Source organism: Myotis lucifugus, unplaced genomic scaffold, assembly GCF_000147115.1.
Source record: "Myotis lucifugus unplaced genomic scaffold, Myoluc2.0 scaffold_102, whole genome shotgun sequence".
In the NCBI taxonomy this organism is placed as follows: Eukaryota; Metazoa; Chordata; class Mammalia; order Chiroptera; family Vespertilionidae; genus Myotis; species Myotis lucifugus.
In genome coordinates this window covers 2,592,803-2,657,243 of record NW_005871150.1, presented here as the reverse complement: position 1 = coordinate 2,657,243, position 64,441 = coordinate 2,592,803, and the positions used below count along the sequence as shown (strand labels likewise).

At 41.4% G+C, this 64,441-nt stretch overlaps 2 protein-coding genes across 6 annotated transcripts; both read right to left on the bottom strand.

The window, feature by feature from the left end:
- Positions 1–8,163: 8,163 nt before the first annotated feature.
- LOC102427859 (cytochrome P450 4V2-like) lies at positions 8,164–35,751 on the bottom strand. 2 transcript variants are annotated; one of them, XM_006092649.3, is made up of 11 exons: positions 35,437–35,751; positions 26,902–27,014; positions 25,418–25,503; positions 24,224–24,414; positions 23,548–23,617; positions 22,111–22,237; positions 20,469–20,654; positions 16,554–16,656; positions 11,066–11,200; positions 10,794–10,973; positions 8,164–9,427 (listed from the first exon to the last, which is right to left on the bottom strand). In XM_006092649.3, the coding sequence occupies exons 1-11, from the start codon at positions 35,648–35,650 to the stop codon at positions 9,255–9,257; spliced, it is 1,578 nt and encodes a 525-aa protein (XP_006092711.1). In that variant the 5' UTR covers positions 35,651–35,751; the 3' UTR covers positions 8,164–9,254. The 2 variants fall into 2 exon arrangements, with proteins under 2 accessions (XP_006092711.1, XP_023612932.1); XM_023757164.1 differs by lacking the exon at positions 35,437–35,751 and adding an exon at positions 27,536–27,554.
- An 8,065-nt stretch (positions 35,752–43,816) lies between these two features.
- LOC106694358 (protein FAM149A-like) lies at positions 43,817–57,434 on the bottom strand. 4 transcript variants are annotated; one of them, XR_001349024.2, is made up of 7 exons: positions 57,205–57,434; positions 56,316–56,525; positions 53,582–53,702; positions 52,976–53,052; positions 52,264–52,392; positions 51,242–51,320; positions 44,907–45,171 (listed from the first exon to the last, which is right to left on the bottom strand). XR_001349024.2 is itself a non-coding variant. In XM_023757175.1 (6 exons), the coding sequence occupies exons 2-6, from the start codon at positions 56,363–56,365 to the stop codon at positions 43,879–43,881; spliced, it is 429 nt and encodes a 142-aa protein (XP_023612943.1). In that variant the 5' UTR covers positions 56,366–56,525; positions 57,205–57,434; the 3' UTR covers positions 43,817–43,878. The 4 variants fall into 4 exon arrangements, 3 of the variants coding, with proteins under 3 accessions (XP_023612943.1, XP_014314568.1, XP_023612944.1); XM_023757175.1 differs by lacking the exons at positions 44,907–45,171; positions 52,976–53,052 and adding an exon at positions 43,817–43,907 and having other exon boundaries at positions 56,295–56,525; XM_014459082.2 differs by lacking the exon at positions 52,976–53,052 and having other exon boundaries at positions 56,295–56,525; positions 57,205–57,433.
- Positions 57,435–64,441: the final 7,007 nt, after the last annotated feature.

The window sequence follows — 64,441 nt, the reverse complement described above, 5'->3', positions numbered from 1 at the left end:
GGCACTGCTGCCCTGCGTGGGCTTCAGGTTTGGTCGCGTTTAGGGGAATAGATCCCCACTGTCCATGAGCTCCCAGGCTCAAATTCCTGTAGCTGCACTGCAGCCATTTGCAAGGGGTGGGTCTATCAGTTACTAGCTCTGCCCGCGGTGGGGGTGGGGGAGAGATAGACTCTGTGACTCACAGAAATCTGTGGCCTGGATGTCTGGATTCTTGGTGTCTGTGGGTCTGCAGCTGTGGTTGCAGGTCTCTGTCCCCAGTGGCTGCAGGGTCCTGGTTTGCATCTGAGTCCAGACTGGGTGGTGCTGAGGCCAGGATCCTCCTCTCAAGCAGCTCTGTTTCTCAAGATGGCGTGGTCTCTGTGCCCGTGCTGGCCGCCCCAGAGTGTCCGCAGCGGGAGCAGGGCTCCACTGTCTAAGACTGCCGGGTTTGGCAGCCCCTTAGAAGACCTGCAGAATCTAACTGTCCCTAGCTCATGCACACACACACCACACAGGTCCACACACTCCTCTATCACTTCCTTGTGCTCTCACACTCTCCCTCCCTACCTTTCTGCCAGTTGCCATCTTCCTTCCTCTCTCTTTACAGTTAGTCTAAACCTATAAACCTACTTCTAAATATTTTAAACTCAACTTGGTCCTGAGTTTAGAAACTTTATTTGCCTGGAATCATTTTTCACTTTAATATTTTTAAAAGTTATTTGGGGAGAGTTAAAAGGGAACATTAAATCAAGCTCTGTGAATAGACTAATGGGGGGGGCAATAAAGAGAATTGAAAAGGCATAATATTATTTTTCTTTAAATTTCACTATGATACCATAATTAAAAATAATGCTTACTTGCATAATTTACACTGAATTATATACAGAGGCAGAGCAGCATTGAACAGACTGTCAAACTGCAATGGGAAGCCTGGGGAGGGTTGTGTGTGTGGGGTAAGAGATCAACCGAAGGACTTGTATGCATGCATATAAGAATAACCATTGGACACAAGACACTGGCGGGTAGGGGAGGCCGCGGGAATGTCAAGGGGGGGAAAAAAGAGACATATGTAATACTCTTTGTAATACTTTAAGCAATAAAACAATTTTTTTAAAAAGAAAATATAAGTAACAAAAAAAAAGAGAAACATGCAAATTAACCATCACTCCGCCACTCCACTCCACCACAAGCCACGCCCACCAGCCAATCAGGAGCGAGTACGCAAATTAACCCAAATAAGGTGGCAGCGGCCATGGAGCTGGAGTGAGCAGGAGGTTTGGCTTGCCCTGGGTGATGGAGGAAGCCAAGCTTCCCGAACGCCCTGGCTGGCCCTGGGCTCTGCTCAAGGCTACAAAGTTTCAATTATAGAAGATAAATAAATCCCAGATACTTGCTTCCAGCCCGCCCTGGCCTCCACTCAAGGAGGCACTGAAAAAAAAAAAAGAAAAGAAAAAAAGGAGAGGCTGGGAGCTTGGGTCGCCGGAGGGCATGGCCAGCCTGAAAATGGCCATCAGCTACAGCCAGGCACCCCAGCGAGACCTCCCCAACCTGAGGGGCTGTGGGAAGCCTGAAAATGGCCCTCAGCCCCCTCACCCAGGCTGGCAGGCACCCCAGTGGGGGACCCTCACTTTGAAAGGGGGTGTGGTCAGGATGAATATGGCCCTCAGCCCCCTTCACCAGGCTGGCCAACACCCCCATGGGTGAGGGTCCCCATTGGGGGCCTTGATCAGCCTGCAAACAGCCATCAACCCCTCACCCAGGCTGGCCAGGCACCCCAGCAGGACCCCCCACCCCAACCCTGAAGGAGCTGTGGCCAGCCTGCAAACAGCAATGAGCCCCTCACCCAGGCTGGCCAGGCATCCCAGCGGGACCCCCTCCCTGATCCGGGACACCCTTCAGGGCAAACCAGCCAGCCCCCACCCGTGCACCATGCTTCTATCCTATATAATAAAAGGATAATATGCAAATTGACCCTAACAGCAGAACGACTGGGAATGACTGGTCACTATGACACACACTGACCACCAGGGGCAGATGCTCAATGCAGGAGCTTCCCCCTGGTGGTCAGTGCACTCCCACAGGGGGAGCTCTGCTCAGCCACAAGCCAGGCTGATGGCTGCCAGCACAGCAGTGGTGGTGGGAGCCTCTCCTGCCTCCTCAGCAGGGCTAAGGATGTCTGACTGTAGCTTAGGCCTGCTCCCCGCTGGCAAGTGGACATCCCCCAATGGTTCCCATGCTTCCAGAGGGTTGTCTGACTGCCAGCTTGTGAGAGGTCCCAGACTGTGAGAGGGCACAGGCCAGGCTGAGGGACGCCCCCCAAGTGCACAAATTTTTGTGCACCGGGCCTCTAGTTGATATATAAATGTGATCTATTAGTTAAGAGAATCTTTGCAGTACTTTTTTGTTTTCTGATCAGTCATGTGAGAGTTATAGGTCATTTGCATTAAATTTATGAGGATAGAGTTGGGAATTGTTTCCCAAGACATTAGTAGCAATAAGCATCAGAATTACAGTTTCCTGGCCTCCTAGTCCTCACGTTTCTTCTAAGCAGTGTTATTTTTAGCAAGAATTACAGAACCCAGCCCTTCAGAATGGGGGGTTAGCAGGGCTTCTTAACCTCTGCACTATTGATATTTGGGGTAGAGTATCTTTCCTGGAGGTCTTCCTTGTGCCTTGTGGAATGTTTAGCAGTATCTCTGATATCTACTCACTGGATGCTAATAGCATCATCCCCAAGTTGTAACAACTGAAAAAAATCTTTATATAAGGTACCTGGTTAGTCACTCAGGTATTTCTGGGCTGCAGGTTATGTCATACTCCGCCCACCAGTTGGGGGAAGGGAGGATCTATCATAGTTATGGTAACAAAATACATAAAATATAGAAATTTATTTTTGAGAAAATAATTCTTGTATTTTCTCTAGAGAAATTAGTAGTTCAAAATATATTATAGTCTTTATGTGTGGTAAAATTTAAACCTAGAATATAATATTTTATATGGTTTAATTAAAAAGGGATTGATTCTGTGGTCTGAAACAAATTTTTAATATAAAAACCAGTTTAAATAAAATTGATATCTTTTAGAATAATTACAAAAAGCATCTAATCTAATCTAATCTAATCTAATCATTATATTTAATGGTGTTTCTAAATTAAATTTCAAGAATTTAACTGAGAAATGACTTTGGGCATTCCAAGGGCCCTGGAATGAATCAAGGATTTATTCTCTCTTCTTAAAAGAAATATTTTTGAACTGAATTAGGCCAATCTAACATACTTGAAATCATGTAGAAAGCTTTACCAAATAAAAATTAATAACTATATTTTATTTATATAAATATATTTTAAAATACTATAAAGGTTTCAACCTCTAAGAGAGGGCAAGACAATATTGCTGAATATTTCTTAGCAAAATCAGATAATTCAGCAGCAGAATTTTAAAAACAAAAGCCCTCAGGCAGCCTGCTTTTTAAATAGTCTGGGGGTGGGTGGGAAGGCATTTATACTTCATAGGTCAAATGTATAAGTTTGCTTGTTTTGCTTTTTCAATAAAGACGCCTACTTTAGTTACTTAATAAATTAGCTTTTTACAATATAATCAAGGTCTCATATAATTTCAGTTATATGAGAAGCCAATATTTTTATAAGCAATTGGTTTTAACAAAGGCCAAAGTAAAAATTCCCATCAGCCCTCTGTGTATGCAAATGAGCTATAGCCAAAAAGAATGCTTTTTAAAAGTAAATTTTAAGCTTAATAAAAAGGAGTAATTTTGCTGAAACCGGTTTGGCTCAGTGGATAGAGTGTCGGCCTGCGGACTGAAAGGTCCCAGGTTCGATTCCGGTCAAGGGCATGTACCTGGGTTGCGGGCACATCCCCAGTGGGAGATGTGCAGGAGGCAGCTGATCGATGTTTCTCTCTCATTGATGTTTCTAACTCTCTATCTCTCTCCCTTCCTCTCTATAAAAAATCAATAAAATATATTTTTTTAAAAGGAGTAATTTTAAAATATTTAAATGTCCTTCTGCTACTATTTTACAGGGTAAACTAAAGGTTATTATTCAAGCATTAAATCTGATCATTAATAAAGTCACCATAAATAGAGAGTCACTTAAAATATACACATTACAATATTAGCCAGCATCTGAAAAGCAACCAAGTGAGTTGCTCAGTTTAAAAGGAATAAAAAAGGTAAAAAAAAAACCCCAAAAAAACAAAAAACAAAAAAAAACCTCTCTAAATGTGGCCTAGAAATTACCCTGGGAGGAAATAAAAAAAATTGCCCTTCAAATATTTAGAAACTATAATTAAAAGTCAATGTACTAGGACTTAAAAAGAAAAGTAAATAATTTATGTTTTTGCCTCCCTAAACAAAACATATGTGAATATATTCAAAGACTGATAGCAGAAGTTCAATTAGTGTCATTTATTGTTCACTCCCAAGGACAAATAAAGTTAGAAAATAGCCTTTTTTCAGACTGGTTTAAATTGGAAAGTTGAAATAAGTGAATATTCTTGGGAACTTCGTTGTACTAGGCAGGTACCTATTCCTAGAGCATGAACTAATTTTTTACTGATGGTTCATTTCATAGTAAAGCTGTTTATCATGCAATGAATTCAGAGCAGTCATACCTCTGTACTAAGAATTGAATTAAAAGCTATGAAGACTGCATTGCAGGATTTCCAAAAGCCTTTTAATATTATTTAAAACAAAAAAAGGTTGGATAGTGGAGTAATCTCCTGTAAGTAAATTACATGTAGCCTTAATTACTTAAAACTTTTCTACTTTAAATTTTTTCCACTTGTCATGCTAATGGCAAGACACACATGGTGTCAGAATAAGCCAAAGGAAAATGGTTTGGCAAAATAAAGATTCAGAGAGTTTAGTTTATAGAAGGATCCCTTTATTAACCTTTGGTGGAGAATATGCTTGTATGTTTCCAGAAAACTCCTCCAAGCCAGAGTGGATTCCTGCAACAATGGATCTGAGAGAGGAACTGACAAGTCTCCTCCAACCACAGATAGCAGTGGACCCCAGCAACACGCTGATGAGACAGGGGAGAAACAGTCCAGAGATGGGGGATGGTAAAGACGCCTCGCCATGCTAGAAGTCATCAGCTGTGCGTTGGTGAAGGTTGCCCTGGACCAAGCCAAACAAGGTCGGACCTGTACTGCCATTGCTCACTGTTTGTCCACCATCCAGAACTGGAATATCATTGCTGTCATGTCACAGGGGACAGTGATTGAGAAGGGAACCCGTAAAAAACTGTTGGACAGGGATTGGGAAGGGGACTCAAAGAACTGATGGCCCAGAAAGGAGCTTACTGCAGACGGATTCCTTTGATGCCTGGCAGCAATTTAAAAAGACATGAAAGAATTCGATCCTTTCTATTAAATCTAAAAATCTTAAAAGGACCCGACCTCTGAAAATGGCATACATTCTTGTTAAATTTATTAAATCAAAGAAGGGGAATATGTGGAGGCTAAGAGCAGGAGTTAGCATAATAAATGCCAGAAGTTCCTCAGAAGGCTGATGGATGTCTTCAATAAGGCTGAAGATCTGTATAGTATTACCTGTAGCCAAACAGCTGAGGGCATTTTCTCTAACCTGATGGTCTTTTATTGTTTACAAAACTTAACCCTTTGATACGCTTGTTTGCATTCCTAAAGGGCCAATGTGTTTTCCAGCAAATAAAAAGCTGTGGGTCCGGAGATTAAGGGAGCCCACTCCCCTAGAGGGTGAGGTTTCCATCTGCCTCCCCCAATGCCTTCCAATTTTATATTTCTTGTCTAGTCTCTATCCATTTGTGCGCAGCCCTTGTCCAGATTCCCGAACACTTGCTGCAAAAAAGACTGTGGCAACACACCTCCTTGGAACTTCTATCCTTCCATCGTAGATTTATCTATGCCATCCACAAAAAATAATTTATTCTCCTTTTTGTACTTTTTATCTTTAAAGACATAACCACTTTCACACTAAATCCCCTTTGTTTTCTAACTATTCTTCAAAATTGCATTACATCAGTTTGGTTAGAAAATTAGAGTTTCAGGGGGTTGATGCTTAAGTAAATATTTAATGCATATTGCTGCACTGCAGAACTCTGTTTATTAAAAATGGATAACAAAGCAAATAAAATAATTTCTGGTTGTAATGCAGTAGCATATTTCAAATATGCAAGCTCTGATGCCTTTTAGATTGAGGGTATCAATCAAGACACCAGCAATTTCTTTTTATTGTACTTTACATTTACGAGTCCTGTCTTTCTTGATTCTTAGTCAACTTATGTTTCATGAGAATAAAGGCTGTACTAATAATGACATTTCTGTATAGAAACCTGATACTAATATTTTCTTTTTTTAAAACAAAAATTTGTCATACTGTTTAGACATGATTGTCTTATTTGAAGTATGGTGTTGGAGGAAGGCTCTACAGATACCCGGGACCGCCAGAAAGACGAAAAAGTGGATCCAAGGGCAAGTTAAGCCTGAACATCACTGGAGGAAAAAACAAAAAGACAAAACTGAAGCTATCTTACTTCAGGCACATCATGAGAAGGCAGAGTTATTTTGAAGAGACAATAATGCTGGGAAAAATTGAAGGCAGCAGGAATAAGGAAGATCAAATATGAGATGGATTGAGCCCATAAAAGAAGTTGTAGGTAGCAGTCTACAAGGGCTGAGCAGGGCAGTTGAGAACATATTGTGAACATCACTCATTCATAGGGTTGCTAATGGCTTGTAACACACACACACACACACACACACACACACACATGCATATCATGCAATGAATGCAATGAATTCAGAGCAGTCATGAGGTGCTAGAAATACATTTTGATCTTCTAGATATAGTCCAAGAATCTCTTTATTTGTGTGACAGGTCAGTAGTTGGTCCAGAAACTGATGTTCCACAATTATCTGTGACAATGAACAGACCATCAATTCAGTAATCCATCACCTGCAGAGATTTCTAGATGATAAATCCCTGGGTACCCAGTGGATGCTTGGGGCTTTTCCTGATTCCCAGGTAGTCCTAAGAGATTTCACTTTCTCCTTTCTATTAAGCAAAATAAGTTGGTCTTTCCACTTATTTTTCAGAGTCAGGGAAACTCAAGATCAGTCTATGATAACTGCACTGGGATCATTTTGTTAGGGAGTCTGAGTGACACAGAGGACATTAATTAAAAGGTGCCATTTTTATTACTTATTATAAAGCAGTCACCCACTAATTTATCTTTTAAAGTAATCTATAATTCAAACTGACATCAATTCTTAGAGTAAAATGTAGCTCCCATGTCTAAAATATAGTTTATTATCAGTCTCTACCTCATTCAAGCAGGAGCATGATAAGTAATAGGGACACAAGCAGATATTTGATCATCTTCCTATTTAAAAAAAAGTCAGCATCTTCATGTTGCTACTGCACATCATACGTTCTCCATTCCAACTCAGTTTAACTGACACAGTTTAAGTGAGTTTCCAATTAAAATATGAAAAATAAATTATTCTGGGGACAAATGAAGATTTTAAGCCAAAAGGAAACACAAAGCAATTATTTGCTTTAAATTTAATTTCATATCTAGTGTAGGGTCACTACATTTTTTAAAAGGCAAGGTTTAAATGCAAGTGCATGAAATTGAGAAATAATACCAATTTCCAAAAATAAAACTTCAATTATCCAAAATCATCTGGGGATGAATTTTCTACTTATATCTACTTTCTAGATAACAAAGTTTACCATATCTTGGGAATCATTTTCAACTGCATCATATACTTCCTTGACTTTTTCTCAGCAACATACGGACTGACTTGTCTGCAATGAGGATTTTTGGGATGGTAAAGTGCGTAGAGCTGTTGACCCTGCCCGGAATGCCTGAGCCCATAATACTTGCCCAGTGACTTTGGTTGGGTCACCTCTTATGCCCATTAAAGAATATATATTCCATTCTCTTTGTTGCTTCCACCTGCTATTGCCTTGAGAAAGCTAAAGACACAATTTCTGTCCATGCACCAGAAGGTTACAAGTTCGATTCCCAGTCAGATCACATACCTAGGTGTGAGTTTAATCTCCAGTCGGGAAGTGAATGGGAAACAATGGATCAAGGTACCTCTCTCACATCACATTGATGTTTCTCTCTCACTCCCCATTCCTCCCACTCTAAAATCAATTTAGAAACAGAAACAATCTCATTAAAATTATTTATTAAAAGAAGTTTTTTAAAGTCACTGAGTGAGGGAGTAGAGATATTGTCAATGGAATTCAAATTCAGGGAATTTGTGTCAGTTTTCAGCTTCACAGGTATGTTCGAGAGGATTGAATTTCCCAGTAGGTTAACCCTAAACAAGGTGCTGGATTACTATACATGTGCAGCTTCTCCTCATTAATGATGGGAGCATTCCAGAAGATTTGTATTCTAATGATACACCCACTTACAGACCCGAGTTTCATAAAGCAATAGCATATTGTCCTAGAGATTTAGAGTTTAGACCTCTATCTATTCCCAGCTCTGTCACCCACTAGTGGTATGACTTTGGATAGAAACTTACCTCTGATTGATCTTATCCGCTTGGAATGAAAAGGAGTATAACCTGATAAGGTCTAAGGTGCTTCCAGCTTTAAAAGCCATTATGAGGGACTGGAGATCACCAAGAGGACTCTCTCCCGGTAATATATGATGTGAGAAGGTAATTGTGATGTTATGTAGAATGAAATGAAGGCCATAAGTACACGGTTAGAGGGAAATAGGAACAGAACTTATGAGTCAACTTATAAATGATCTGCTCTCCTTGATAAAATCTGAAAAGTAACATCATCATAATTATTCTCATAACTGATGCCACTGATATAATTTTTAAAACCTAAGCTCAAGCCTAAGTATTTAATTACCCTTTTCAAATTAAATGTAGATGTATATATGTATATTTGTGATGAACAAGAATACTTTAAAAATTCTGGAACTTCAATTAACTTATATCCTTTGGGTCTGTCAATTGAAAATGAATTGGGCTACGGATCCCTCTGTTGAGAAATGTATATGTTTATTTGGGTACTGACATCAGTTAACTCACCGTTTGGGATCATGACCAAGGGTAAGATAATGGTGGTGATGAAAATATAAAAACTCTTCCTTTGGTAGACTTGACCCCCAGGTAAGTGGGGTAAGAAAAAAATAGGTGTAGGGACTAAGAGTGTTAAACTCATGATCTACACATTGTAAATGCAAAGTTTCTCTTAAAGAAAGACCTTATTCCTACTAAGGCACAGCCCAATAATAGAGTTAGGATGCATCTATGTTTCTCCTCTTCAACTTGATCCAGATGCCATTAAGAGGACGAAGAATCAGCTCTCCTGTCAGACCAAGTTCTTCTCTTTTCTGGTTGGATTCTACCCAAAAATGCCTCAGGATGCATGAAAGAATGACCTTTTCTTCCATCATGGCAAACCTCTGACCTTTAAATTAATGTAAATAACATGACTTTAATTACAGTTATATCTCAAATGGGAGAAAGAACAGGTTTAATTAGAGGAAGCAAGTGATGTTAGATTTTCACAGTAGGCCCTGGGAGAACCAGTATCACTCAGGATGCTTCCTAATAATAAAGATCATTGAGTGCCCTTCCGGCTCCCACCCAGTGCATCTGAATAGCTCTGAGGACAAGCAATCTAGCCCATGCAGCACCCAGGTGAATCCTGGGCTCATTGAAGCATGAGAACCACTACTCTAGAACGCTTTTCTACTGAGCCTTTCATGTAGTTTACTATAGAGTTACCAGGCCTCATTGTACCAATGCCTGCATTTACATAAACACTAAAACCCCAGGTATACTAAAGCCAAAAGTGTGTATAATGCATGGCAATGTGCATTTATTTTGTTGATGTATTTCTGCTCGTCTCATGGTGAGCATTCTTTGTTTTGGTTTTGAAAAAGCAATTCTTAAAAGCAATAAAAAAAAGGTTAAAGAAAATAATTGTTATAAATAAGCTTTCTACCATATAAAGTATATTCTACTTCAATCCAGAGATTTACATTTTAAAACTCTACCATGAAACTGGTTATGCTTTATGTTATGGGCTGAAGGTATTCCCTCCAAATTCATCTGCTGAATTCCTAACCCTCAGTACCTCACAAAGTGACTGCATTTGGGGATTGGGCCCTGAAAGACATGATTAAAATAAAATGAGGTCCTATGGATGGACCCTAATCCAATGTGACTGGTGTCTTTATGAAAAGAAGAGATCAAGCCCTGGCTGGGTGGCTCAGTTGGTTGGTATGTCAGCCCGTTCACCTTAAGGTTGTGAGTTCAATTCCATCAGGGCATATACCTAGGTTGTGGGTTAGATTCCTGGTTAGGGCTTGTATAGGCGGCAACCAATCAATGTTTCTCTCACAACAATGTTTCTCACTCTCTGAAAATCAATAAAAACATATCATTGATTGGGGATTAATTAAAAACACCCACACACACAGAGGGGAATAAACTATGTGAAGACACAGGGAGAAGACATCTATCTATAAGCCAAGGAGAGAGGCCTCAGAAGAAACCAGCCCTGCAGACACCTTGATCTGGGACTTCTGGCCTCCAGAATTGTGAGAAAATTAAATTCTGCCATTTAAGCCACCACCTGTCTGTGGTGCTTTGTTACAGCAGCCCTAGAAAACTGATATACTTTACGACAGTCATAGTAAAGTGGGAGAAAAAATAAAACAAGTTTTTTAACAGACTTGTATCTGACACACCACATCTCAAAGACATTATTGTAAGAAACCCCTGCCATGTGCATCTGAAAGGTCAAACCGATTCTGATGGATACAAACCTATACAGTTTCTGGGTCCAGCAGAGAAGGGCACATATGCGTATGGATGGCGTCCCATCGAATTCTCAGGAAAGAACCGCTCTGGCTTGAACTCCTCAGGGTCAGGGAAGTACTTCGGGTCTCTATGCAGTGCGTAGGGAATGATGAGTATTTGAGAGCCTTTCACAACCTTGTATCCCCCTGTCATGAGGCAGTCGATATGTCATGAGAACAGAGCAAGACAAACACAGAAAAGTCCACTCTCCCCACTACTTTCTTGAAAGAATTCTCACCAACATCACAATCTTCATTAAGACCACGGGCAATAAAAGGCACAGAAGGAAAAATACGAAGGGTCTCCTTAATAACACACTCCAGATATTTAAGTTTCTTCAGGTCTTCTGAGGTAACAGGGCGATCAGAATTCCCTGATCAAAGTAAATACATGAAATAAAATAAATAAAAAACTATTTGGGCTTGGCGGATAAGACATCAAAAAAGAATATATATTATAACATCAATACACTGAATGTTAAATATCAACAGCAAAAGTAAAATTCTTAATAGTATAGATAATCAAAATAAAATGAGACAATAATGCTGAGTAAAAAAATCCAGATGCAAAAGGTCACATGTTGTATCATTAAATTTGGAGGAAGTACTCAAAGAAGATAAATCCATAGAGACAGAGTGTAAATGAAGTGGTGCCAGGGGTTGGAGAAAGAGAAAATGGGGAGTGGCTGATTAATGGTGCAGGGTTTTCTTTTGGCTGCTGAAATGGGTTGGAATTAGAGGTGACAGTTGCATAACATTGTGAATGCATGAAAATATAAGTTTAAAACATTTAATTTTGAATTCTCAGAGCCTCCTCCAGAAGTGAATCTTCTCCTGGGTCAGATTCTTGGACTCTCCCATAGCCTGGCCCTCAAACGCCCTCCATTCCCACCTCACAAAGAAATCCAAATGGCTTCTTGTGCCGGAAGCTGTTCCATCCTTGCTGCTTGACACAGTTGCTGCAGGGAAGAAACATCTGCACAGCATATGTTTCATGGGACCTGGCGTATATGGCATACTGTTCTTAATATGTTTGCTCCCCTTCTTAGCGCTATGTGTTTCAACCAAGGTCACCTCTCCAAGAAAGGTTGTTTCCTCAGGTGGGGATTTTTCCCTGGAGTTAGGGATTAACAGGACTAAGGAAGGGAATAAAACCCCTTAACTAAGTGCCAGGCGGGTAATTAATCACTTTAACTACGAACAATCATGCTTAAGCTACATAACCTTTATTTAGGATAATCTCCTTCAGTTACTTCCTTGTAGCTTAACAGAACAATAGAGTAGTGACCTTGGAATGGAGATAACAAAAGCCCTAACCTTTGGATTAGAATGGATAGGATTAAAATCAACTGGTATAAATACAGATGTAACAGGAGAATAAAGACAGAACCTGGCTGGAGAACCTGGCTGGAGAACCTGGCTAGAATCTGGCTAGAAAACCTGGCTAGGCTACTGATCAACTGAACGCTGTCTCCGTGTCATTCCTTCTTCGCCGACTCCGTCCACACGTTTGGGAACCCCTGGACCTGCTGGGGTTGGACCCAAACATTCTTGGACCTGCCAAGGGGAGTAACATACACAGCAGGAAGCAACTGAACATACTGAGAAAGCAAAAAAATGAGACAGACAAACTAAATGAACAAGCCAGTGAGAAGATTCTGAAGGCGGACATAGAACAAATTCTGCCAACCATTGTTTTTCAGAAGAGGTAGGAATTGATGGCACAAATCCCAACTTTTCGAGCAACAACATTTGCAACCATCTCTATGCCTGCACTGCTCGGAGAGACAGATGGAAAGGCACTGTGTTATTCAACCAGAGTTGAAGTACAGAATTGAAAAGTAATAAATCAGGTCACAGAACAGATTTTCATTTCGATGAAAACCCTTCCTTGGAAAATAATTGCACCCAAAGAAATTCATCTGAGTGCAAGCCGTGATGCATTTTCAAAGTCCACAAAATATCTGGCAAGGATTTGATGAAATGTTCACATTCAATGCAGGATAAAGCCAGCAGGAAGAGGCCGAGAAACAAAAATCTGGTTTATGGCCATTCTGATGCAGGTGCAGATAAGCTGGGAGAGATCATCGAAGGTGGTATTTGCCAAAATCCAATTCATTACTACTTGCTTCCTGATATGAAAGATGAAGAAAGGGATGGAGAAGAGAAGAAGATGATGATGGAGGGGGAGAGGGAGAGGATTGAAAGCTACCAACGAAGAAGCTGATGAGGATGAAGGAGACAGTGACTAAGGAACACGGATGGATTCCAACCTTCTTTCTAAAAGTTTCCTCCAGTCACTGGGTGCAAGTTACAGTCTGGGTTTTGTTTTGTTTTGTTTTACTTTTAGGCTCAGTCATTCGGCTCTTGAAGTCTTTTCTCTCCCTTACATCCTGGTTCTCAACTTATTTGGAGGGAATACCTTGAGCAGAATACAGTGGGAAAAGAATCTCTAAGGCTTTCTCTTCCAAATTCACTTTTTTTTAAAGTTTAAAAGTATTTTTATTTTTTCCATTGATTTTTATTTATTTTTCTTTATTGATTAAGGTATTATATATGTGTCCTTATCTCCCCATGGCCCCTGTATACCCCCCTCCTATCCCCCGTTCATGCCCTCAGCCCCTGGTGTCTGTGTGCATTGGTTAGGCTAATATGCATGCATACACGTCCAAATTCACTTTTATCCCTTCCTGACTCAACAAACACTTTATGGAGTCAATGCCCCTGTGCTCCGTGGGAAAGAAAAACCTGCTTACCTTGCTCCACTGGAGGCTGGAGGCTCAGCCCGCGCAGTAGTGCACAGAATTCCAGCTTTCTTCCTCCTTTCTCTGTACACTGAGCACACAGATTACACTGTGTCTCTGTGAATGTGGACAGTTAGCATTTACCAACATATACCTGTCTACTTTCTCTTGTATGGAACATTGTTTAAACTAAAAAAAAAAAGGGGGTGTTTATACAAGGTCAAAGGGTAGATATAAGATTTTTGTGTTAGTTAAGTGGGCATTTTGACAACAAGACTTCCCCTTTGGTGTGTTTAATTGTGATGTTTAATGGACTCTCTTCCTGTTTAAGATGATACTATTAAAATAAAATTATCTTCTAATAATGGCCTGCGCCCTGCCACTCAATGGGAGAATAGCAGACTTGCAGAATCTTATTTGGAACCATCATTCTCTATTGTAATTTTTTTCCTGTTTATTTAATCTTTTTTGTTTGTTTTACTGGAAAGAAAAGATAATGCTCAATTTTATTTTTTTCTGTTTTTTTAAAAAAATATATATTTTTATTGATTTCAGAGAGGAAGGGAGAGGGAGATAGAGATAGAAACATCAATGATGATAGATAATCATTGATTGGCTGCCTCCTGCACGTCTCCTTACTGGGGATCAAGCCCTCAACCCAAGCATGTGCCCTTGACTGGAATTTAACCTGGGACCCTCCAGTCCGCAGGCCAATGCTCTATCCACTAAGCCAAACCAGCCAGGGGATAATGCTCAATTTTAAATATTAAAAGTGTACCAGTTGCATGTTATAATGAAACTAAGTTTACCTCAGTAAAAAAAAAAAAGAAAAAAGAAAGAAAGAAATGAATACTTACATCTCAATATCCAAAGATCAGTTGCTCAGAAAAGTTTTAGAACTAATACTGGAGATAGAAGAGATGTGAGGCACAATTAGCATAAAGCATGAGAAGCAGCAGAAAAAAATTCTAGTAAAAACGATGTCACTAATTGAGAGCCAAAAGCATTTGTGACACCTGCATTGGGCTAGAAATTGTAAAAAACACCAACATGGGAACACATTCCAAAAGAACCTGGGTTTCTAGAACACCCAATTTACCTACCAGAGGCAATCTGAGAGAAATTCAACTTGATACAGGAAAAATGAAATGATGACAGAAACAGAGCCCAGAAGTTTAGATCATCTCCATTCTATGAAACAAAGTCTTCCCTCTTGGTATGAAAATCCAGTCCTCACACCATCTGGACATGAAATTACTTTTCCAACTTCACCGCTCAATGGGTTCTAACAAATGTTCTGAATTCCACCTGTCCTTTTTTTGATATATATATATATTTTATTGAGTTTTTACAGAGAGGAAGGGAGAGGGATAGAGAGTTAGAAACATCAATGAGAGAGAAACATCAATCAGCTGCCTCCTGCACACCCCCTGCTAGAGATGTGCCCGCAACCAAGGTACATGCCCTTGACAGGAATCGAACCTTGGACCCTTTAGTCCGCATGCCAAAGCTCTATCCACTGAGCCAAACCGGTTAGGGCGCCACCTGTCCTTTAATGCTTACTATTATCTTCCACCTTCTCCATTCTGCCATTGTGCAACTGGAGCCTCTCTTCATAGAATGTCTTCCACCTCCTCCTCTTTTCCTTTATTATTCCTTCCCCACTTTGCACTAGGAAAATCCATCAGATACCACTTTGTTGGTTGGCCAATCCAACCTTTACCTTTCTTTTCCCAGCCATGGGAAGCCATATGACATCTGAATAAACAACAAATTAAGTTGATGGCACAATGCAAAGTTCCTTTGTGGTAGGCTGATCATGTCCCATAAATATATCAGGTCCTAATCCCTAGAACCTTTAAATATTACTTTTTTTTGGGAAAAGGTGATTTGAAGATCTTATTACAGATCATAAAAGGGAGAGATGATCGTGATTATCCAGGTGGGCCATGAATGCCATGACGAATGTCATGATAAGAGAGAGCAGAGGAGGATTTGACACACCCCCACAGAAGAGAAGGTCATGTGAAGATGGAGACAGAGATGTGAATGATGTGGCCATAAGCCAAGGTATGTTGGCAGTCACCAGAAGGAATGGATTCTCCCCTCAGGCTTCCAAAAAGTGCAGCCCTGCCAACACATTGATTTAACTCAGAGATACTCATCTGGGCCTTCTGGTGTCCAAAACTGTAAGAGAATAAATTTCTATTGTGCTAAGCCACCCAATTTGCAGAATTGGTGACAGCAGTCATAGGAGACTAACATTATCCTTCATCCCCCCCCTCCCTGGAATCGAACCTGGGACCCTTCAGTCCGCAGGCCGACGCTCTCTCTGCTGAGCCAAGCCAGTAAGGGCCCCTCTTCCCATTTCTTCTTGCCTTAAAGATAAACATGAGACCCAGAACAACAATCAAGAAAACAAAATCCACGATGATAAAAATGACAGAGAGATAAAAGAATAAGTCCAGTATTCTTACAACATCCCTATAGGCATCAGCCTAGGACCCCTTACCTACAGGTTACTGGTGTACAAAAGAAATGTATGTCCCATCAGCTTAACCCACAGCAATCCTATATGAAACAGCTCTCCTTGACCCGCTAACCAGCTTCACCTCTCCTCTCTGCTCTCTGCTAGCCCCTTCTTCCTCATACCGCCCAAGCACACAGCCATGACTTGATACTTTCTACACAGTGTCTGCTTCACCTATGAAGCGTGAGGTCCTTGAGGACAGTGACATTTATCAGTGTAGCCCCCGCATCTAGGCCGGTGCAGTCACATGCCAAGCAATCAGCAAACACCCATAAACAAATGGATGAGGTCTTACAAAGGACATTAGGCCTTGAAGGGGTCCCATATGGCAGCCTTCCTGCTTATTACAGTGTCTTTAGAACAGACCCGACTGCACATTTTTAATGAGCAAGTTTGCCATTTGCTTTAGTGACTTGGGACCTTTCCTGTAAGTAGTGAAGAGGTCATACATACCAAACACTTCGTCCAGTTCATTGTCTAATTTTTTCTGGACGTCTGGATAGCAACCCAGAAGGTACAAGGCCCAGTTTATTGCAGCTGCAGTTGTGTCATGGCCCTACAAATATAAGAGAAAAATCAACAACAAACAGCTTAGAAAGCAGAGTTCTATTGAAAGATTAGGGATGCTAGCTCTATTTTGAATTGTCTCTGGATTTGACAGCGGTGACGTGACCCCAGACAGAACAAGTTAATTTTATACAATATTTTACCTCGGTGGGGAACAAACCAAAAAAACAATCCCTTCAAAGGGGATGCCTCTGGGTACAGGGACATTCAATACGACAGATCACATACTTGGTGAGATGGCTGGGCTGGGCTAATAGGAGGCATTCCGAGGGAACTCCGTGCGCTGGACTGTTTTTGAGGGAATAAAAGTTTGACTTTCCTGAGTCAAGTGGCCAGATCTGCACTTCTCCACTTTCTTCCATTTGTATGGTCGACTTTACCTGGACACCAGGCAGCACATGGGTGGTTCTGAGCAACAAGCTCCACATCAAGAAGTTGATAAATACCCCATTTAAACCTTTCTGAGTTTGAGGCAAAATACCAAACATTTGCAGAAATGAACTCAATTATTCTTCACAAAAAATCCATGGGAGCCCAGCCAGCGTGGCTAAGTGCTTGAGCATCAACCTATGAACTAGGAGGTCATGGTTTGATTCCTGGTCACGACACATGCTGGGGTTGTGGGCTCAATCCCCAGTAGGGGGCATTCAGGAGGCAGCCAATCAATGATTCTCTCTCATCATTGATGTTTCTGTCTCTCCCTCTCCCTTCAATGAAAATATATTTCTCTGAAATCAATAAAAATACATATTTTTAAAAAATCTCCATGGGATACTTGATACTGCTATTCACGTTTTAGAGATGAGAAACTGAGCCCCAAATGATGCTTACCCAGAGCTCGACAGCTTTATCTAATCAATAAAATTATATATTTTAAAAATTTATCCTTTTTTTTTATGTGAAGACAAGAAATCTCTTTAGAATCACAAACTGGTTAAATGCTCTACTAGAAGAAGCTGGGAAGATGGTGGCTGGCAGGACGGAGGGGAGGAAGAGGGTTTGATTGAGTGATGAAGTGACAGGGGAGTGTGTGGATGTGTGTAGTGTGTGGGAATGAGTGAGGGACAGTTAAATCCAGCAGGAGTATCAGAGGCTGGTAGACCAGGCTCTCCTGGACAGGGAGCCCCTACCACGGCTGCGGGCACTCCTCAGGCTGTGGGGCTCGAGAAGAGAGCCCATAGCATCTTGAAGGGCAGAGAAGCCCCCTCTAGGAACTCATCAGCACCACCACCCAGACTGGCCGTGGACACTGTTCGCGACCCTGCAGCCACACCAGCCAAAGTTCTACTGCCTCACCGCAGACCTGCAGACCCTAGGACATCTCCCTCCAAGGGTGCACAGATCCCGCAGCAGTAAGTGGGACTTCCCCCTCCCTGACTGCTGACCTCTGGACACTGTGGTCACGCTGAACCAGTGCCCGGGCACCCTGAGTCAGCCACCCAGGCAGAGGGTTCTCCGGTGCCTCTGTGTGCCACCGCTGGGTACTCACGTATCCAAACAAGAATGCACGCCCCGGTAGTAGAAACTCGGACTTCCCCATTCCTGGCTGACTGCCCACAGACACAGTGGTCATGTGGTTTCAGCACACAGGTCTCCTGAGTCCGCCACCCCAGCAGACAGCTCCCTGGTGCCTCTGTGAGCAGCTGCTGGGCGCACTCCTATCCAATCAAGGGCAGAAGACCCTGGCTGCAGTACCTCAGACTTCACCCTCCTCGATTGCTCACTTCCGGTCACCTCAGTCACACCGATCAGGCACACAGGCTCCCTGAGTCCGCTGTCCTGCAGGCGGCTCCCAGGTAACTCTCTGAGCCACCGTAGGCATGACCCTGGCTGCCAGAATCCAGTCCCTACGATAGCGCTGCTCCAGGACGCGGGCCCCAGAGCCCACCGCCCCAGCAGGTAACTCCTAGGTTGCTCTGTAAGCCACTGCCGGGGCTCGTATCCAACCAAGGGTGCACAGCTCCTGAAGCAGAAACTGGGACTTCTCCCTCCCCGGGTCAGCAGCACACCACGATCGTGCAGCTCCCACGTGTGGGCCCCATGAGCACACAGCTCCACCGTATGGCTCCTGGGCCCCTCTGTGAACTGCCATAGGGTGTGTGCCTCTCCAACCAAGGACACATGGCTCCCTGAACAGGATCCATGGCTGCCTACCTCTGGACACCTTGGTGAGTTACTGAGGACCCGCCTTGCCATACAAGGTCACATTGTTTTGGCCACAGACTCTGAGATTCCCACAACCACAGCTGCTGGCTCCAGAACACCCTTGTGATTCAGAGAGGGAAATCACTTTGGACAGAGTCCCACTGCCTCAACTGCAGACTACAGGACAGCTGCCCCCCCACTGTCCCGGACTCTGGGACCCTCGTAGTGAGTTACAGAGAGACGCTACCCCAGCAAGAGTCACACAACACCAGCCAAAGTCATAATACCTGAGCCTAAGGCCCCAAGACCACTTCCTCCCAAGCCCATGCACTCTGGGAACTCACAGTGAGCACATAACAGTGAGACCTCAGGCAACCCTTTCCACAAGACTGAAACCGCAATCACATCTACAACAGCTTGCACAACAAAACTGGGGGTGAGTCACATTGCCCATCTGTGATGAGACTACAGCCATGAAAAATAAACTAACATTCAAGACCCAACTACATCAAGAGAACCCAAATAACACAAATAGGGGGCTCCGCTAGATCACCAAGCCCAGGAGATCTGAGAGACTGCACCACTGGGTTCCAAAAATCACCAACCACCCCCAAAACAACCTGGGTAGCAAAGCAGTTGGATCTAAGACAAAGAAACAAAACATTTCAGCAAAAAGTGGGAAGACATAAAAACAATCCCCAAAGGAAAGAAAAGAAGAAATCACCAGATAGGGAATTAAATGAAATGGAGGCAAGTAACTTGTCAGAGAAAGAATTCAGAGTAATGGTTATAAGGATTCTCAAACGTCTGGCTGACCAATACACACAACTCAATGAGAATTATAAGAAGCTGAATAAGAATGCCACCAACATGAAAAGGAATCAAGAGGAAATGAGGAATGGCCTAGCTGCAATAAAGAACATAAAGGAAGGCTTGACTAGCAGACAAGAAGAGGCTGAGGACCACATCAGCAAATTAGAAGACAAGGTAGGAAAAAAAACACAAACATAGCAGCAACTGGAAAGAAAACTTAAAAAGAAGGAGGAGAGCCTAAGGGAGCTTTGGAACAACATGAAAGGAAACAACACCTGCATAATAGGGTGCCAGGAGAGGAAGCGGAGCAAGTAATAGAGAACCTGTTTGAAGAAATAATGACAGAAAACTTCCCTGATGTTGAGAATAAAAAAGACCACACAAGCCTACAGCTTTTTCTGAAGAAGAAAGTTGATCTGGCATTTAATTAGGGTCTTGAACTTTGTAATTTCTAACTACAATATAGTGACTCTTCATCAGTTATAAAGCTACTTCAAAATGTGATCAGACTTTTACAAAATGCTAAAAACTTTTTTAAAGAATTCCTATATATTATCTTTTAAGTTAAAAAGAAATTGAGAACAGATCATCCCTTATACCAAGGATCCCAACATATTTTAAAAGGTGAGTACAAATAATTCTTGCTATTTCATGTTATTTCTAATTTTACTATTAAATGCTTAAACATGTCTAAGTATTAGTGCTGGCTATTTCTTCATCCTTAGCATTTTCAACTCCGAAGATTAAAAAAAAACACACAAAAAAAACATTTTCTTGTTATGTAACAGGAACTGTAATTTTTTTAATGATGATACCTGATACTAACGTGACAATGCAAAATACCTCAAACATGAAAGTGTCCACTTCTTCTCGAATAGCCTCAAGGCTTAGCTTGTTCCCTTCATCATCCATCACATTTAAAAGCAGGTCGAGAAAAGCCTTGCGTTTTCTCTTGGAGAGGTTCATGCCTTTGCCATCACTTTTACCTTCTTCATCTCTCTTTATTTCATTGGCCCGTTCATTGATGACCTGTATGATTTAAATGATCACATGCTTTTGTGTGGAATTTGATATGGCCTAATAATCCATTGTCCTGTGAAAATATACTAGCTTCTTTAACTGATTTTTTTTCTAAGCCTTTCCTGTTCTGTCTCACTGAACAGGAACTTCGGTTTTTATGAAAACATAGTAAAGCTTTCTGTGAACATTTTTAGGGCATTATTTGATATAAGACTTTTTAAAACAAATTTAATGTCAGACAAATACATCATTTCCAAGGACTATTTTTGCAGCCTTTCCAACCTGGGAATAGAGTAGTAGTCTCCTGAATAGGGCTGCAGCGAGTTGAAAGAGCTCATGAGAAAAAGTTGGGGTGGTGGAGAGAACACAATCTATACTAATAAACGGGTAATATGCTAATTAGACTGGGGCAACTGGCCATCTTCTGGATGTCCGAGTTCCTTCCAAACAAAGCCATGATGGTGGGGGCAGAGGCAGAGGCAGTTGGGGGTGATCAGGTAGGCAGGAGAGAGCAGTTAGGAGTGAGATCAGGCCAGCAGGGCAGGGGACTTGGAGGTGACCAGGCCTGCAGGGGAGGGCAGATGGGGATGACCAGGCGCTGCAGGGGAGGGCAGTTGGGTTTGTCTGGGCCAACAGGGGAGGGCGATTTGGGGCTTCCATGCTGGCAGGGGATAGTCAATGGGTGACCTGGCCAGCAGGGCAGGGCAGGGCAGTTGAGATGACCAAGTAGGCAGGGGAGTGCAGTTGGGGCAACCTGGCTGGCAAGGGAGGGCAGTTGGGGGCAACCAGGCCAGCATGGCAGGGCAGTTGGAAGCATTAGGCAGGTGAGTGGTTTGGAGCCAGTGGTCCTGGATTGCAAGAGTGATGGCTGACTGTGGAATCGGGCCTAAACCGACAGTGGGACATCCCCCGACGGGTCCCGGATACAAAAGGGTGCAGGCCAGGCTGAGGGTTACTCCCTTGTGCATGAATTTTGTTCACTGAGCCTCTAGTCATTATATAATAGATTAATTATAGATCACTCTAATTACGTGTTGTATTAGAGAAAAGAATCACGCCATATGCTTGCCGCTCCTTCTGCCTAGAATGCTCTTGCCTCAGAAGCCAGCATGACTAGTTTCCTCCCCAGTTTTAGATCTCTACTGCCCAATGTCACACTGTCAGGGTCACTGCTACACTACTCCCTAGCACTCACTCTCTTCCTAAGCCTACTTTACATTTTTTCCATTTCACTTACCTCCTGGCATTGTATTTGTTATTTAGTGACTTTCTCCTCCAACTTCAATGTAGCAGCAAATTTGACTTTATTCATTGATATAATTCCAACCTTTAGAACACTGCTTGGCATTTTAAACATGTTAATGAATAAAAGAATGAAAGCCCACTGAATGGCACACTTAAAATGGCTATTATGATGAATTTTATGTTATGTATGTGTGATCACAATAAAAAAATGAGGACTTACATTGGTGGTAAAATTATGTAAGATCTTTAAGTTCCTTCTGTGGTCCCTTCCATCTTTAAACAAAAGGTACAAAACGTCATGCCAGAACCAAATCGTCTTCATTCTTCGATGTACCAAATCACTCATCCTATAAACAGGATGCAAATGTATCAGCTGATATATTAAAAATGTGCATTGCTTGAGTACCTATTTGGTGCCTGGTCTCAATGAGGGTGCCCCTCAATATGTGGCAACGATGATAATTCATTTAGCGGCTACTAAGAGCTCTATGCTCAACAATGAAGGCATGGGTTATTACACATCCAAGGAAGCTTAAAAATTAAATGGGTCCTATAGAGGAATGAAGAATCCATTACAAAGCACCTTACTAGATGGCCATCTGACCTCTCCTTCTATTTCTCCAGGAAGAGTTCCAGACCTCCCCGAGCTGCCTGTAGCTCTTATACCACAGGGTGGGGTGAAATCTGCCTGTTTAATGTCCACGCATTTGCTTGATTACTCCTCTTGCTGTCCTCCTCTCCAGTAAAGTGCCCCCCTGTCACATCACTGTCCCGAGTCCCTCCCTCAACATTTCCAGTGATGGAGCAGAAAGACCTTGACATGATCTCCTCCTTTGAGAGCAGCTTACAGGTCAATTCTGCAGAGTGGCCTTTCCTGGTCACTCAATCTGTGGGCCCTATTGCTGTTTTCTTCTCGAATATCAATCAACTTTATTTTTTCTCTGAAGCAATTATTACAGTTTATAAGTTTATACGTATTTGTTTTGATGCTTGTCTCCCTGTTATTCTGTTCTGTGGACCACTATAAAACTAGTCAGTATCTTGTGTAAAGAATGGCAGATTATATATGCTAATATGTGTTAAAATGAAACGGGCAGTGGACTTAAAGACAGAATTCCTTAAATCAAAACCTGGCCCTGCCCCTTAATAGTTTAATAATCTCAAGCTATTTTTCAAAGTAAATACGACTATTTCAATTAAAAAATAACACACACTAAGTGCAGAAAATATGGAGAGAGAAAATTAATAACAATACAAAAAACAAGAAAGAGGAGCATATAACACAAAATAATAATCACAACTAACATTCTGGAATAATATCTACAAGTTTATTTTAATGAATAATTTTTTATACCTAGTGGTTATCGTGCTAAAAATATTGTTTTTATCTTTATTTTATCACTAAGCATCATAATGTAATTTTTCAATATATCATAAAACAATCATTTAAAATTATACCATAGCCTGGGTGTGCCATAATTTATAAAATAAACCCTCTACTGTTAAAATACATGCTTTAATGATTAGGTTAATTTTTAGTGCAATATTTCATTGTGAAACAATGAAAAAGATACAACACAGACAAAAAATTATTAGCGATAGTTTTAAAGCTTGAATCAATAACAATTTAAAACATAATTAGAAGGGCTCCGTTTACCTATAAACTGCATGGACATACTCAGAATCATCATTAGTCTGAGCATCAATATTCTTGCCCATAGCTGTCTCTGCAAAATATGGGTGAGAAGCAATCATTCAATTCATACACATGCCTTGTGTTTATTTTCCAGTGGCAAACACTTCAAAAAAGAGATAAATTCTTATATATTTTAGAATTGTTCCTTTCCCCTTTCACTCTTGCACCTTTTGTTTCTCCTACTCCCTGTTCATGCTCCTTCTTCCCTCTGACCTTCCTGGCAGGTTGGCTCTGCTTGAAGCCCTAGCAGGGGGATAATGCTTCTCAGGAGCCTAATTTAGCAGAAGGACCAGCCCAAAGAAGCCAATATCCTTTCTAACCCCTTCATTTGCCTTCCCAGTGAAATGTTATTTTCTATTTGGGCCATTTTATGTATACACCATAGCTCAGTGATGGCGAAGCTTTTGATCTTGGCGTGTCAGCATTTTGAAAAACCCTAACTTAACTCTGGTGCTGTGTCACATATAGAAATTTTTTGATCTTTGCAACCATAGTAAAACAAAGAATTATATATTTGATATGTATTTTATATATTTAAATGCCATTTAACAAAGAAAAATCAACCAAAAAAATGAGTTCGCGTGTCATAGGTTCGCCATCACTGCCATAGCTCTAGAAACAAATCAATGAGACTTACCACAAATGATATCTAAGGCACAAAGAGTGATGTAAAAAAAGCAGTTAAATTTTTCTCCGTCAACATGTTTTTCAAGCTTATTAACCAATATGTTGGCTTGTTCATTCATGACATCTAAGAAGTCTTCCAGAATGGTAAAATGGAAAGTGGATGTTAACATTTTTCTCCTGGAGCGCCATTTGTTTCCAGTACTAGAAATACAAGACATGGTTACAAAGAAGAGAAAAGCAACATCCAAAGCAAATAAAGCATAGTCAGGACAACAAATTCTTCTTAATCTACAGATTCACAAATGCTATGGTCAGAATGACAAGGGGATATTCATATACAGTTACAGGATGGGCCTATTTTAGATATCCCTCTATATTACTAATATTTACTTATTTATTTTTTAAATATATTTTATTGATTTTTTACAGAGAGGAAGGGAGAGGGATAGAGAGTTAGAAACATCTATGAGAGAGAAACATCAATCAGCTGCCCCCTGCACACCCCCCTATGGGGATGTGCCCTCACCAAGGTACATGCCCTTGACCGGAATCGAACCTGGGACCCTTCAGTCTGCAGGCTGACGCTCTATCCACTGAGCCAAACCAGTTAGGGCAGTATATATTACTAATATTTAAAAGAGCACTGATCAAAATTGAAAATTTTAAGAATTTCACTAAATTTCTAAGTTCTGAGTTTCCAAAAATGAGAAATTTCCCCTCTTTACCCAACCTTAACCCTCTGCATATCAAGGAGCTCCATGAGTCTACTTTGATCTCTAACATCTTCAAAGTCTACAAAGTCCCCACCGAAGTCCTGCTTTCTCTTTCTCAGTTGATGGGGTCCTGTTGCTGGATGGCAGCTCAAGGACTGAGGTTACTGTGCTCAGCTTACTTCTCTGAGGATGACTGCCTTTTTCATTGAATTTTCAAGATTTCCCTGCTCAAAACTCCCCTGTGCCATACTCCATTTCTACATTGGGACTTTCTAACTCTCCTTGGAATACTGGTGATCATCATTATTGAATACCATGGCTAGAGATTACTCTACACCCTGGGTTCCTGTCTCTCACAGGCCCATTATCACCCAACCTTTCAGCTTCTCCCTACTACCCAACAGCACATTCTTGCTACAGGAAAACTACCCCGTGTCAATGCCTGACATAAGTTACACACAAGAGAGCTTTACCAATTTACACTGACTTACCTGGTAAGAAGTCCTAGGCCAAGCCATGGTTGTAGGAATGTGTACAGATAAGACTTGTCAATTTGCTTTGAGCTAGTTAAAATTACCTTAGAAAGAGAGAAAATAAAAATGAGAGATAGAGATATGAACGCAACCATAATTATAAGAATACTGGGCTAGAACACAACTACTTTCTAAAGTAACATTTCATAACAATTACTTCTTTGTGGTTCATTTTCATTACTATGACTCAAAGAAATGCAGTTGGAGTTTGGAGCATAAAACTATCTCCAACTCTTGGAGACTAGCTGGAGTTGACTGAAAGGAAAATGTCCAAGATAATTCTCTGACTCCTGCCATGAATTAGGAGCCAAGTGGAGTTGTTTATTGAGGGTAGGAGTGAGGAAAGAGAAAGTGGGTGAAGCAAAGGATGACCACATTTAGGGAGATGGAAATCACAAGTTCATGATCAGGTATGTTGATTTGGAGGCATTCAAATTGCCATAGCCTGAAAGCAGGTATGAAGCTCAGGATTAAGGCTTATACTAGGTACACATTTGAATGTCTCCAGGATATAAGTAGCATTGGGAACCATGGGTATAATTAGGTTGCCTGGAGCCAAAGTAAAGCAGAAGGGATGAGCATATGCACAAAATGCTTCTCAGGATCTTGCTGCAGTTCCCTACTTTGGACAGATCTCCATCCACATGTACTAAGCCCACTTACACTAGGCCAGCAATGGCTGACATCCCATGTGTGGCCCTCTCCCTATCTCCTCTGGAACAGTGCATTGGGCAGTGTGGTACCAGAGACACTCTAAGAGTTTGACCACAATGAGGAAGAAAGATGTATCTAAGCCCAACAACCCTAGGAAATTTTGCTGTTAATTTTTCTCCATGAAGAGAAAGTCTGATTTTCCCATTTTTACTTCCTGACACAAAGCCTTTGTCATCAAATCATAAGATAATACTCCCAATGTCATGATAATAACTAAAAGAAAGGTAAACAATTTTTTAGGCGTAATTTCAATAGCGTTTATTAACAACATCTTTCCCATCAATATCACATTAGTGTTCTCTTTTAAAAAATTAACTTGAAATCATAAAAGTATAATGGATACTCTGAGCCTCTTAAGGGAAACACTTAAATTTTATTAGTCTTATATATTTGCAATCTTAAAACAGTGCCTGGGAGATGATATGAGCTCACCTTGTAGAATAATCTATTTATGGTTCTGTTCAATTGAAGACTTCCCAAAAAAGGAGGACAAATATATTACTTGATACCAAATGCGTATAGACATGTAGAAGCTGCTACTCTTCCCAGAACTCAAGACTATATCTGGAAAGCATTAAATGGCACCTTCACAGCCTTAAATATTTAATGGAATGCTCATTGTATTGAATTCAATTAAATATAAGGACATTTATTTGCTGTTTATTCTGATAAGATTCTACACCATCATATATACAGTGAAACATTGACCACAGTCACCATCAACTCACCTCTATAGTTTCGGCCTTAAACATGGCCATTACTGGTACTGTGCCAAGCCAGAGTTTTAGCATTGGCACATGTCTGTTGCGTCCTGTGTAATAAATCATCTGCTGGAAAAACTCTAGAAAATAATTAATTTTAAATAAGTTCCTTACTGTGTCTTTTTGGGTTTTTTACTGTTTTTACTTTGGGCAACTCACTCAATTTCTCCCAGATCTTTCACATCTTGAAGCTAAACCACACAGTTGTCCTTACTAAATTATTAATGAATGAATTATGAGGCTAATTTAATTATGAATGATATATATGCAACAACCTGGTTAACTGAGAAATGCCAAGCACTTGGATGTTTGTGGTGACCTTATCACATGCCTTCCCCAAGGACACCGAGGTTGTTCAGTTTCTCCTGACCTGCACAGGCTACTCTTCTATAGAAAGGGAAACCTGTCCCAACTCTCCAGCCCTGGTAGATAGATGCTTCCCTTTCACCCTCTCTAAAACAGTATTGAAGTTCCTCAACAAATGGAGATTAGAGCTACGATATGATCCAGCCATTCCTCTTCTGGGTATTTATCTGAAGAACATGAAAACGCTAATTCAAAAAGATATATGCACCCCAATGTTAACTGCAGCATTACTTACAATAGCCAGGATATGGAAGCAACCTTAGGTGTCCATCAGTGGATGAATGGATAAAGAAGATGTGATAATACTGGCCCAGCTGGCATGACTGTGTAGTTGAGCATTGACCCAGTCAGGACATATGCCCGCGTTGCAGGCTCGACCCCCAGTGCGGGGCATGCAGAAAGCAGCCAATTGACGATTCTCTCTCATCACTGATGTTTCTCTCTCTCCCCTCTCCCTTCCACTCTGAAATTAATAAAAAACATATATTTTTTTAAAGATAAAATATTGTCATTTGTGATAACATGAATGGATCTTACGGGTATTATGGTAAGTGAAATAAGCCAGACAGACAAGGACAAAAACAGTCTGATTTAACTCCTATGTAAAATATATTAAAAAGTAATAAATAAACAAATATAACAAAATAAAAACAAATTCAAGGATACAGACAACAGAATAGTGGTTACAGAGGAGAAAGAGAGTGGAGAGAGGGTAACGTAGGTAAGTGGGGTTAAACAAATGGAAATAGATGGAAACTAGACTTTTGGTTGTGAACACCCAAATGAGTATACAGACATCAAATTATACTACTGTACACCTGAAATTTAGATAATGTTATGAAACAATGTGACCTCAAAAAAAAATAATTTAAAAAAACTCTTCTGTTTTACTAATTCTTCAACTTCTCAAATGTCTCAGGGCCTCTACAGAACTTCTTCCCTTTTTTGTAGGAAACTCTTATTCCTACTGCTTTTTGTCCAATAAAACTCACTTATTCTTCAAGTGTCATCTGAAATGTGATTTTGCTGCAAAGTCTTTTCTGATATTCTAAACAAGATTCCTGGTAATATAACTTCCCAGGTTGGCTCCCATTTCTAGTACAGGTACCAGATCTAAGTATTTCTAAAGACTATCCTACAATAAAATAAATAAGTGTTATTGGAGAAGTCATTGATTTTAGGGACAAGGCAGAGAAAAATACCAGAAGAATGGAATATATTATGGTGGCAGAAAATAAGGAAGTGCTCAAAAAGTGATGGGGCCGTGTTGAAACACCAAGCAGCCAACTGAAAAGCTCCTAATGCTCCAAACTGAAACAATTTGTGCAACAGAATAAGTAATGATAGTATTAGTTTGTATCACTTCTCTAGCCAATATCTTATAGTTTTCAGTGTACAGGACTTTCACCTCCTTAATTAAATTTATTCCTATGTGTTTTATTCCTTTTGATTCAGTTGTAAATGGGGCTGTTTTCTTAATTTCTCTTCCTGGTAGTCCATTGATAGCATAAAGAAATGCAAGTGATTTTTGTATATTGATTCTATAACCTGCAACTTTACTAAATTTATTTATTATTTCTAACATTTTTGGGGGGTGGAGCATCTAGGGTTTCCTATATGAACAATCATGTCGTCTGCATTCTTTTTCTTGCCTAAATGTTCTGACTGGCACCTATACTACTATGTTGAATAAAATGGTGAGAGTGAGCATCCTTGTCTTCCTGATCTTAGAGGAAAAGCTTTCAACATCACATATGGCGTCACTGCTAAAAATGCATAACCTCGCCCTAACCGGTTTGGCTCAGTGGATAGAGCATTGGCCTGCGGACTGAAAGGTCCCAGGTTCGATTCCGGTCAAGGGCATGTACCTTGGTTGCAGGCACATCCCCAGTAGGGGGTGTGCAAGAAAAAGCTGATCGATGTTTCTCTCTGATCGATGTTTCTAACTCTCTATCCCTCTCCCTTCCTCTCTGTAAAAAATCAATAAAATATGTTTTTAAAAAATCTTGTTTAAAAATGCATAACTTCATTGAAACTATGTAAAAATAACAGACAAATCCAAACTGAGAGTGATTGTACAAAATACCTGTCTCAGAAAATGTGTCAAGGTCTTGATGTGTGTGGAAAGACTGATAAACAATCACAGATTAGAAAAGATTGATATTGAAGAACATAACACAAGAAAGCACAACTACTATATGCCAGGTGAGATTCTGAATTGAGTCATGGAACAGAAAAAGAACACTAGGCAGTGTTGTACAATTCAAATAAGGGCTGTAGTATTGTTAAGAACATTGGACAAATAATAATGGTCTAGTTTGATAATGATACTAATTCTGTAAAATAACACCATCAGAGGAGGCTTGCTGGGTATATGGCATATATGAACTCTATATTATTTTCACAACTTTCCTGTAGTTCTAATATTATTTGAATAAATAAAAGTTTATAAAGAAGGAGAGTTTTATTATTCTGAAGCTGAAGAATAAAAAGTAAGCTGGAGTAAGATTTTAAAATATTTTGTTAGTAGAAGAGAAACACATACACACAGTATCTATATAGATAAAAGCCTAATATGCAAAGTGTCCCCTCGGGAGTTTGACCAACTGGGAGTTCCATTGCTTGCTCTGACATGTGCTGACCACCAGGAGGCTGTGCAGAACGAAGGAACGACCTGGTCGGTGGCCAGCCACTGCTAGGGACCCTACCCATGCACGAATTTCATACACTGGGCCTCTAGTCTATATAATGAAGAGGTAATATGCTAATTTCTCCATTAAGGTGTCCCAGTCTGTGTGACCAGGGCCAGGGGCGGGAATTCTACCCCCAGCGCTAACATTACGCTGCCTGCGTGATCCCTGTTCAGCACTGGAATGATGCTGCGGGGGGAGGGGGGTTGGGCATGACGGGGGACCTAAAACCACGGCCCCCACCCTGCATCACTTAACAGGGGACCTCAGGCCACACACCCTGCCCCAGCTCTGGGCCGAGAGACCTCAGACTGTGACCCCACCCTGGCACTGGGCTGGGGGACCTCAGGCCATGCCCCCCGCCCGCAGGTCTTGACGGGGTACCTCAGGCCACACCACCCACCCAGTGGGTCTTGACGGGGTAACTCAGGCCATGCCCCTCCCCTGGCGGGGCTTGACGGGGGATCTCTGCCCCGTCTCAGGGCCAGGAGACCTCAGACTGCACCCCATCCCAGTGCCGGGGACGGGAGAACTCATGCTTTGCCCTCCGCCTAGCGGGTCTTGATGGAGGAACTCAGGCTGCGCCCCTCGCCCGGTGGGGCTTTGACAGGGTACCTCAAGCCATGCCCCTTCCCCAGCTCCAGGCCGGGAGACCTCAAACCATGCCCCCCACTCCGGTGCCAAGCCAGGAGACCTCAGACTGTGCCTCCCTGCCTCAGCGCTGGGCTAGGGGACCTCAGGCCGCACCGCCCGCCCAGCGGGGCTTCACGGGGACCTCAGGCCATGACCTCACCTGGCGGAACTTGACGGGGGACCTCAGGCCATGGCTCCAGCCAGGCAGGGGTTGACAGGCGACCTCGGGCAGCACCCTCACCCCGGCGCCGGGCCGGGGGACCTGAGGCTGTGCCCACTGCCTAGAGTGGCTTATTGAGGTGGGGCAGGACAGGTCAAGGTCTCACCCAATGGGGGTGGGGCTGGCCGGGTCTGGGTCTCCTGCGTTTTACAAGTGCGTGAGGATGGTGTGCGGGGACTTGACTCTAGGTCCCATGGCGCGCCCCAGACTCTGACAGGAGGGAGATTTTATATACATTTTACTAATTTTCTTTCATCTCTGACACCTCTATTATAGAGAAAGGGCAAATAGCAATATTAAAATATTTCTTATCATTAATTCTCTTTTAATGTGCATGAATTTCATGCACCAGGCCACTAGTATATAAATAATAGGCTATGTCCACATTTCCTTGGATATAGGAAAAAATTTGGTTTCGGAATGTGACAAAAATGTGGAAGAAATGTTATAGTGAATATAAGAAAGAATCATTAAGCTAAAAAGAATTACTGAGAAGCACTGAGGAAAATGTAGGGATTAGATAGGGAAAGTTGGTAATCAATCAAATCAGGTTCCTATGACATGTCCAGATATAAGAATGTATATGACAGAAGTACCTTACTTCTTCTTGAAAACACAACATGCTCACTCATGCATTCCACAGGCAAGGAACGTGTACACCAAAGGACCAGATCCCTACTCTGAAGGAATTTATAATCAGAGGAGATGGTCACTGTGGAACTAATCACAGTATCAGATCAGATGAAATGGGTGTTAAATTAGAAGTTTAAGTCTGAGGAGTTATTGATTTTCATTGAAAGCACTGGAGAAATTCCAAGAAAGAGATGGCATTTGAGAATAAAAGAATGAGTTGGCTTTTTATAGGAAGAAAAGGGAAGTTAGGGTAAACCAAGTATCAGATATAGCAGAGCAGAGTCAGGGAGGTCTGAAAATTGCCTATAGGTTTAGCCAAAGCACAGGATGGGGATGAAAACATTGATAGATGAGCTTGGAGTGTTGGAAGTCTAAAGAAGTTGGATTTTCTTTTATTGTCTCTAGGCAATATCTGAAAGTTCCTGATGAGTACTAGAACCACAGTTATATTTTAGGACAATAACACTGAGGTGTGTGGGATCTGTGAAGAACTTGGTATTCCTATTCCAAGGATACAGGAAGCTTCTGGGGGTGGAATTAGATGCAGCTAGTGTTACGGGCCCTGGTCCTGCTTTATGGCTGGTCCTTATAGTGGGTGTGGGGAAATGGTGACCAGTAATCCCAACAACATTGAAGTAGGGAGGAAAGTTTGGGAGTTAACACTTTCTGTATTGAAATCCCAGAGGCCCCATCTGGGGAATGCAGCCCAGCATTCAGAAAAGTCAAACATGACAAAACTCTGGGTCAGGTCAGGAAACACTAAATTGGTGAGTGCAACCCAGGGGTGAGGGTTGGGTGGGGTGGGGGAACACAGTGACTAAAGGATTGGGGTACAGGGTCCAGCCCTCAGAGAAAAGACCTGGCAATTGTTACAATGAGCAGAAGTCAAACAACATGAGCTCAGGGGAGGACTGGCTTTCTAATAAGATTAGGAATTGACGCACTCTCCTGAGATTGCTGGCAAAATCCAGGGAGGGAGGGATAAGGAGAGCAGACTAGCTAGGAGGCATGTGGTACCCAGGCTTCTTCTAGGCAAAGGGAATGCCCCCTTGACAGCAGCAGGACTAATGCCCACAGCACTGTGAGGCTACTAATATGGACGGCACCTGAGATTTTGACGGGTTGTTTAACTAGGGAATTTGGGCCCCATGGACAGACTGACATGGCATAAAAAAACAACTATTAAACTTCTCAGCTCTTTTTCAGCGCGAAGAAATGTACACATATTCACCTTTCCCTGCTCCTTCTCCCATCCCTCAGCTTCCCCCACCCCTGGGCTTCAGGGCAAGCTGCTCAAAGTGCAGCGGGAGAGAGGCTAAAGCGCAGATATGTCCATTGCACGTGATACTGAATAAACAGTAATAATTGTTTAAAGCGTTTGCACATTTGGGCCCCTCAAAACCTAATAATGAATCTTCTAAAACGGCTAACATTTATTCTGTCATATTTATTTGCTGTGTAAGGTAAGTAAACATCAGACCAGAGCTAAGGGTTTTCCATGCCTTATGTCTTTTATGCCTCACCACAGTCAGATGAGAAGCACTATTACAGAAGTCAGTGAACAACTGAGGGAGTTGTGCACAGCTAAGTAGTTGCACAATATCACAGCGCTGGTAAATATAGGCCTGGCTTTGTACCCGAGGCACCCAGACACACAATGTGCCATCATCAGCATTACATCACACCGATTCAAAATGCCTTCCAGTCAAACCATTGGCTAAATTGTTGTGAAAAGAGCTAGGTCAGATCAACAGTGTCAAAATATATGTAGCATGGCCATAATCACTGCCTTGGTCTGGTCTGACAGAGGAGACTGGGAAATCAAAATCCATGGCTTGAAGGCCTCAGTCAGGCCCAATGGCAGGGAGCAGCTGGGGAAGACGGGTTAACAAAAAGGACTGAAAAACCAAAAGATAGATTTCAACAGCCTAGTTGGAAGTCAATTGCAATTCTCTAGGTGAGACTTCTGAGGCCAGAATGTGGATGGTGGCCACACTATGAAAGGCACAGACTCTTGTATAAGACACAAGACACAAGGGTATTGAGGATGGGGAATATACCTTTAAATGTTGTGCGATGTCCAATTTTGCTGGGCACAAAGGAGGGCCTCAAATAAGTGCATGACTGACAATGAAAAAATGGACTCAAACCAAGTTCTGGACAATGGTCTAGAAAATGCACGCATTAAATGTAATCCTCAAAGTAACTGTAATATGGTGATGTTTACAAGTAAAGGGTAACACACTCTAACTTAAAGAGTTTTAAACAACTTGTCAAAGTCAAGCAATTTGGTCACAAGCAGAAAGGGAGCAAAGGTTGGTACCGTGCTCTCCTCTCCAGAAATAACTACAAGGAGAATTACTTAAAATAATCCAATAACTAACAGTTTGTTTTGAAATGGATCTTATTCACTAGAGATTTCAATTCTTAGAAAAATTCCCCCAAAACACTATGATGAGATTTCTTAAGTATATGATTTCCTGTTGGGGAGGAGGGGGTCTATATTTCTACATCATTATTTTTTAATATTATAAGCCTTTGGGTAGAAGCGAAGATTAGCTCTTCCTTTAGTGTTCGCCATGATGATGTTTACAAATGTAGTTTTCATATATCAAAATCTGCTGCATCACTTGCAACATTAGTCGCATTGATGTCTGGTTGGTTAAAAGTTTACTGGGGTTTCTTCTGCCAGAAACATTTTCTGTATTTTGGTAACACTCTCCCATGAGGCCTCATGTCTTCCTGTGAAGTTGAAATGACAGCATTATTTTTATTTGGAGAAAGGAAAGTGGAAAAGAAATAACCCTTTAAGCTTTGGAATTGATGCTCAGTCTATAAAACGTCTTCAGTTAAACTGAAGGGTGATTGGATTCTAGTTCTGGGCTCATTTTAAAATATGTCATTTGGGGCAAATCTTTTTAGTTCTGGGCATCTCAACTTCTACAGCCACGAAGATGAAGTGCAAAGATCTAACTCACCCTTCCTCATGGGGCATCCAAACATCAAGTAATTTTAGGAGATTTCTAACTTAAAGTGACCCCTCTACCCCTATCATAATATAACATAAAGGCTATCAGCTTCAAAAGATGATTTCAATAAAAAGCCAATTCACTCCTTAACAAATAAGATTTCTGAAACTTGCTGTATGACTTATGGGACAGGCCTTGGTGAATAACATCATAATTCATGTTGCTATGTAACCTCCTTAGAAGGGCCAAGGAGGAATAAAGTTGTGGTCAAGTCTTGTGATTTCTGCAGGGAGTGGCTCTGGTCTCAAGTGCATTTCTTGTCCCTTATTTTGGAGAGAGAGAGGAGAGAGGAGAGGAGAGGAGAGGAGAGTAGAGGAGAGGAGAGGAGAGGAGAGGAGAGAGAGAGAAAGAGAGAGAGAGCATAAGTTATAAGTTGTGCCTGCCTTTAGAACTTTAACACTAAAGACAGAAGAAAAACAGGCGGTGTTTGTTGTTGTGTGTTTTTTTATTAAATATATTTTTATTGATTTCAGAGAGGAAGGGAGAGGGAGAGATGGAGACATCAGTGATGAGAGAGAATCATTAATCAGCTGCCTCCTGCACGCCCCCCACTGGGATGGAGCCTGAAACCCAGGCATCTGCCCTTGAAGGGAATCAAACCAGTGACTCTTCAGTCAACAGTCAAAAGCTCTATCCACTGAGCCAAGCCAGCTAGAGATACAGGCGGTGTTTTCAGATAGCAGCAGCCAGCAGTTGGGAAAATGAGAAGAGAAAAGCCAGAAGGACGGCAGTTTAGAAACACTGCACTTATGTGTAATGAAAACTGGAGAGAACTGGGAACCCATTATCCAGGGGGTGATAGAGTCGCCCTTCACCCAGCAGCCTGCAGCTCCAGTCCTGGTGCTCCAGGCGGGGAAGCGGGCGGTTCCCTGCAAGGGGCCCAACAGCCCGTGGCGGGGATGCGGCCGGGCCCGGGCGCACAGTCCCTTACCTTTCCCTCCTCGCTCCAGGATCAGCAAGTGTCCCAGGAAGGGGTAGGCGCCAGAAATGCTGGGGATGGGCCTCATTTGCAGCCAGTTATGCGCGTAGCTCGCCATCATCTGCAGGAAGCTCAGGATGAGGGTGGCGCCCGCCAGGGAGACGGCGCTGAGCGCGCCCCAGAGTAGCAGCTTCTGCCCGACGTGCACCAGCCAGACGGCCACCATCGCGCCAGCGGTCAGCTCTGCTTGGGGACTGAGACCCAGAAACTTGGGGCCCGGTGCTTGGCGCCAGGGCGTGGTCCAGCCCCTACCTTTCAAGTGCAGGGCCTGGGAGGAGTCCCGACATTCCCGGGGGCGGGAGCAGCGGGCCAGGAGGGCGGGGGAAGAGGTGGCGCCAGGCCCAATCGCCTCTCTCTCCTCCCGCAACCCGTAGGCACCAGCCCAGGCACCCAGAAGCGGGACTTCCCGTGCAGGGACCGCCCTGCCCCTCGGGACTGGGTTGGAGCCTCCCCCGCTCGGAGGAAAGCACTGCCGGTTGCTGTGCAGACAAACGCCTAGTAACGCGCAAGGGCCTCTGTTCGGTTCCAGCAGAAACGAAAGCCCGGAAGGCGGATTCTGAAGGCAGAGAGTGCTGAGAAGACACGGAGGCCCTTGAGTGGCATGGGGAGGAGAATGGGTGCAATTAGGGGCAACTTCAGGATGGAGAGGCGCACTGGGGCTGGGGTGCGCTGACTTCCGTTACAGGAGTGAGCGGTACGTTTTAGAATGGAATTAAAGGGGCGCCGGGTTGGAAGTTCGGTTTGGGGTTAGTTTTTCCCTGGCTGGGCGCCTGGCCTCATGATGCTCCCTTGCGCAACCTGTGGTGTCTTCTACTCTCCTGGAACTGGCTGCGCGCAGGAGGTGGGGTGCATCCTGGCTGAGCATCAGGGTCATTCAGAGCAGATCCCTACTCTGACCTGGGACTCCAACCTGAGGGAGCAGGTAGAATTCGTCATCAGGTCACGGGAGAGCTGAATCATGTTCTTGTGATCCCAATGGTTTCCCAATTATCCTCGGGACCAAGAGAACATCAGGCGGGTGGAGAGGATGAAGGGCAAGGTCTCTGGAAGTGGGAGAGATAAGAGATGCTGGCAGAGCGGGGTTGGATAAAGGAGCAGTAATTATGAAGTAACTCTCAAAAGACAAACCACTGAGCCTATGGAAGGAAGGAAGGGAAAGGGAATGATGGTGAGAAGGATGCCCCAATTCTGCCCATGGCTGTGTTCACTGACTAGGAATTTTCCTTCTTCAGGTAGCGGGACCCCAATCCTGACTCTGGTTCTCTTTTCTACAGGTGATCCTCCCTACAGAGGTGCTGGGCTAGGAGTGTCCCTCTCTAGGAGCAGGTCCATAGTGATCGGGAAGGTGCCAAGGAAAATGACCTATATTGAGAAATGCCCTGGATCCTACTTTGCTCAATTCCCTCCATTTTACTGGCAGCACTTGTACAGGTGGCAAGGCCTCTTCTGGGCAGAGAGAAACATGCTTAAGTCTTCTCCAACTGATTTTTTTTTAAGTCATCCATCTGTCCTGACATGGAAAACGGTTCAGGAAATAGTAAGTGAAAGCAAACTTTTAAAGTTGCAGAACAGAGTACATAATGTAATGCCATCTTTGGGGAGAAATAAAGGTTAGTTCTCTGCAGCTAGACTAATGTCTGGGAAGAAAAACACTGGTCAACCTTATGGGATGTCCATGGAAAAGAAGAACTTACATTCTTTTTTTTATTCACTTTGCTATTATTTCATCTTTTTAAGACTTTCAAATATATTTTCTCTAATATCTTTAAGTAGATCTCATCTCTCTAAAAGTCTATCACAGCTATGAACCTATGGGATTTCTCTATATCTGACTCTCTGCTCATCTCTGTGGACAAAACAAGGAATATATAACCACTATCCTCAAGAAGTGGAGAAGGGGGAGTGCGGAGTGCTTCAGGCAGCAGCCAACATGAGTAGGAAGTGCTCCAGAGCAGAGAAGGGCATGATGGGTTCAAGAAAGTGTGTAGGGGACCCCTGCTTGGAGCACAGGGTGGCTGAGAGTGACCAGGACATGAAAATGTTCACAAGTAGCATGAACCAGCTTGAATAGACCCTGACTCCCAGTCTTAGAAATTGTATCTTTATTTTGAAGGCAATTTGTGGGTGAGAAATAGTGCCCTGAGTATTTTTGGAAAAGGGACAATAAAATAAAAGTCTTTTCTCTTTGTTCCCTGAGTCATTGTTCTCATTCTATTTGTTCCCTCATAGGAGCCAATGCCCCGAAATTTCAGACTAGACTAGTCAGATGGCCAAGCATGAGAGAAACCCATGGCGACACCCTTCTCTCCTGACAACCAAGTTCACAGTGTTGCGCCTTCGAATGTCCACCCTGAAACATAATGAATCTCTGTGTAGGGAGCATGGCATTGCCAAGGTGAAGACTTTCTACCTACATTTGTCACCACTTAGTCAGCTTCATGACACTCATCCCACTGAGTAGGAAGTTGTCCCCTAACTTTGTCTCTTGCAGATTCTTTCTATATTAAAGGACAAACCACTTGGAAGATTTTTGCTCCTCTCCCCTGCTTGAAATACATGCCTTTGAAAGTTAGTCATAGGCCAGAATAAGTTATAAACCACAGCAAAGCTTTGTAAATGTTAACATTTTGATTTCCTTAAAATTTCTGTCACTTAGAATGATTCCTAATGTGGAAAATATGTTTAATTTAGGTTAAAAAATGCTGGCTAAACATAAAACTATATTATTCACATGCTTATACATAGCAAATTATCAGAATAACAAGACACTATCATGAATTGTTGAATCACTAACATCAGGTAAAGTGCACATTATGTAAAAAGTACAGTTTTATGGACAAGCAACATCAGTTCTATGTGACTACCTCCCAGGTTATACAATATAACATGAAATCATATTGTATGTACTTTTTTGCATCTTTCTTCTTAAGCTCAACATTATTCCTATGAGATGACTCTATATCAGGGGTCCTCAAACTTTTTAAACAGGGGGCCAGTTCACTGTCCCTCAGACCGTTGGAGGGCCGGACTATAGTTGAAAAAAAAAACTATGAACAAATTCCTATGCACACTGCACATATCTTATTTTGAAGTAAAAAAACAAAACGGGAACAAATACAATATTTTTATTTGCATGTGGCCGTAGTTTGAGGACCCCTGCTCTATATTATGATGTGTAGTATTTTTCATAACTGTGTATTATTCCATTGTTTGACTATACTACAACCTATGAGCCATTTTATGACCAACAAGTGGCCCCGTGCACAAAATTCATGCACGAAGGGGGCAGGGACCCTCAGCCCAGCCTGCACCCTCTCCAATTGGGGACCCCTTGGGGGATGTCTACCTGCTGGTTTAGGTCTGATCCCTATGGGACCGCTGGCTCCTATCCGCTCACCTGCCTGCCTGCCTGTCTGATCGCTCCTAACTGCCTCTGCCTGCCTGCCTGATTGCCCCTAACCCCTCTGCCTGCCTGCCTGTCTGATTACACCTAACTACCATCCTCTGTAGGCCTGATCTCACCCTCAATTGCCCTCCCCTGCTGGCCAATTTAGTTCTTATTGGTCGGTTTCTATGCCAGTCAGCATCAAAAGCTCCGCCTCCTAGGCAGCCATTGACTCCTCACAGTTCACCCAGATTTGGTTCTGATTGGTTGGTTTCTATGCCAGTCAGTGTCTCCCGTCCTATCTCTGGGCCTGATCAGAGAGGCGGGGCTGATCAGCAGCCCCCTGGAGGCCTGAAGATAAACAGAGGCTGGCGAAGCCAGGAAAGAAAGAGAGAGGCAATGGCTGATCAACAGCTGCTATGGAGGCTGCGGATCAGGCCCTGCCTCTCTCTCTGGGCCTCATCCACAGCCCCTTCGTCAGTCAGTGCTGGTTCAGCAAGCAACCCAGCACTGACTGCAGGACTGACTTCCAGTGTTCGGGCAAGTCTTCGGTCGGTCGTTATGGACCCTGGGTTTTTATATATTAGGATGGTTGTTTCAGATGTCATATATACAGGGAATTTCAAAATAATGTATACACACTTTAACAGCTGATAGCTCAGTTTTGAAAATGAAATGTATTTTAATAAACTCTGCCATTACAGTTATTGTGTATACATTTTTTGGGATATATATATATATATATATATATATATATATATATATATATATAAAATTAATTCTGTTTCTATGGAGAATCCTGACTACTATAATCATCTCATTAAATGGATTCCTATTATTTGATGTTTTTGAGGTTATTATAAGTAGTATTTTTATATTTTATTAACTAATTATTGTTAGTATGTAGAAATGCAAATGCATTTTATGTTGACCTTGTTTTCAATGAGCTTGCTAAAATCACATACTGATTTTTAAGTATATCTGTAGATTATTTTGGATTATCTGCCTACACAATGATGTTTTTTGTGAAGAATGAATGTATTTTTTCTTTTTTTCTCAATTTTTAAGACCCTCTATATTTTAATCTGGCCCTATCAAGCTGGCTAGGTCATCCTGTATAGTGATGAATAACTTTGGTGGCTAGCAGAATCTTTTTGCATCGCTTCTGCTCTCAGTGGGTATAGTTGAATATTTTATCTTCAAGTGTGAAGTTTGCTGTAGGGTTTTTTCCCTTCTAAATACCCATAAGCCAATGATAGTTGTTCCCTTCTATTCCTAGATTACTAGGAAATTTTATTATGAATGAATTTTTTCAAAGACTTTGCCTCTGTTTATTGAGACTATCATATGTTTGTTTTCTTTGACATCATTTGTTCATTGATTATTTTTCACATGGTAGACCAAACTTGAATGCCTTACATAGATCTAATTTGGATGGCATTTATTACCCATTCATACCTGACTGATTTGATTTGCCACTATCTTGCTTAGGAGTCTGTCATCTGTGTTCAGAGATGAGATTCATCTGTTTTCTAGACCCTTATCAGTTTTTGTATACAGGTTATGCTAGCGTTATAAAATAACTTCCTATTATCTTGAAAAAATTTTATATGGGAGTTATTGATGTTATATTTTTCTTAAATATTTGGAAGAATTAACCCTGGAAATCATCAGGACTTGGAGTTCTCTTTGAGAGAAGGATTTTAATTATAGATTTAAGTCTATAATGGATATAATCCTTTCCAGGTTTCTTATTTCTTCTTTGTCTGGTGATAAGTAATATTCTTCAAGGAGTTTAAACATTTCATCTAAATTATCATACCAAATTAGTCATAGTATACTGGTTAAATTCTAACATCTATAAGATCGGTAGTGATATGCCTATTTTTATTCTTTGAAAAACATTTCCCTCTATTTGACTTCAAGGATTCTACATTCTCTTGATTTTGAGTCTCCCTCACCAGTCACTTTTTCTATCTGCTTCGCTGTTTTCTTTTCACATCCTATACCTCTAGATGTTAAAGGGGGTCAGGACTCTTTCCCTGCATCTTTGTACTCACTCTCTTGGTTATCTCATTCATTTCAGTACCTAAATACCATCTCTCTGTTGAAACATTTATACTTCTGGTCTATACTTTTTCTCTAAACTCCAGGGGTAGATACCCAAATACCTCAACGTATCCACTTAGACATCCAATAGGCATCTCAAACATAACATGTCCCAGCCAAAGCCAAAAAGTCAATATTGATTCTTTCTTTAGTTACACTTCACGTCTAATTCCACAGCAAATCCCACTGACTTGACTTTCAAAAAACATCCAAAGTCCTCTGACTTCTGAGCAGCTACATCACTGTCATATGACTGAAACATTGTCTCGGGTCAGATTGCATTGCTCTGTCCTGAAAACTTTCCAGTTGCTCCTATTTCAGATAACTTTCCATTTCCAAGGTCAAAAAGGATCTTAATCACTCCACTCCTATCATCTACTGTTATTCACCCCCTTGCTAATACCATTCTATGTGTGTTTTTTCCTATGTCTAGAATTCTCTTTTTCATATCTACATGGCTTCTTATCTCATCTTCTTTGCATCTTTGCTCAAATATTACCTCCACAATAAAGCCTCCCCTTTCTGAAATTGAAGCCCTATTTTAGGTTTCTTCATAGCATATATTGCTATCTGACCTTATATTATATTTTTGTTGCTTTGGTTATTGAAAACAATTACAACAAAAATATAGTATCCAAATGATTTATGATATTAAAAAACTGATTGCCTCCTCCACTGTTAGGGCAAAGACTTCATCTTGTTCAGTCCAATGCTTAAAACAGAATCTTAATAAAAAGAAGGTGCTTGATAAAAATTTGATGAAATAATAAATCCATGATGATGACCACACAGAAATGTTATCTTCTGAAACAAATTTTAACTTGGAGTATTTATCACAGAGGTAAAACCCTGAAAAACATAGATGGAACTATATTTTGAATTCATGAAAGAATGTTTACTATCTGGTTAGAAATATAAAAGAGTGAATAACCTATGTATATGCAAAGTAGAGAGGTATTCACACAAATTATATAAAAATTGGGAACCCAAACAATAAATGCAATAAATTTCTGAAAACTCTTTCAATACTTTATATTTTATCAAAAATTAAAAAATTAAAAACCCTGGACAATGATTTGTGGTCATAAGAAAACAATGACTATAAAAATATCATACCCAAATGATTTATGATATTATAAAAATGTACCTCTTAATTGGTATAGCAATTACATTCTAGTTCAGAATAACAATATGGATATTTCCTCTTATGTTACATTTTAAAAATCGAGCAGTTTTTTATGGTATTTTACATGTTTTTATATTATTTTCAATTCCGTCATTCCTTCTTTGGTTTTGGTTAAATTAACAGACATTGTATTAATGTAATCTCTAACCTTTATTTAAAAACTAGAGGCCTGGTGCACCAATTTGTGCACGGGTGGAGTCCCTTGGCTTGGCCAGCAATCGAGGCCTATCAGGGGGGCCTGCGGGTGGGAGGGGCCCTGGGAGGTTGGCTGGCTGGCCCCACCCCTGATTGAGGTAGCGGGGGCAAATCTAGGGCGGGGTTGGCAGGGGGAGGGGCCACGGGAGGCTGGGAGAAGCTGATCAGGGCCTGGATCAGGCCTGTTGGCCTTCGCAGTGCATGTCATAGCAACCGGTCGATCCAGTCATTCCGCTGTTCCTGTCACTGGGCTTTTATATATATAGATTGACCTCAGGAGTAATTCAGTTAGCCTTTTTCAATTTTTAACAAAAATTTTAAGATGATTCATTTATCAATGATTACTATGAAAACACTGTGCTAACTTTTACCTAACCAGTTCAAGAAGCACCATCCTTGGTATAAGGATTACTTACTAGCCTCTGAATCTCAATTAACCTGTAAGTAAAACATTATCTTTATTTATTTATTTATTTATTTTTAAATATATTTTATTGATTTTTTACAGAGAGGAAGGGAGAGAGATAGAGAGTTAGAAACATCGATGAGAGAGAAACATTGATCAGCTGCCTCCTGCACACCTCCTACTGGGGATGTGCCCACAACCCAGGTACATGCCCTTGACCGGAATCGAACCCGGGACCTTTCAGTCCGCAGGCCGACGCTCTATGCACTGAGCCAAACAGGTTTCGGGTACCTTTAATACAGATGTGAAAACATGTGTGGAGAGGTTTTTTAAAGTCAGGGACAGAGTCAAGTCTTTTTGTTATGTCTAAAATGGTACTTTATCTTCCAATTGAAAATATTTAGAAGATATGAAGCAAGATCATTGTACTTGGTTCCATATTTTAAAGTACTTTTAATCAATATATGTAAATAATAGAATTTTTTAATTGTTGCACAACTCCAAAGCCAAATAAAATAAAGCTACCATTAAACCTTTTCAGTGGTTCTCTATGAAAAAATAATTCCTTTTGTATACTCTAATGTTAGTGTAGGATGCATATCAATCCTTTTTAAGAAGTCTGAGCTGATTAGGGAAAGGCTTGGATGGTTTTGGGAAACCGATATAAAATAGTCTAAATGGTTTTGAAGGCGCCAGGTAGCTAGAAATAATTACCACAGTTAGCAGTAATTATGGACCAAAGAGCACCTAAATCCAGACCACTTACATGTCTAGAAGTTCCTCACGTCTCATAACTGCAGAATTAGGACTAATACTCTATATTGAAAGCTTTTATAGCTAATATTTAGGGATAGTTAGAAAATTCTTTGTGTAGGTTACTGAGCATTGAGAATATGACCTAGAATTATGGAGCTGTGGCCAATCAGAAGAGCCATAGACAAAGTGATCATTCTCATGTCAACTCCCTAACATGTTCCATGACTATAGAAATTGAAGTAGAGAATGTAAAGGAGAACATACCAATTGGAGGCAAGGCTCTGGACAACACTAATTCAAGTGCCAACACTCTTCTTAATTTCCAGACGTTTATAAGTGGGCAATGATCCTCTCTTCTTAGAGCCAGAAATATGTCTGAAAATAACCTATTATACATTTAAAGGAATAGATAGATAGATAGATATAAGCTTCATTTTGAATTAATAAAAATTACATCATTAAAATATAATTCTCTGATAGAAAAGAAGAATTACACAAGTTGAGATCTGAAAAGATCAAAACAAGTCTAAAAATTTAAATCATGATAAAGGAAAACAACGGGGCAGAGAGGAAAAGAGAAATGACCACATAGCCTTGCCTCCAACTGATTAAGCCTCATTTACATTCTCTATTCCTCTTTCCATATTAATGTCAGATAGGGATACGCTCAGAGGAAAAATAAAGCAGAGCAAGAGGACAGAGAGCAGAGGGAGCTGCTGCTTTAGACAGAGGGATCGGGAAGGCTCCATGCCCCAAGTTGACTTCTGGGAAGAGGAAGATGCTGCTGTGAAGCCTTCTGTCCAATGGAGGAACACTTCAGTTGTGAACAATAACGATGAAACCGTATGCAAAATATTTTAATTATGTGTACCTTCATAATTAAAATCAATCACTTGATTTTAAAAATCAATAAACTGGGGATATTTCTGAAAAGACCACCTGAACTTGAACATGAAAACTAGTAAAGCAAAATGGGCTTGGGGGACTTCACCACTGACGTTCCTCAAAGAGGCTCATGACTAAACTACTTTTTAAAAGGGTATGAGAAAGTCAGCACACTGACCAGAACAGCCCCAATCTTCCACTGGCACATGGTACCCAAGATGACTCTGCTATTTTCCCAAGAAGGAAATAATATCTATTTGTGATTAGGATTTTGATGGAATTAATCATGGAATGAGACACAAAAAATATGTCAAGACACAAAGTTACAAAATGGCATATTACTATATATATATTAAATAGTGTATGAGTACGTACACTAATTTTGTGTGTGTGTATAGTTGATAAAAGGATGGGTTATAAACACAGATTCCTCTGAGCAAAGCCTAAAGGATCCATATTGGAATGCTTCCAATGACAAAGACTGATAAGCTTGACTTGTATTGTGTTTACAATGCAAAGTGTTCACAATTAAGTTGTTTATTTGTCTGCATTTCTCTCAGACAGTCCAATATCACAGACTGCTGTGCCAACAGACACATAATATAATACTTGTTCTCCTGTTTTTCAAGTGACAAGTGGTCGCAGAGGCTCTGGGTGGCCCAGCAAAGGCTGCAATTCTGGGGAAGCAACATCAAGATGCCACTTGGAATCTCTTTCTTAAAGTCAGAGTTGTCCTCTGAAAAGACTTGGGTGGATACTGCGAACCTGAAACACCAACCAAAAGTAATTCTCATTAAAATGTTAAAAATTCCAGCTCTTAAAAGCATTGTTTTGTATAGTCCATGCCGATGATATTTTTTAAAAAAGAAAAAAGGTATTTAATGTCACTTTCACACACACCAGCAAACAGTCACGTGCAAAAACTGCCATCTGCGGTTGAGAAGAAGGAAAGGGGTTCGTCCCCACCAAGACTCGGTGCTGGCCATGTGTCCTTCCAGGCAGGTGGGGTGCAGGGACCTTCTCCTCAGAGGTGGGTCACAAGGCCCAGGCAGTTGAGTAGGGAGCTCTGTCAGCCCCATGGGGGTAGAAGCGAGGTCACCTGCCTTCCCGCTATTGGGGACACCCCATCAGCTCCACCTCTCTTTTTTTTTCCAGCCACAAAAACAATATATTGGTAAGTTAATAGCTCCAGATGATTTTTGACTTGGAAGCAAAGGTAAGAAAGAGACCACATGCTTGCTTGTCAGAGAAAAAATAAACTAAATCCTTAGAATTAGAGAAACATCTCTCTTGATGCACCCTCATTCCCTTCTACAGAAATGAGAAAGGGACTCTGACCATCAGTAATAATTGTTGACACAAGTTTCTGAGAAGAGCCTACACTGACTAGTATTTGGTGAAACATCAAGAGCGTGGAGTTAAAGCAAATTCAGAGCCCAGTTCCATCTCCTAACCTCACTCCTGCGTGTCCAACAAACTAGCTGAAATCTCCACTCAGCATGCTGTAGTCAACGTCTCCAAAACAATTCATCAAAACTCCTCGGGTTCCCTCTTTCAGCATCACCCACGGAATCATAGGTATCAGCCTTTACTCCTTTCTCTCTCACATACCACAGGGTGTTCCTCCCAATTTGGTGGCTCATGCCTCCTCCAGGAAGGTTCTCTGCCCCTTTGCCCACCTGAATATCCAGCCAGGTGGCCCTGCTCGCCACTCCCACAGCCCTTTCCATCTCCCCACCAGCCTGAATGTCCCTTCAGGCTCAGACCAAAATGTCCTTGGTGTTTGAGTCTCTGCCTTTAGAGCAGAACTTGGCACAGAGTGAGCAGTTAGTACATTGTAATTTATTAATAAACAAACTTGGGTGTCTAATTCTGCTTGATCATCTATGATTCTGTTAAAAGCAATACTTGATAATGGAGCATGGCTGTCTCTTAGAGAAAGAACTATTGTCACTGATGATAGCGAATAGAGCTAGGGAATGTATAAGAAAAAAAAAAAACAATGGCAAGGTACAGCAGCCTGGAGCTATTAAGGATTGGAGAAAAATCTCAAAGAGCTAAAGAATCTTTGACATCACTCTGCTACAGAACTATAGAAGGGTGAGGCAAGCACTGACAAACCTGTGTTGTTCCAATGCTTAAATTTTGCTAAATTTATTTTAAAATTATAATATATGAAGTGTTTCCCTGAAAATAGCAATTATCCTTTACATGTCCAATCATCTGTAATACAAATGGTCATAATTTATATTATGAACATTTACAGCAAACAATATCTTTCTGGCATCTACCTAGGTCCTTTCCATACATTTTTCAAATAATTATTTTATCAGCCAGCAGGTTATAAAAAAAAAAGAAACTGAGGCCCAGAGAGAGATTGAGACAACCCAAAGATTGCTCGGCTGGTAGGGGGCAGAGCCACAATGGAAACCAAGCATTTGAGCCCAGCCGGCGTGGCTCAGTGGTTGAGCATCAACCTATGAATCAGGAGGTCATGGTTTGATTACCAGTCAGGACATATTCCCAGGTTGTGGGCTCAAACACAGTGTGGGGCATGATCAGTGATTCTCTCATCATCGATGTTTCTCTCTCTCTCTCTCTCTCTCTCTCTCCTCCCTTTTTCTATGAAATCAATAAAAAGGTCTTAAAAAAAGAAAAAGAAACCTTGATTCCAGGGTGGCACACCTCAAGACAATGCCATGTGGCCTCCCTGAATAAAAATGTTGGTCATAACGGAAGCACGTGTGTGACACAGGACAAGCACTACTTGGTTCCCTGAGGAGCCGCTGTCCACATATTTAGACTCCAGTAACATTCTTTTCCAAATGTCATCATGTCTATGATGATTTGACCATGTGCTTTATTTTTCATTACCCTTGACTGTGTTTGAATGATTTCACAAATTTGATATTATCCTGTCATACATATAAGCAGTTGCAATGGTGTGTTTGTGATCAGGGGCAGTTAGAGATGAAAAAGTATTTTGCAACAATAAAAGTTCATTTTGATCAGTCAGGGGGGCAGACTCAGTGAGCACCAAAGCCCCATTGAAGCAAGTCTTGCCCTGGAGGGGTGTCTCCAGCACAGAAGTTCTCCAACTGCAGACACAGCTGATTCTCACAGACAATTGGCCTGGAGGTCAATTCCTCCCAGTGATACCTACAACAATCAAGGCTTAACTACAACAAGACTGTGCACAAAGACCACAAGGGGGTGCACCAAGAGTGTCCTCCTCAGGTAATTGGGGAGGCTGAACCACTGGGCCCTAGAGGACACTTAGCACAGAAAACCACTTTATCAACACAGGGAAGCATAAAAAATGCAGAGACAAAGAAAAAGGACACAAATGACAGAAATGGAGGAAAGCAAACTACTGGATATAGAGTTCAAAACCACACTTTTAAGGTTTTTCAAGAATTTTCTAGAAACTGCCGATAAACTTAATGAGACCTACAAGAAATCTAATGAGACCCTCGAGGTTGTGATAAAGGACCATCTAGAAATTAAGCATACACTGACTGAAATAAAGAATATTATACAGACTCCCAACCGCAGACTAGAGGATCGCAAGAATCAACTCAATGATTTGAAATACGAAGAAGCAAAAAACACCCAACCGGAAAAGGAAAATGAAAAAAGAATCCAAAAATATGAAGATAGTGTAAGGAGTCTCTGGGACAGCTTCAACCATACCAACATCCAAATTATAGGGGTGCCAGAAGAAGAGAGAGAGCAAGATATTGAAAACCTATTTGAAGAAATAATGACAGAGGAAAACCAAGATGGCGGCATAGGTTAACGCCGGAGTTTGCTGCCTCGAACAACCACTTCAAAAATACAACTAAAAGATGGAACGGACATCATCCAGAACCACAGGAAGGCTGGCTGAATGGAAGTTCTACAACTAGGAGGAACCGAGAATCAGAGGAGGCGCAGTGCTGAAGTAAAATACTGAGGTGCGGAGTGCGTGCGGCGCGGGCTGGTGGCTGAGGGCGCGGTTGACTGTTTCAATCCAGAGGGAGCCTCAGACTCTGAGCTCCAGATCCGGGCGAGTCTCTAGGGACCCAGACTTAAACGGGAGAAGCAGGACTGTCTGGCTACAGTCCCTCCGAGGTTTGCAGCGGTTGCTGGGACAGAGAGGCAGAGCCCCTGGGGACGGACTGAGAGCAGCCATAACTGCTCCCTCCTCCGCCCTGTTGATCCCGTGGGACCCGCCCCGCCCAAGCCCTGCACAGAGGCATTTGCCGGATAGCCTCAGGCAAAGGCTAGATTAGCACCTCCCTAGAGGACACAAGTTCTTCCACTGCAGACATAGCTGATTATCACAGCCAGTCAGCCTGGAGGTAAAATCCCTCTAGTATTAACTACAACAATCAAGGCTTAACTACAATAAGACTGCGCACAAAGACCACTAGGGGGTGTACCAAGAAAGCGTAAAAAATGCGGAGACAAAGAAACAGGACAAAACTATCAAGGGAGGATATTGAGTTCAGAACCACACTTTTGAGGTCTCTCAAGAGGCTTCTAGAGTCTGTCGATAAACTTGATGAGATGTACAGGAAATCTAATGAGACCCTCCATGGTGTGATAAAGGACCATCTAGAAAGTAAGCATACACTGACTGAAATAAAGAATCTTATACAGACTCCCAACAGCAGACCAGAGGAGCGCAAGAATCAAGTCAAAGATTTGAAATGCGCAGAAGCTAGAAACACCCAACCGGAAAAGCAAAATGAAAAAAGAACCCAAAAATACGAAGATAGTGTAAGGAGCCTCTGGGACAGCTTCAAACGTACCAACATCAGAATTATAGGGGTACCAGAAGATGAGAGAGAGCAAGATATTGAAAACCTATTTGAAGAAATAATGACAGAAAACTTCCCCCACCTGATGAAAGAAATAGACTTACAGGTCCAGGAAGCGCAGAGAACCCCAAACAAAAGGAATCCAAAGAGGACCACACCAAGACACATCATAATTAAAATGCCAAGAGCAAAAGACAAAGAGAGAATCTTAAAAGCAGCAAGAGAAAGAAACTCAGTTACCTACAAGGGAATACCCATACGACTGTCAGCTGATTTCTCAACAGAAACTTTGCAGGCCAGAAGGGAGTGGCAAGAAATATTCAAAGTGATGAATAGCAAGAACCTACAACCAAGATTACTTTATCCAGCAAAGCTATCATTCAGAATTGAAGGTCAGATAAAGAGCTTCACAGATAAGGAAAAGCTAAAGGAGTTCATCACCACCAAACCAGTATTATATGAAATGCTGAAAGGTATCCTTGAAGAAGAGGAAGAAGAAGAAAAAGGTAAAGATACAAATTATGAACAACAAATATGCATCTATCAACAAGTGAATCTAAGAATCAAATGAATAAATAATCTGATGTACAGAATGAACTGGTGATTATAATAGAATCAGGGACATAGAAAGGGAATGGACTGACTATTCCTGGGGGGAAAAAGGGTGTGGGAGATGCGGGAAGAGACTGGACAAAAATTGTGCACCTATGAATGAGGACAGTGGGTGGGGAGTGAGGGCGGAGGGTGGGGTGGGAGCTGGAAGGAGGGGAGTTATGGGGGGAAAAAGAGGAACAAATGTAATAATCTGAACAATAAACATTTAATAAAAAATAAAAAAAAAATAGAAAAAAGAAAAAGAAATAATGACAGAAAACTTCCCCTACCTGGTGAAAGAAATAGATTTACAAGTCCAGGAAGTACAGAGAACCCCAAACAAAAGGAATCCAAAGAGGACCACACCAAGACACATCATAATTAAAATGCCAAGAGCAAAAGACAAAGAGAGAATCTTAAAAGCAGCAAGAGAAAGAAACTCAGTTACCTACAAGGGAGTACCCATACGACTGTCTGCTGATTTCTCAACAGAAACTTTGCAGGCCAGAGGGAATGGCAAGAAATATTCAAAGTGATGAATAGCAAGAACCTACAACCAAGATTACTTTATCCAGCAAAGCTATCATTCAGAATTGAAGGTCAGATAAAGAGCTTCACAGATAAGAAAAAGCTAAAGGAGTTCATCACCACTAAACCAGTATTATACGAAATGCTGAAAGGTATCCTTTAAGAAGAGGAAGAAGAAGAAAAAGGTAAAGATACAAATTATGAACAACAAATACACATCTATCAACAAGTGAATCTGAAAATCAAGTGAATAATCTGATGAACAGAATGAACTGGTGATTATAATAGAATCAGGGGCATAGAAAGGGAGTGGACTGACTATTCTTGGAGGGGAAAGGGGTGTGGGAGATGCGAGAAGAGACTGGACAATAATCGTGCACCTATGGATGAGGACAGTGGGTGGGGAGTGAGGGAGGAGGGTGGGGTGGGAACTGGGTGGAGGGGAGTTATGGGGGGAAAAAGAGTAACAAATGTAATAATCTGAACAATAAAGATTTAACTAATAAAAAAAAGAATCTGGGTTTTAAAATTTCATTAATTAAATTTTGGGCAGTGGGAGTGGCTGGGGAGAGGTCAATAGGGGAAAAAGGAGACTTATGTAATATTTTAAACAATAAAGAATTTAAATTTAAAAAAATAAATTAAATAAAATAAATTTGATGTTTAGGATATAAGTCCCCTCAAAAAAAAAAAAAGCATTTGGGCATTTTTCTCTTTACAACTACAGCTTGCCTTTGCAGTTTTTTTCTTTATAGAGGTTTCTGAGGTCTGGTTGTAGACCACAAACCTTGGTATTTCCTCTGACGGGGTCCACAACAGTCCCATCCAGGGAGCAATCTTCAACTTCTTTTCCAAAACTTACAATTTCACACATTACATCATTTTATTTATCCATGGAGAACACTGACCTGTCAGCAAACCTTGACCTGCCCAGGTGTGACCAGCAAACTCCATCAGAGTCAATGAACCTTTTCGAGGGGTGTCTGACTGTTAGAAGAAAAATAAAGGATGAGTTTTAGGATGAGTTAGAAGGATGAGTTAGAAGGATGAGTTTTACTGTTTCAGATGTTTTTTTCCTTGTTTGACATTTAGTCAAAAAGGATATATTTTTTTACATTCAATATTATTTTGTATAGATTTCAGGTGTACAGCAGAGTGGTTGGATAATCATATACTCTACAAAGTGTTTCCCTGATATTCCCCGTCCCCACCTGGCACCATCAACAGATGGTACAATATTATTGACTAGATTCCCTCTGCAGTACTTACAACCCCATGACTATTCTGTAACTACCAATCTGTACTTCTCAATCCCCCCTCCACTCTAGCAACCATCAATCTGTTCTCTGTACCTATGGGCCTGTTTCTATTTTGCTTATTTATTTTGTTCTTTAGATTCCACATGTAAGTGAAATTATATGGTATTTGTCCATCTCTGACTGACTCATTTCCACGCTGTGACAAATGGTAAAATTTCATTCTTTTTTATGACGAATATTCCCTTGTATGTATGTATGGGTACGTGGCACAAATTCTTTATCCACTTGTCTATTGATGGGCACTTGGGTTGGATATTTTTTAAATATGTTTTTATTGTTTTTAGAGAGACAGGAAGGGAGAGGGAGAGAAGCATTGATCAGCTGCCTCCTGCACATCCCTTACTGGGGATTGAGCCCAGGCATGTGTCCTGACCTGGAATTGAACTAGTGACCTTTTGGTACATGGGACAAGACTCAATCAACTGAGCCACTCCGGCCAGGGCATGGGGTGGATATTTTTAAAAACCAAAGTATAGTTAACACAATGCGGTATACAGATCATGCATATGGAAATGTACACTCGAAACCTGTATGATCCTATTACCCAATGTCACCCAAACATTTTAATTAAAACAAAAATAAAAGCAAAGTATAGTTAACAGAGAACCTACCCAGAACGTATGGGTTGTGCTGGGCCTTGAAAACTGTTCCACAGTCAGAGATCTTTCTCGAAGAGGTGATCGTTCTACACTATCGGGTATTGCACTTAAAACATGGTTTTGTGCATGCCTTCCTCTGTACTAAATGAGAGATAATATGTTATTGTTTAAATAAAATTCAAACCTTAAAAAAATAATCTATATGCTTCACTCCTTTAGTCATTCATTTATTCACTTACTTGAAAACTTATTTATATGTTGGTAAACATAAGATCTAGTAAGCATAATAATGAAAATTTTTTAATTATGGAATTGTGTTATTTAACCTAATAAAATAGTAACGTCCTAATTGGTAAATATGGGGTAAAAACCTTTACTACATGCAATTCTTAGTATTAAACTATAATACAAATGTAGTTCTGCAGTTGTGAAGCATCTGACATTTTTTAAGGTGATATTTGCCTTCTTTTGTGATTTCACACTCAGCCTCAATATTCTAAGATTAAATATTAAAGCTTTGCCGCTCTGACCTCCTGGGAATGGGTCCATGGCTATGCCCAGGGAGGCACAGGGAATGCAAGAGAAAACATTGCCTCAGCGTTTGTTCTCTCCCTAAGCTTTATGTTGCCACAACCTGGTGCTTCTGTGTTCTATAAAATAGACACAAGCTACTTGTGTCATAGCAGAGCGTGTGGTCATTATGAAATATGTTTGTGTCTATTACCAGCAGCATAGCTTCCCCAGGCCTTTTCCATCTGCAGGACTGAGTTGAGCTTGGCTGAAGAAGGGATTGCTTCTACACTGCAGTAAACATAGTAAAGTTAGCGGGGGAAATGAGAGCTGATAAAAATGGCAGGGGTATGTGACTGAGCTCCTCATCTATGCCAGTCGTTATTTAACATCTTTACATTCATTGAATCTGTATACAAGTAACAATTTTTTGAGGTAGCAATTATTATTGCCCTTTGATAGATGACAAAATTGAGGCTCAGAGAGATTCATTTATACCAAATCACACAGAGACTGGGTGGCAGGACTTCAACACAGTCTGCCTGTCTCCTGACCTCACCTTCATGCTATTTTCTGCACATCATCCTGACCATCAGGTATGTCCCGGACACCTAATCTCCCTCATTTAGCTTAAGCCATGTTTTTATTTCACAAAATAGTGAACAAACCCTGCCAGCCCCTGTAAATTCTCACAAGCCACTTATTTTCAGGAAGCAGATTATGGAGACATTTTATGTTAATGATTTCACTGCAAAGTACCAGGATTCTATGTTGTTTGTTTGTTTGAACGTGCACTTTAATATAATGGAATGTGTCTTACAGAGACAGGCCGAGATCCAGGAACTGCCACCTTCTGCTCAGCAGGCTCGGGGCCTATGGGGGGTAACCTGCTCCGTGCGGTGTGGACTGGTGGGGAGGACATGTGGTCCATGCCAGTTTGCCTGTGAACACAACAACACGTAACTGAGCATCTGGGAGTCAAGACAGAGGACAGACCTTACACAGCTCCTGATGTGAGCTCTTCATCACAGTCTGCCTTCCAAGGGAAATGAGCTGAGTTCAGAAAGACAAATGTGGGGAGGGGCCTGGCACCAACTAGCTCTGTCACCTTCTCCTGAGCAATCGCCATCAGCCTGTATTCACTGAGTGACCAGCTATTCTGCCACAGGGCAGAACAGAGAGGTAATGGAACATCTAGTTCTGACCCTTATGGAATTTACAAGTTATTGAAAACACATAAATAATTAGAGTACAATGCAATGCAATTTATATAACAACATGTTATGGCACATGGTTCTGAATAGAAGCACTGTAGAAATTTAGGGAATAGAGTGATCAGTAAAAGAACAAAATTAAGCCCATCTGGCAGGGCTCGGTGGTTGAGCGTCCACCTATGAACCAGGAGGTCACTGTTCGATTCCCAGTCAGAGCATATGCCCAGGTTGCGGGCTGGATCCCCAGTTGGGGGTGTGCAGGAGGCAGCCTATCAATGATTATCTCTCATCATTGATGTTTCTATCTCTCTCTCCCTTTCCCTTCCTCTCTGAAATCAATAAAAATATATTTTTTAAAAGAAGAACAAAGTTAATTATAAATGTGCAGGGGCTAGATTTAGAAAACCACAAAACTTTATGAATCATCATAAGAATGGGGAGGCAAATATGTTTTCTAATGGGCAAACTAAATATCATAACAATGTCAGTTATTCCTACATTTTCAACAAATTTAATACTATGAAGTCCAATGTGAAGCTTTTTAAAAAATTTGACAATATTGTATAGTTATTTGTCAGTATAGGAGAGTAAATATTCATAAAAAACAAAAGAGTAATGATGATAGGAGGCTTTCCATATCAGATATTAAAATGAAAAATAAAATTGCCTGGCTCATGCACAAGACTACAGATGGCTATTCTAGAAACAGATTACAATTCATTTATTCATGAATAATAAAGTTGTGAAAATTAAAATAGGACCATTTTTGACCTATCAAGTTTTAAAATACACATACTACCCAAAGTTTTGCAGCTGAATGAAAAAGTTAGTCTCCTGTATTATCAGTGAGCCTATCAATTGGTAGAACCATTCTGGGACAAACTTTGAAAAAATGTTCAAGGGCCTTAAAAATATCCACAACTTTTGACCTGGTGTCTTTAGCTCTAGGACTACATCACCAGGAAGAAATTTGAAGACATCCTTATTTAGATTTACATAAAATGACACTTACTGCACATTACAATAATGAACATATAGACAAAAAAACCCTCAATAATAAAGAAATCATAAATTACAAATACCCACATAATTATATTCTAGTCATTAAAATTATGATTTTGAAAATATCTAATAATATGGAAAATATAAATAATGTTAAGTAAGAAAATTATGTAAAAAGTACTACATTCTACCATAGTAAGATAATGTTAGTATTAGATAAAAAGACAAACATTTGTTTTTGACAGGACAAAAATAATCTTACTCTTTTAATGTGTAAATCACAGATATAGAAAAGGTACATAAGTTGCACAGTATATTTTTGGAATATTAAGATTCCATAGGTTTGGAATAGTTGGAAATAGAGTATAAAAGGGCCTTGAGCATGGCAATATGGAAAACACATGTCTACAGAAAGGGAGGGCCCTGAAGTAAAAGGGAATGTACAGTTGGAAGTGTCCAAACTCACTTTAATAGGAAATAGGAAAGGTTTTGATGGTGGAGCCCAGGCAGGCTGGGAGGAAGAGGAGTGAACCAGTCACGTGCTCTTGGCCCAGGTGTGGGTGAGGAATGGGTCCCAGGCAGCCACAGTGAGAATGCAGGAGGGAGAAGGGTCCTGAAAGAATTAACAGGACAGACCCACCTAGAACTGGGAATTTCAGCTCCAAACTGCGCAACACATACTGACCTGTGAAAAAGCTGGAAGTGGTGCTATGAACCCATCTTGAAAGAGTCCAATTACTGGCTAAGCACTGGCCAGTGCTTCCACCATCCACCTCCCGCAGGGGGACCTTTATTTTTTATTTTTTTAAATATGTTTTTATTGATTTGTAGAGATAGAGGAAGGGAGGGAGAGAGCAAAACATCGATGCATCAACAACGATCTGCTGCCTCCTGCAGGCCTCCCCGCTGGGGATCAGCCTGAAATAAGAGCATGTGCCCTGACTGGGAATCAAACCTGCGACCTCTTGGTATATGGGTCGATGCGCAACCACTGAGTCACACTGGCCAGGTGCAGGGGGACCTTTAATAACTCCCTCCCTTGCTGCAGAAAGCCTGTGGCATGACGGTCCAGGTAGTGTCCCCAAAGCGAGACAACACAATGGGGGTGCCAATAAGTTATAAATGCAGCTAAGAACTGCTTTAAATACTGCTGAAACAAAATTCATGCCAAATGTTAAATATTCAATTCATGTCAATATTCAAATGCATAAACAACTTAGAAAAGTCTCCACATAAGTTTAACAGAGAATGCTTTGTCTAGAATAATCCATGAGCCCTAAGTGACAAGAGCCTCTGTCCTCTGTGACTTTTGTTTACCATGAGAGAAGCAGGACGTACAGTCTTGTTCCCCTAAGCACCTCCTCACTGTCCACATTGGGGGTTTTCATTCTCTGTGAGTCCAAAGTGAGAGAAGGCAGCCTCCTGTGTACCGGTGTCTTCTTTGCAGGAGTCTGTAGTCAGCAGGAGTCTGAGATTCGTCCCAGACGGTGGCGGGCCGCAGAAAGGCTACTAGCCCCCACACTCAGTGATTTGTCCTCTTGTTCATTCCTGGGGAAGGGAAATCAAGTTAATTACTGGGATGCAAGCTCTGTGAGAATAGGGAACATTTGCCCATGACCAGACACCGTCAAGAACAGTGCCTGGCTCCTAGGCGATACTCCTATTTGTTGAAAGGATAAACAGATTATTATTTCCAAATCCGTTTCAATTTCAATGAAGAATCATCAATAGAGAGAAAAGATCGAAGTTTCTTATTGCTTATGATCAAACATTATAGCCCATAAGATTAAGAATTTACTGCTGCATTCCCTTTTTCTTTTTTTAAATATATTTTTATTGATTCCAGAGAGGAAAAGAGATGGAGAGAGAGAGAGAGAAACATCAATGATGAGAGAGAATCATTGATCAACTGCCTCCTGCACGTTCCCTACTGGGAATCGAGCCCACAACCCGGGCAATGTGCCTTGACCGGGAATCGAACCGTCACCTCTTGGTTCATAGGTCAACGCTCAATCACTGAACCATGCTGTCTGGGCCCTTTTTTCTTATCTGCCCCAATCTAACAGTAATCCTTCTGTGGTCGATATTTAATAGCGTGTTTTTATCCTCACACACTGGCCGTGACCTGCCCTGAGTGTGATTCTCATTCTCTCACGCCCTCCACAGTCCGGATGTTCACATGTGCGAAGCACAGGGAGGAGGCTGGGTGGTTATTTCTCATACGTACTGCGTCATATCTGCAAAATAGGTCGGTCTCTGCTGAAGTGGTTTTGCTTGAATTGTCATCACACCATTCAAATCACTATAAAAATTGTTGGAGAAGCGACGAATCTGAGGAAAGTAAAAGCAATAAAAATTAAAAAGCATCCATAGCCACTGCCACCATGACTGCCTGCTGGAATCCATAGGAAGCAACTGCACATTCAGACTGGCTAATGGGAGGAACATTCAATAAAGGAGCTAGAGTTTATAAAGAGGTGGAGAAGGAAATTAACAAGGAACAGCTTAATTCCCCAAGGCTTATCACTGCGTCGACACATGCCCACACTTGGGCCTGGAGCAACCAGGGTTGCTGCCTGGAGAAATGCCACCAACACACTGTGACCTGGCAGCCAGGAGAAAAGCAACACCACACCTCATGTTCTCTAATCTCTGAGCGCCCACAGGGGACAGCTGCTGGGCAAGACAGCCAGGGAACACAGCCTCCAGGGCACCCCAGGGGGTGGCAGGTGCAGAGAGCACCAGGAGAAGCAGAGGAAAGGTGTCCCAGCTCCTGACCGGTCAGCTTGCTCTGGACCTCTCCTCCCTTGTCCTTCACAGCTTCCCCCTCTGCTTCCTGGGAGCAGCATGGTACCTGGAAAACTCCAACCACCAGATCCAAAGGCTTAAATTTAAATCCCAGTTCTAACTGCTTTCTGGTTGGTGATCATGGGAAGATTACTGTGGAATTTTAATTTCCTGATCTGTAAATTGGGAATAATGACACCTACTTCATAGAATTATTATGGGAATGAAATTAGACAACATTGGTGAAAGCATGAATTAAGGGTTCAATCATCAATTCTTTATTCCAATTCCTTAATATGTCCAACTAGGATTCAAAATATTATTTAGACCTAGAGGAACCAGGTATCTGAGACTAGAATTCTATTCTGGGTCAAGAATAGAACTAGCAACTACAATCACATTTTCCTCATGTTGGATAAATGTTCAAAGAAATGTTAGAGGAATAAATGAAGACCTATTGCAATTACCACTAGAATACTTGGACTATTTCAAAATAAGTTCTATTAGTATTTATTGGCACTTTGGCCTGTGTTGTCCATGTATTTTCTTTCAGCATTTATCCAAAAAGAACATCAAAATAGATGTAGAAAACATTTCTTAATACTATTAAAAACCACCAAATATCTGTAAATAATTGCTTAGATATCGTCAGGCAAAATAAATAAACTTGAGAAATGGGAACATTTGCGCAATGTTCCTATTTCTCAAGTTTATTTCTTCTGCCTAATGTTTAACGGTTCCATGTTGTTATCAACTGTTCATTACTATGTAATCCTCACTGCATATTTTACTATGCAAAGTGGGAGATGATGTTGAACCTGTCAGAGCAGTTTCAAGAGACCAAAACTTACAACAAACTCAGAGCAACTCCAACAACAAAAGCAAATAAGACCTATTGTAAAGCCTGCACACTGGAGAATAAAGCAATCCTGTTAGGTATTCCTGTTTTAAACCACTACTCACCGAACTGCCTGCCCTGTTCAGGCCTGTGTCCTTTCAATCTCACAAAGGCATTCTGTAGACTTGCTCCTGTGCTAGGGCATATTTTTGCCTCTGCCTTGAGTACCCTCCCCTTTCTTTTCAGCTTACCAAATCTTGCCTATTGTTTAAGATTCAGTTAAGGTCTTACTCTACTTCAAGCATGTCGAACTCAAAGGCTAACATGGGCCAAATAAACAAGGTTTAAGTTTATGTGGGCTGCAAAAAAAAAAAAAGCTTCCATTTTCATGGAAACATAGGCTTATGTTGATAAAGACATGCTGAATACAAAGGGCTGAAATAAATGAGTAATCATTAACATAAAATAATAGAACATTTATTAAAATTTAATATTTTTTCTTGAACATTAACTTACCAGACACTGAATAACTGCACAAATTAATAAGTGTAACGCAAATAAACCTATTTTTCTTGTTCTCCGAAAGCAAAATATTTCCTGTTGCACACACCAAACAAGTCAGTACAAGACTAAAGACGTGGCAATTGGCTGCTATAATATTCGCTGCTAGTATTAGTGGAGAGAAATGGTGTGCCTGCGCATAAGGAGAGTAAGGGAAATGAATGCAACAAAATTATAGTAATGAGTCGTTGGCGAACGCTGTAGTTCATTGTTAATAATTATGTATAACAGAATATTATAAAACTTAAGTTATGAAATTTTTATTAAAATGTTTCTTTGATGCTGTTATATTGGCTGGGCTGCAAAAATATTCGTTGCAGGCAGCATGCGGCCCATGGGCCATGAGTTTGACATGCTTGCTCTACTTTGTGAAGGGTATGCTGTTTTTCCTTTGAACCCTACATCATTTATGAGCTAAAGGACATGTAATTATTATGATATAATGCAATGTAATATAACATAATATGATATGATATAATACATATAATTAGCATCGGATTACAATAATAAAACTAACACTTATTGAGTGCCTACTCTATGCCACACAATGTCTTGTCTCCTTTAATTCTCATAGATAACAAAACCCGTTTTGAAAGAAAGGGGCTGATTCAAGATCACAAAGCTAATAAATCATGATGTCAGGCTCCAAACTTGTAGTCTATACCCAAAGCTCAACCTCTCATTCACTCTACTACCTACTAGATTGCCTCATCTTGTGTGTGTGCATGTGTGTGTGGCATGGCTGCACTCCCACCAACTAAATTACATGTAGCTTGAGACCAGGAACCCTCTCAAACCCCTTTTCTCTGCTACCCTCTACACAAGATGGGCTGTGCGACACATAAAATCCCAACTCCTTAGTACTACCGAAGGTCTCCCATGAATAAGCTTCGCTTTCCACTAGGTCTTTGAGCAAGAATGCAATTCAACAAAAATTTACTAAGACAGTTGCTAGGTTCTGTGTTAGTGACTGTCATATTGACATGATATTGCCCTCACCACAATCCCTTGGACAACATATTACTATCCTCATTCTACAGATTAGGAACCTAAAGTTTAGAAAAGTTCAATCAAAACGTCAAATATAATTCCCCCTATAGGTCTCTTGATTCCAAATGCTCTGGTCTTGCCACAATGCCTCTGTGGGTCCCAGTATCCCATCCTCTAACCCGAAGTCCAATCACTGTTCCCTAAACATGCCCCATCTTACATTCCTCCGTGCCTTTGTTTGCACCTTTTCAGGTTGGGTCGAGGCATATCCCACTCGCACTGAAAAGGTGAGAAAAGTCACTAAGGCATTGCTGAAGGATGTAATTCCACGGTATGGAATGCCTCTGACCATAGTGTCTGATAATGGCCCAACCTTTGTAGCAGAAATAGTACAACAGGTAGCCAAGGCTTTAGGAATTAAATGGAATCTACATATAGTTTACAGGCCTCAGAGTTTAGGGAAAGTGGAGTGCATGAACTGTACTCTAAAGCAAGCTATGGCTAAGCTATGCCAAGAGACAACCTTACTCTGGACAGATATCTTGCCTCTTATACTCCTGCAGGTATGCTGTGCCCCAAGGGCCAGGGTAGGTTTCTCTCCCTTTGAAATTCTATATGGTAGACCCCCTCCCTTAATTCGGCCAAAGGGAGATTTGGGGGAAATAGAAAACTTAGAAATCCAGAAACAACTACAAGGACTTGGAAAAACTTGTCTTTGAGGTCCACAGGTGAAGACCACCCATCTCTCTAGGAACAGCTGTACATCCTTATAAACCTGGAGACCAGGTTTGGGTAAAGGAATTGAAAAAGGAGCCCCTCAAGCCTACCTGGAAGGGACCCTATCCAGTCATATTAACCACCCCCACAGCTCTTAAGGTTGCAGGACTAAACACCTGGATCCACCACTCCCGGGTGAAGGCAGCCCACAAGCCGAGTGACATCCAGTCTGAGTGGAAGGTGACCTCTGACCAGAAACACCCCTGCGGATCACCCTCAAGAAGACAGCAGACCTGGCCGAGCAACCTGCTCCAGCGAATTCAGATAACACCCTGCTGAATTCTCCCTAACACTAATCTTTCTTTCTTATCTCCTCCTAACGTAACATGCTCTAGTATTTCTGGATAAACACTGATTTTATCTAAATAATTCTTATTTTTTCTTTTTATAAGTGCCAGCGGAATCCGAGACTAGTACCAGGAGGAGAACTCATCTGCTCTTGCTGGGACACAGAAGCACCATAAAATTACTGCTCCCCACACAACAAGGAAACAAAGGCCTTATCATAAATTGTTGGATTACACCTTGTCATGCAATCCTTTGCTCCTTGCTTAGAAAATCACTACCCAAATATGCTAGACCAGGTAGTCCACGAGAAAACCCAATCAAGCCAGATTTTTGTTAGCTATACTTATCAGCCTGCGGCATGTTGATAGTCTACTACCAAATGCAAGGGGGGGGGGGCGGGGATTGTATTGGATAGTACCTGTCACAGCCAATGTGCAACTAACTAATGTTGCTCCTATTTGTTTCAGCAGTACGCAGGGCCAACATCCAACAAGTCACCTCCCAGATGAACTATGCAACTCTACCACCAAGGCTGAAAACACCACCTACCCCTGGTGTTCCCTGCAGGAACATTCTACGTGTGAGGGACCACTGCTTACCTCTGCCTGCCTGAAACCAGAAGAACTCCCTACAAACCCCTCTGAGAGGAAGAAGCGGGATGCTAACCCCTTGGTCATTGTCCCTTTCCAGCAGGAAGTAGCTAAGAGCGGTCGTTACCCTTGTTCACCATAATATCCCATAGTCTTGCTCCACAAGGCTAAAAGAAGCTTGCGGGACAAGTGGGGAAATGAGGAGGAAACTGGTCTTGCAAGTTGTGTCAGGCCATAAAAACTGTGAGTAATGCACTGCCCTGGGTGGGGGGGGAGGATGGTCATTATCGCTGGTGCCAGGACAGATCATTGGATATGGCCTGGGGACCCCTAACACCTGGGGGCCTTCCTGTAAGCCCACAAAAGGGGGCAGAGCCATATCTGCAAGCAAAGACCCCAGAAGGTTATAAAAAGTGAAGCCCTCTGCATGTTTCCTCACTATGGTTTGGAAATTATTCCCGAAGTTCACTAGTGTTAATAAATGGGGTCCCTCCCTTTCTCTAGGAAGCGTGCTTGGTATTTCTTTGGTCTGCTGCAACACAAGGGCTGAGCAGGGCAGTTGAGAACATGATATTGTGAACATCATTCATTCATTGGCTTGTAACACACACGTGCGCGCACACACACACACACACACACACACAAGCATATCATGAGGTGCTAGAAATACATTTTGATCTTCTAGATATAGTCCAAGAATCTCTTTATTTGTGTGACAGGTCAGTAGTTTGTCCAGAAACATGTTCCACAGTTGTCTGTGACAATGAACAGACCATCAATTCAGTAGTCCATCACCTGCAGAGATTTCTAGGTGATAAATCCCTGGGTACCCAGTGGATGCTTGGGGCTTTAGCTGCTTCCCAGGTAGTCCTAAGGGATTTCACTTTCTCCTTTCTATTAAGCAAAATATGTTGGTCTTTCCATTTATTTTTCAGAGTCAGGGAAACTCAAGATCAGTCTATAATAACTGCATAGGGATCATTTTGTTAGGGAGTTGGAGTGACACTGAGGACATTAACTCAAACGTGCTATTTCTTTTATTATTATAAAGCAGTCACTCACTAATTTATCTATTAAAGTAATATATATTTCAAACTGACATCAATTCTTAGAAAAAAATGTAGCACCCATCTCTAAAATGTAGTTTATTATCAGTATCTACCTCATTCAAGCAGGAGCATGATAGGTAATAGGGACACAGCAGCTATTTGATCATCTTATTTTAAAAAAATAAAGTCAGCATCTTCATGTTGCTACTGCAGACCATGACATACTTTCTCCATTCCAACTCAGTCTGACAGTTTAAGTGAGTTTCCAATTAAAATATGAAAAAGAAATTATTCTGGGGACAAATGAAGATTTTTAGCCAAAAGGTAACACAAAGCAATGCTTTGCTTTAAATTTAATTTCATGTCTAGTATAGGGTCACTACATTTTTTTAAAGGCAAGTTTTAAATGTAAGTGCATGAAATTGAGAAATATTACCAATTTCCAAGAATAAAACTTCAATTATCCAAAATCATCTGGGGACGAATTTTCTACTTATATCTACTTTCTAGATAACAAAGTTTACCATATCTTGGGAATCATTTTCAACTGCATCATATACGTTCTTGACTTTTTCTCTGCAACATACAGACTGACTTGTCTGCACTGAGGGTCTTTGGAATGGTAAAGTGCGTAGAGCTGTTGAGCCTGCCCTGAATGCCCTAGCCCAGTGGTTGGCAAACTGCGGCTCGTGAGCCACATGTGGCTCTTTGGCCCCTTGAGTGTGGCTCTTCCACAAAATACCACGTGCGGGTGTGCACATACAGTGCGATTGAAACTTCGTGGCCCAAGCGCAGAAGTCGGTATTTTGTGGAAGAGCCACACTCAAGGGACCAAAGAGCTGCATGTGGCTTGAGAGCCACAGTTTGCCGACCACTGCCCTAGCCCATAATACTTGCCCAATGACTTTGTTGGGTCACCTCTTCCTTTGATATCCATTAAAGAATACATATTCCATTTTCATAGTTTGTTGCTTCCACCTGCGATTGCCTTGAGAAAAGTAAAGAAACAATCTCTGTCCATGCACCAGAAGGTCACAAGTTCAATTCCCAGCCAGGGCACATATCTAAGTGTGAGTTTAATCTCCAGTCGGGAGGTGAATGGGAAAAAATGGATCAAGGTACCTGTCTCACATCACATCGATATTTCTCTCTGTCACCATTCTTCCCACTCTAAAATCAATTTAGAAACAGAAACAATCTCATTAAAATTATTTATTAAAAGAAGTTTTATAAAGTCATTGAGTGAAGGAGTATATTGTCGATGGAATTGAAATTCAGGGAATTTGTGTCAGTTATCAGCTTGATACGTCCAGGTATGTTCTGGAGGATTGAATTTCCCAGTAGGTTAACCCTAAACTAAGTGCTGGATTACTATACATGTGCAGCTTCTCTTCTCATTAATGATGGGAGAATTCTAGAAGATCCGTGTTCTAATGATACACCCAGTTATAGACCCGAGTTTCATAAAGCAATAGCATATTGTTGTAGAGATTTAGAGTTTAGCCTCTATCTATTTCCAGCTCTGTCACTCCGTAGTGGTATGACTTTGGATAGAAACTTACCTCTGATAGATCTTATCCCCTT

Excerpts from the sequence above, each read along its gene's own strand:
- LOC102427859 (XM_006092649.3), bottom strand. The coding sequence starts at position 35,650 with ATGGTGGCCGTCTGGCTGGTGCACGTCGGGCAGAAGCTGCTACTCTGG. Across the intron at positions 23,618-24,223 it reads TGCCTTAGATATCATTTGTG|AGACAGCTATGGGCAAGAAT; the intron begins GTAAGTCTCATT and ends CATATTTTGCAG. Across the intron at positions 20,655-22,110 it reads TACATAATTTTACCACCAAT|GTCATCAATGAACGGGCCAA; the intron begins GTAAGTCCTCAT and ends TAAATCATACAG.
- LOC106694358 (XM_014459082.2), bottom strand. The coding sequence starts at position 56,365 with ATGAAAACCCCCAATGTGGACAGTGAGGAGGTGCTTAGGGGAACAAGA. Across the intron at positions 52,393-53,581 it reads CTGGATCTCGGCCTGTCTCT|TACAGAGGAAGGCATGCACA; the intron begins GTAAGACACATT and ends TCTCTCATTTAG. Across the intron at positions 51,321-52,263 it reads GCACAACCCATACGTTCTGG|TCAGACACCCCTCGAAAAGG; the intron begins GTAGGTTCTCTG and ends TTCTTCTAACAG.